Source organism: Pan paniscus, chromosome Y, assembly GCF_029289425.2.
Source record: "Pan paniscus chromosome Y, NHGRI_mPanPan1-v2.0_pri, whole genome shotgun sequence".
NCBI classification, from domain to species: Eukaryota; Metazoa; Chordata; class Mammalia; order Primates; family Hominidae; genus Pan; species Pan paniscus.
Window position 1 is genome coordinate 19707528 of NC_073273.2, and position 72089 is coordinate 19779616.

The 72089-nt window shown below is 44.8% G+C and overlaps 2 long non-coding RNA genes and 2 pseudogenes across 2 annotated transcripts; 3 read left to right on the plus strand and 1 right to left on the minus strand.

The window, feature by feature from the left end:
- Positions 1-19213: 19213 nt before the first annotated feature.
- Positions 19214-20156, plus strand: LOC129395691 (keratin, type I cytoskeletal 18-like; annotated as a pseudogene).
- A 3071-nt stretch (positions 20157-23227) lies between these two features.
- On the plus strand, positions 23228-27566 carry LOC129395696 (C-terminal-binding protein 2-like; annotated as a pseudogene).
- A 2502-nt stretch (positions 27567-30068) lies between these two features.
- LOC129395606 (uncharacterized) lies at positions 30069-36660 on the minus strand. The gene is made up of 2 exons (XR_008622949.2): positions 35650-36660; positions 30069-34050 (listed from the first exon to the last, which is right to left on the minus strand). It is a non-coding gene; the product is annotated as an uncharacterized LOC129395606 (long non-coding RNA).
- Positions 36661-37147: 487 nt separating this feature from the next.
- Positions 37148-53819, plus strand: LOC129395605 (uncharacterized). The gene is made up of 3 exons (XR_008622948.2): positions 37148-37263; positions 47248-47338; positions 52223-53819. It is a non-coding gene; the product is annotated as an uncharacterized LOC129395605 (long non-coding RNA).
- Positions 53820-72089: the final 18270 nt, after the last annotated feature.

Sequence of the window (72089 nt, forward strand, 5' to 3'; positions counted from 1 at the left end):
TAGCTCGGACTGGCCCCTAGGTTCTATAACTTCTCGTTTTTCAAAATCCTACCCACCAGGGGCATTGAAACATCTCTCTGGGCACTTCACTTAGGTAATGTTACATTGTTGCCTGGAGCCTCCCCTCAGGGGGTATTGTGTCATATTGCTGGACCCAGTACCTTCATGATATTACTCTCCTTTCTTGCCTGGGCCTTGTATACATTGTGTATTATAATATATGGCTGGGTTCAATGACTAGGTGATGCAACTCTTATGCATAGCACCTACGCACAGGGACCTTATGACATTTCTTTAGCTCTGACTCTCCTCTTTTTCCTTAGCCCTGCCAAAAAGGGAGGTGGTGACATATATCTGGACCTAGCAACCAGCTAATATGGCTCTCCTCTTTTGCCTGCACCCAGCATATTTTAGGTGTTGTGTCATATCCTTTGTCTCAACACCTGCAGGATGAAAGGCTCCTGCTTGAGCCCAGCCATCAGTCAAAATCGTCATTCTCCCACACGAACATGGACCATAATTGAGGTTCTGAAACTCACACCCAGAGGCAGTCAAAAGTTGGAAAGTTGGCTCTTATAAGTGGATATGGTCTGCCAGTGGGTTTGTTACACCCTGACCGAGATCCAAAACACTTGTGAGGCTGTGACTACACTAAGATAAGTCAGTTTTCAAAAGGGATTAAGGCTCTCATGGAAAAAATCCATTCCTCCATTGAGATTGTGACTTATGCATATAGATGCAACATACAGGAGGCGTTCACTCTCATACCCAGAACTGACACTTATGTGGGATTGTTAATCTCATCCATGGACCTTCTTGCAGGTGTGATTCTGACGTACACCTCTAGCCAGCACCTGAATGTTTTGCTATTTTTGCCTGGGTGTAGCCCACAAATGAGATTGGGATATATCCCTGAATCCAGCATCTAAGTAATATGCTTCTATTCTCCTGTCTTGGCACTGCCCATAATGGGTATCCTGATCTTTCACTGGTCCTGGCACTTTGTTATGTGACTCTGTCCTGTGCTTTGCCCATATGAGCCATTGTGACATATTGCTGGGTCCAGCACCCAGGTGATGTAACTCTTGTCTAGGCTTTGCCTACAGGGGGCATTGTGATATATCTCTGCACTGATCACCCAGGTGATGGGACTCCCTTCTCCTGACTGCTGCCTGTTCATAGCAGGAATTGTTACAAATCGTTGAGGGCAGACTGTAGGTAATGTGACTGTCTTTTTACTGAGCGCCACCCACAGGAGGCATTGCAAAATATCTATGAGCCTCTCACCTAAATGAGGTGACTCTTTGCCTGGGCCCATTTTTCAGGGGCATTGTGACATATGGCTGACCTCAGCATCGAGGTGATGTGAGTTTCTTCTATGGCTAGTGCTCTGACCAAAGAGAGATTACAATGTATCACCAGGCCCAGTACCTGAGTGATTGGACTCTCCCCTCTTGGCTGTGTCCTGCATATATTGTGTATTGTGACATATCACTGGGTCCATCACCTAGGTAATGTGACTCACGTGCATGGGCCATTTCCACCTGGGTATGATGACATATCTTTTTGTTCATCACTTAGGCGATGCAACCCTCCTCTTTGCCTTCGGCCCCGCATAATTTAGCTATTGTGATGTATCACTGGGCCAATAGCCTAGACAATAGGAAGCTTCTGCCAAGGCCCTGACTACTGGGGGCCTTGTGACATTGCTCTGCATTTATCACCTAGAAAATGTGATCCCTCTCATTTCTGCCTGAGCCCTAATCACAAGAAAAATTGTAGCATACTTCTGGGCCCAGCAAACAGGTGATGTGTTTCTCCTGCCTGTGCCTTGTTCACAGGGAAAATTGTGACATATCGCTGGGCCCAGAACCCAGGTGAGGTGACTCTGCTGCATGTGTCGTGCTTTCAGGAGGGAGCAAGAATATATCCCTGGCAGAACACCTAGGGATGTGACTCTCTTGCCTTGTCCCTGTCCTCAGGGGAGACTGTGACATATCCCTGACACAGACCCAGGTGATGAGACTCTCGTGCTTCGTGACTACCCAAATGTGAAGTTGTTACATATATTTTGGCTTAGCACGTAGATGTGATGATGACATTCATACCTTAAACCAACCAATAGGAGAGAAACTTTCTCTCATAGCCAGGCTTAACAAAACTTGCAAAATTATGGGTCTTCTCTTACTGTGAAGGTCAGAGAAAATAAACACTCTTGCATATCATATAAAGCACTCAGATGGTACAGTGTCATCACAGGGTCCAGAACACAGGTGAGATTGTGTTCTCTGTGTGCACACCCACCAATCATCTGAATTGTCATTCTTACACAGGAACAGAGGTGATTGTGGAGGTCCTAAATCTCATACCTGAATCAGTCCACAGTTGGAACTGTAACTATCATATGTGAACATCCGATCACAGTTGGGATAGTGACTTATTTCTGAACCCAGTTTATGGCCAAGTAAAGATCCTCTTATCTGGATCCATCCAGCTGGAGAGATGTTGACTCTCATACCTGGGCTTATGGCCACAGGTACAATCATAAGTTCATATCAGCACGAAGACCTCAGAGTGGATTATGTTTAATGCATACTGTACAAGGCCCACAGGAGGTACATAGTGTCCTAACAGGGCCCAGCAAACAGGTGAAATTGTAACACTCATGCACACTCTGGTGACAATAAAAGTTACCATCCTCAAAAATGGGCACAACTGGCTGGGCGCAGTGGCTCACGCCTGTAATCACAGCACTTTGGGAGGCCAAGGTGGGTGGATCATGAGGTCAGGAGGTCAAGACCATCCTGGCCAACATGGTGACACCCCGTCTCTCTACTATTTATGATTATGATTATGATTATGATTATGATTATTTTGAGACAGAGTCTTGCTCTGTCACCCAGACTGGAGTGCAGTGGCACCATCTAGGCTTACTGCAACATCCGCCTCCCGGGCTCAAACAATTCTCTTTTCTCAGCTTCCTGAGTAGCACGGACTACAGGCTTATGCCACCATGCCCAGCTAATTTTTGTATTTTTAGTGGAGACGGGGTTTCACCATATTGGTTAGGCTGATCTCAAACTCCTGACCTCAGGTGATCCACCCACCTTGACCTCCCAAAGTGCTGGGATTACAGGCATGGGACACTGCGCCTGGCCACCCTATCTCTACTAAAAATACAAAAATTAGCTGAGCGTGGTGGCATGTACCTGTAATCCCAGCTACTTGGGAAGCTGAGGCAGGAGAGTTGCTTGAACCCAGGAGGCAGAGGTTGCAGAGAACCGAGATCGCCCCACTGCACTCTGGCCTGGAGATAGAGTGAGACTGCATCTCAAGGGACCAAAAGAAATAAGAAAGAAAGAAAAAGAAAGGAAGAAAGAAAGAAAGAAAGAAAGAAAGAAAGAAGAAAGAAAGGAAAAGAAGAATGAAAGAAGAAAGAAAGAGAAAGAAAGAAAGAAATGAATGAATGAAAAGAAAGAGAATGAAAGAAGAAAGATAAAGAAAGAAAGGAAAAGAAAGAATGAAAGAAGAAAGAAAGAGAAAGAAAGAAAGGAATGAATGAAAAGAAAGAATGAAAGAAGAAAGAAAGAGAAAGAAAGGAAGGAAGAAAGAAAGAGAAAGAAAGAAAGAAAGAAAGAAAGAAAGAAAGAAAGAAAGAAAGAAGAAAGAAAGAAAGAAAATTGACTCTCATATATGGATCTTGTCCACAGGTAGGTGGGTGACTCTCAAACCAAAATTCATTACATCTGTGAGACTGTAACTCTCCTAAGGGGAGAAATTCTTCTCAGCCAGAGAAGACTTATTTATGAATCCAGTTCACTGTTAAGATTGGGACTGGCGTACTTAGGCCCCACATACAAATTCTCATACTTGGAATCTGGACATGTGTGAAGTTGTTCATGTCATCCCTGTTGCTTTCTGCAGGTGGGATTGTGACATACATCTCTGCCCAGCTCCAGAGTGTTTTAGATGTTTCCTGTGTCCAGCTCACAGATGGGATTCTGATATATCACTGAAGCCAGCACTTAGGTGATGTGACTCTTATCTCCTGCCTTGGTGCTGCCCACAGGGGACATTGGGACATATCACTTGGCCTTACACCTAGGTAATGTATGTTTTCTGTCTTGCATTAGTGCTACTCACAGGTGCGTTGTGATGTATTGCTGGGACCCACATCCAGGTTATGTGACTCTTCTGCCAGTGCCCTGTCCACAATGGCCATTTTGACATATTGCTGCATCCAAAAGCTAGATGATCTACCTCTCCTTCCTGAGTTTTGCCCAAGAGGATGTTGTGAAATATCTTTGTGCCCATCACCCGTGTGGTGTGATTTTCTTCTCCTGCCTAGTCCCTGCTTAAAGAAAGTATTGTGACATATCACTTTGCCCAGCACCTAGCTCATGTTACTCTTCTTTTGTTTTTTAGGAATTGTTTGGAAAGAGATTGTAATACATTGGTGGGTCCAACTTCTCGGTGACATTACTCTGTTGACTTTGCCCTACAAGCAGAAAACACTGTGACACATTATTGGGGCCAACACCCAAGTGAGTCTCCTGCCTGAACCCTGCCTACAGCAATTTGTGACATAAGGCATTGGGACATATCTCTGGGCCCATCAACTATTTGACAAGACTCTTCTTTTTTAACAAAGGCTTTGCCCATAGGAGAGATTGTGACATAATTCTGAGCCCAGAAAATAGGTGATGTTTCTTTTGTTTTCTGCTTGAGCCCCACATTGTGATATATTCCTGTTCTCAGCAACTGAGGGAAGGGAATCTCCTGCCTGGGTCTTGCATACAGGGAGCCTTGTAAAATCTTTCCACACCATCACCTAACAGATTTGACCCTCATCTTCTGCCTTGGCCATGTTTACAGAAGGGAGAGTGGGTTATTCCTAGACCCAGCACACAGATCATATGATTCTGCATCCCGGTCTCTCTAGAGGGGTCATTTTGACGTATCTCTAGACTCATCAACTAGATAATGTGATGCTCCTCTTCTCCCTGAAACCTATCCATATTGTGAAATATGGAGATTTTGAAATACAGCCTGGCACAGCACCCACATGATGGTACTCTCTTCTCATGCTTGGGTGCTGTCCACAGGCATCATTGTGACTTATAGCTGGGTACAGTCTTCAGGTGATGTAACTCTCCTCTGTTTTTGGGCCCACACACACAGGGCATTACCATATAGCTCTGCTCCTCTGACCTAGGTGATGTGACTCTCCTGTCTGTTACCTCCTCTTAGGAGGTATTGTGATATATTGCTGGGCCAAAACTGAGGTGATGTATCCTTTTGTCTTGCCCGGGCCCTGCATACATGGTATATGGTAACATATGTCTGGGTTGAACAAATAGGTGATGTGACTCTTCTGCATAAGTCTTGCCAACAGGGGTATTATGACATACCTTTATATTCATTGCCTAGGCGATGTGACTCTCCACTCTTATCTGGGCCCTTCCAAAAGAGGGCATTGTGATATATCACTGACCCTACCACCAAGGTGATGTGACTGTTCTCTTTTTCCTGGGTTTGCATACTTTGGGTATTGTGACATATCCCTGGGCCCAAAACTTAGGGAATAAAAGGTTTATTCCTCTATCTTATGCACAGTGAAACTTGTAACATATTTCTGCATTCATCACCAAGAAGATGTGACTCTTCTGCCTGCATCCTGACCACAGAGAGGATGGTGACATATTGCTAGATCCAGCATGCAGGTGATGTGTCTCTGCTGCCTGGGTCCTAATTTGAGAAGTGGATTGCAACATACTGATGCCTGAGCATTCAGATAATGTGACTGTTGCCTGGTCTCTGCTCTCAGGGAAGTGACATATCACTGGCCCAGCGTCCAACAGATTTTACCCTCCTGCTCTCTTCCTATACGCAGGTGTAATTATGACATATATCTTGGAACACAACACACAGGTGCAATGATGACTTTCATATGTCAAACTAGCCAATAGGAGAGATACTGCTTCTCCTAGCTACACTTAGGGAAATGAAAAAAAAAAACATGGGTCTCCACGCTAGGATCATCCACTCTCTCACATATTACAGAAAGCTCTCAGGTGGTAGAGATTCTTATCACAGGGCCCAGCACACAGGTGAAATTTGTTTCTCGTATGCACACCCTGCACCCTCCTGACCATTATGATTTTCACCCTCACATATAAACAGAACCCACTGGTGAGGTCCTGAATTGCACACATGAATCAGTTTATAGTTGGAACTGTGACTCTCATATGTAATCATCTGTCCAGAGTTGGAATGGGAACTTCGTTAAAAACCCAGCGCATAGAAAGTTGATGATTGTCTTATCTGGACCCCGCCAATTGTAAAGGTGTTGACTCATATATTGGCTTAGGGCCATAGGTATGATCATGGGTCCATGTCAGCATGAAAATCTCTGAAAGAATTGAGACTGTCATGCATAACATATAAAGCCCTCAGGTGCAACACAGATAGTCCTAATAGGGCTCAGCACACAGTAATATAATGACATTGGGATGCACACCCAGCCAACATTAAAAATTGTCGTTCTTTCACATGATCATAGTTCGCTTTTGAGGCTCTGAATCCCACACCCGAAGGCAGTTTCAAAAGTTGAAAAATTGACTCTCATATGTGAGAGTCACAGATGTGTTGATGACTCTGAGATCATGAGTCAGCACACCTGGGAAGCTGTGATTTCAATTAGGGGACAAAGTCTGCAAGAGAAAATAGGGTTGCCACGCACAAGTTTAGTCCACTATTGAGATAGTGACTTGTGTACTTAGATCAAACATACAAAAGGTGTTCACTCTCGTGCCTAAAACCAGAATATGTGCAGGATTAATCCCATATCTGGACCTTCCTCCAGGTGGCATTGTGACAAATATACACTTTTGTCCAGCACCTGAGTGATTAGACTCTTCTGTTTAAGCCCAGATCACAAATAAAATTGGGACATATCATTGGACCTAGAACGTAGGTGATGTGGCTCTATTCTCTTGCCTTCATGCTGCCCACAGGGAGCATTGTAACGTATCACTGAACTTAACACCTAGGAGATTAGAGGCTCCTGCCCAAACTCTGTCCACAGTGAGCCTTGTAGCCTATTTCTGCTTCCAACGCCAGATGATGTGACTCTCCTTTCTGCCTGCACCTTGCCCACAGGAAAGATTCTGACATATCACTGGGCCCAGTAATCGGTAATCACGTGATGTGTCTCTCCTGCTATGGCCTTGCCCACAGGGAGTGTAGTGACATATCACTGAGCTCAATATTCAGGTGATTTGTCTCTGCTGCATATACTCTGATTTCAGGAGGGGATTGTAACATATCCCTGGTGAGCACACAAGTGATGGGACTCCCTTCCTAACCTCTGACCTCAGAAAACATTGTTACATATCCCTGGCCCAGCCTTAGGTATGTGACTCTCCTACCTGGTCCCTGCCATCAGGGAAGATATTGACAAATCTCTGGCCAAGCATCCAGGTGATGTGACTCTCCTGCTACCTCCCTACCCAGAGGAGAGATTGAAAAATATATCTTGGCCAGCTCACAGGTGTAATGACTCTCATACCTCAAACCTGCCACTAAGAGAAACATTGTTTTTCATAGTGAGGCTTTGGAAAACAGGTAGGTCCTAAGTTTTCCTTTTGTATGAAGGTCTGAGGGGAATACCACTCTCTCTTATATTATATAAAGCCCTTAAATGGTACAAAGAGTATTATCACAGGGATATGTTGCACAACCTAGGGAAGGGGCCCAGTTATATGTCACAATTACCCCAGGAGGCAGGGCATATGCATGAGAAGAGAGTCACATCACATATGTGCTGGCCTAAGTGATATGTCATCATCCTCACTGTGGACAGGTCTCAGTAAAAACAGGAGAGTCATATCATTCTAATAATAGTCTCAGAGATACATCACAATGACTCCCCTGGGCAGAAACAAGAAACAAGAAACAAGGGATAAGAGTCACATCACCTGTGGGCTAGGCCCAGAGATGTCACTCTTACTTCCATGGGCATGTGTCAGGCTGGAGAGGAGAATCACATCATTTAAGCACTGGACCAAAAAATACATCACAATCTTTCTATGGGCAAAACCCAGGTAAGGGAATAGAGCCATATCAAATAGTTCATGGGCTCAGAGATATGTCACTATGCTCTCTGTGGGCACGGTTCAGGTAGGACAATCACATTACATTGGTGCTTGTTCAGCAATATATCCCAATGCCTTCTGAGGGCAGAGCCAAGATAAAAGAGTAAAATCATTTTGGAGTTTTACCTATCGATATGTCACAATCTCCCCCTTGGGCAGAACCTGAAAAAAAGCAAAGAGTCACATTAGCTAAATGCTGCGCCTGGTGATAAGTCACAATTCACCCTGTAGGCAGAGACTAGACAGAAGATAGAGTCACATCATCTAGTGACTGGTGCAGAGATATGCCACCATGCCCTCTGTAGGCAGAGTTCAGACAGGAGAGCTATGTCACCTGTGTTTTGGACCCAGAAATATGTCACAAGAGCTCATGGACAGAGCACAGAAAAGACAGTCACATAACCTGAATATAGGGTTAAGTGGTATGTCCCAATGCCTCCTGTGAGCATTCCAAGGCAGGAGAGGAGACTCACATCACCTGTGTGCAAGACCCAGTGATAGGTCACATGGAGGAGTACCACTGTCATGCATATTGTGTAAACTATGGTAGAGAAATTGTCACCACAGGGCTCAGCACACTGGTGAGATTATGCTTCTCAGATGCACACCCCACCAATATTCAGGATGGTCTCTATCACACGTGGAGAGAGTCCACTCTTGAGGTCCTGAATTACACATGCAGACACAGTCCACAATGGGGATTCTGACTTTCATATGTGAACACCCAGCCACAGGTGGGATGGTGACTTATTTTTAAACACAGCTCATAGGCAGTTAAGAACTCTTACTTGGAACTTGCCAATTAGAAAGATGTTGACTGTCATACCAGGGCTTAAAGCTAAAGGTACAAGGAGGGGTCCGTGCCTGCTTAAGGTTTCAGAGAGGATTGTTATATTCATGCAGACTCTATAAAGACTTCATGTGGTGAAGAGAGTGTCCTGACAGGGCCCAGAACAAAGGTAGATTGTGACACTCATATCTACTCTGAGCCGAGAGTAAAAACTGTCATCTTTTCACATGAACACAGCCCACTGTTGAGGTTCCGAATCTCACACCGAGAGGCAGTTGAAAGATGAAAAATTGACTCTCATAAGTGGATGCGATCCAGGTTTGAGTTAGCGACTCTAAAACTAACATTCAGTAAACACGTGAGGCTGTGACTCCATTAAGGGGCCACAGTCCTTAGGAAAGACTGAAGCTGCCATGCACAGATCCAGCGCACCATTGAGACTGTGACTTGTATATTTAGACCCAACATACAGAATGTGTTTGCTCTCACACCTAGATATGGGACATGTGAAGGGTTGTCAGTCTCAACCCTGGACTTTCCTGGAGGTGTAACTGTGAAATATATCTCGGCCCAGCTCCTGAGGGACTTGACTCTTCTGCCTAGCCCAGCCCATATATAAAATTGTGACATTATTGAACCCAGCACCTATGACCCTCCTCTTCTGCCTGGGTCCCGTCAAAAAGAGAGATTGTGACAAACCAATGGGACACAAGCACCCACATGATGTGACTCTCCTCTTTTGCCTGGGCGCTGCATATTTTAGATATTGTGACATACTGCTGGGCATAATACCTAGGGAATTGATGGCTACTGCCTGAGCCCTGTTCACAGGGGACCTTGTGACATCTCTCTGCATTCACCACCTAGAAAAAGTGTGTGCACCCTGCCTACTAACAAGATTGTAACAGATTACTTGTCCTAGCAACCAAGTGATGCGAGTCTCCTCTCCTGCCTTGGTGCTGCTCGCAGGGGACATTATAACATATACTTGGTGCTGCACCCATGTTTTGTAATTTTTCTGCCAGGGCCCTACCAAATAAGCCACATTGCCTGATCCAACACCCAGGTTATGCAGCTCTCCTGCCTGGGCTCTGCCTACAGTGGACACTGTGACTTATCTCTGCACCCATCACTCAGGTGATGTGACTTTCTTCTGCTGACTGATTCCTGCTCAAGTGGGGATTGTGACATATCAATGGGGGCCCCATCTAGCTGATGTAACTATTCTCTCCTGCCGAGGTTCTTCCTGCAGTGGAAATTGTGACATATCACTGGGCTTAACACCAAAGGGACATTAGTTTTTTGCCTTGGTTCTTCCCTCAGAAGACATTGTAACATATTGCTGGGCTCAGCACCAAAACGATGTAAGTTTCCTGTCTGGACCCTGCATACAGGAGTGTCTGTGACATATCTCTTGACTCATCAACTATTTGATGTCACTCTCCTCACTTCCCTGGGCTTTGCCTATAGGAAAGCATCAGCCTGGGCTCCAGAGCCAGCCACCCACCCCTGCACAGACAAGTAGAGGTCTCATTAAGCTTCAGCACAGTCTGGGACCTTGGCTTTTTTTGTAACGATTTGTTCGACATGAGGCCCACTCACAAGGGCCCTTCGTGACTGGACTCAAGGAAAATGAAAAGGCCAACTTGTCTTTGTGATTGTCTGTTGTTTCTCAATAACTATTTCTCAGTAACAGTGCTGGATGAATTCCACTAGGGGTTCACACAACCTGTTCCAGGACTTAGTGACCATTGTTTCTGTCCGTGTTCATTGAGTTCAAATTTAATATTTAACTTTTCCTCCTCATTCAGCCTCAATTTGACACTGAATCACAGGAAAATATTTTTACCGATATACAGGGAAGGCACAACTGGTATAGATTACAGATAAAGCAGAGGAGAATTAAAAGCACAATTAATAGAAACCACACCCACCACGGCCAACGCCAATGCCGGTTTGACAGCCAGTCCATGATGGGGTCCTGACGGTTAGATTCTCACTGTTTTACTTGTCCTTGCATGTCTTGGTCAAGGAGAGTAATATTGTGAGACTTGTCAGGGATATACACACAACATTCAGTATGCAGCAAGGTTCAAAGCCCTCCTTAGGCTGCTGTAAGCATACCTAATGCCATTCGATTTTGCAACACAACAGTACACAGCTGAGCAAATTCTTCTGATAACAACAGAAGTCTAGTGCTACTATCTTAGGCGCTTTTTCTACATGTAGACTTAATATTTTAATTTGTTGCTGAAGCAGGATTGTACCAGGGGCAAGGGAGAATATTGTGATAAGTTTCCACCACCAGGGAGTCTGGCACGTTCATAACCAGCTCTCTTCGTAAGCATCTAAATTACTGGGGAGGGGAATATTATCCCAGATGCTGAACGGAATTAATGGCACCCCCAAGTGAATCTCCCCATCCAACATGGGGGCAGGTACAGCCACCCATAGTGTCTGCATACCCAGAGGGCCCCCCAGGGGACAGTAATGGTTATACTATAATTATAGTGCATTAAGATGTTATTAAAGTAGCAAAGAAGTCCAGGTTGGATTGCAAGTGTTGTTGTTTTGGCCCCATTGGTAGTGACAGAGCCATTCAGAAATATTGGCAAGGACAACTCTCCAAGGTAGTCCATTTCCTGTGGCCTCTGTCAATTCGATGCATAGCCAGCATTGACTGCAGTTGGCTTCTGTTGCAGTGGTTGCTGCCCAGTTGATGAACTCATTCTCAGCCTCAGACAAGATGACCCAGGTGCTGAATACTAGCAGACAGGTTATTCTCTGTAACAACAAAAATGAAGGGGAACATGATATTGTTTTTCATTTTTAGGAAATTGTACTACCTCTTTATTTTCTGCTCCCATAGCTACAAGGTCACCAGCCTTAGGGGCGGGTTCTGATGGAGGCTGTATCCATATTTTGGCTCCAGGATTTAAGCTACCTATACCAGTGGATCTGAATTTCCCAGTTCTGTACGTAGCCTCTGTTGAGGCAGAGATTTCCTCAGGGGTTAATTGTTAACAAGGTACCAGGTACCAATGACAATTGAGCAACCTGCATCTGCGGTCTTGTAACAAAAGAATGTGGAGTGGTATTGTGTAAAGTGAACTATAACTCTTCCCGGTAATCATTATCAGTTATACCACCATACATTATAATGTGTCTCATTGCCAGGCTTGAACGTGTTGTAATACATTCACCCACATTCAAGTTTGCATTTATGCTGGAAATTTTCGCCTGTCGATCTGCCTGCTGTTTAGTCTGTCAAGAGAAAGCAGAGATGCATGAGCATCAGTATGGAAAACAGCAATAATGGTAGTGTGCATCAGGATTCAGGTATCTTCCAATATTGTTTTCTCCAAACCTCTTTATTTGTAATTCACCATTTATTTCATGGTCATTTGGGCAACTAGGTAGTAAGACAATTTTCTGCTGACTAACAGTCGGTATACAGGCAACAAATCGCTCTGGCCTCCTCCTAAATAGCTCAGGGGATGGCTTCTAGTTCAGCCAGCTGGCTGCTCACACCCCTCCCTTCATCAGAAATGTTTATGTTTTTAACAGGATTATAAACCACAGCCTCCCAGCATCGAGTACCATCAATGTATTTGGTGGGACCATCAGTAACCAAGCGTGTTTCTGATCCTCTGGACTTAGTACTTTAAAGGATTTGCCCCATTGGGCAAGGAAGGTTTCCTTCCCTATCTGCAGGACTTGCTCAGTTGTTTGCTGAGCTGGCAAGTTTTGCACATCCTCATGTAAAAATGATACATGTTTTGGTTCCAGCTTAGCCTGGTCTTTTATGTACCATTTCCATTTACTTTCTTGAGTGTACCCTATCCAGTGAGTTTTGAGGGAGCTCATGACCCAAGTCATAATAGGAATTTGGGGCCTCATAAGAACATCATGATTGAAACAAAGGTGTTCTGTTTCCTGTGAAGCCCAGTAGCAGGCCAACAACAGCTTCTCAAAGAGAATATAAGCTTTGCCAGCCTCTGGCAGCTTCTGGGTCTAAAACCCCAAAGGTATCTTCTTCCCATCTTGTTTCTACCTAAGGCTCCAATAAGCATGTTGATCTAGGACAGTTACTTGCAGTTCTGTTGACCCATCCTATAAGGGCCATAGATCCAGGGCCAGTTGCTCCGCTTGTCTGGCTTACTGAAAAGCCAGGCTGTCTTTCTGTCTCCAGTGAAATTCATAGCATTTTCAAGTGACTGCCTGCAGAGGTTGTAAAATGTTACCCAAGTGGGGAATATGATGTCTCCAGAATCCAAGCAAGCCACTACAATTTTGGACCTCCTTTTCAGTGGTAGGGCTGCAAATTCTAGTATTTTAGCCTTAGCCTTTGGTAAAATGGACCGTTTCCCTGCATTCCATAGGATGCCAAGAACTTTACAGTTTGTGCAGGCCATTGAATTTTACTAGAGTTAACTTCCCATCCTTGAGACAGGATTTGGGTTTTTACCCTCTCCAAGCCCTGAAAACTGACTAGTTCTTCAGTTTTACCCTGACCGGGCCACTGGGACAGGTGCTTTTTCTGCAATAGGCTGGTAGCTTTGAGCCTGATCAGTCAAGACATAGGCCTGGCATGGGGCCAGGGCCAGTCTGGAAGTCAGATTAAAATTTTCCTTTTCCAGCTTACATTTCTCTTGTAGCAACCAGTCCCTATATTGACACTTTAACTCATAAGCCGTAAGCAAGCATCATCAATGCTGGGAAATTCCCTCAGCATTCCAATTACCAACTGGGATTCCCTGCCGCACCTCACGCACAGCCAATGATTCAAAATGAACTAATATAGATTCCCAATTTTCACAAAGGCCAGTTCCCTTGGACCAGTCAAAGGCCAAGGGGAAGAACTGGAGGAGTTTCCATCTGAATACATGGGAAGTTCCTGAGCTCCCTGTCTGGTTTCTGCTGCCAAAAAAATGTCACGCTTTTGCTTTTGAATCCTGTTCATGACGCCAAAAATGTACTGTGCGGGAAACACCCAAAGGGAGAAGAAAAAACACACACACACACAATAGCTTTAAGGGTAAACAAACTTTATCCCACTTAAAAGGCAATGCAGATATAATAAGCAAATATATAAGCAAGTTGCAATGGGAAGGGGAGAAGGGAAAGTATATATATTATATATATATAGTGTATATATACATTATATATAGTGTATATATATTTTAAATATAGTGTATATATATTATATATAGTGTATATATAATATATATAGTGAATATATATTATATAGTGTATATATATTATAGCTATAGTGTATATATATTATAGCTATAGTGTATATATATTATATATACTGTATATATATTATTTATAGTGTATATATATTATATATATAGTGTATATATAATATATAGTGTATATATATTATACATATAGTGTATATATAATATATATAGTGTATATATATTATATATATAGTGTATATATATTATATATATTGTGTATATATATATTATATATATAGTGTATATATATTATATATATATAGTGTGTGTGTATATATATATATAAAAAATATATATATTTACACTCACCAAACTATGGAGGATTCACTACCAGACTGTGAAGCAACAGCCTGGGCTCCAGATTGGCCACTCATCCGTGCACAGACGAGGAGAGATCTCATGAAGCTTTGGCGCAGTCTGGAACCCTAGCTCTTTTTGTAATGAGTTATTTGGCATGAAGTCCAGTCAGGAGGGCCCTTCACGACTGGGCTCAAGGAACACAAAAAGGTCAACTTGTTTTTTTGATTATCTATTGTTTTTCAATAACTAACATATAGGAATCAATTGAAATAGAAATTTATCTGAAACAGAGCCGGATGAAGCCTTCAAGGGGCTCACACAACCTGTTCTGGGACTTGGTGAACATTGTTTGAGTCCATGTTCAATTGAGTTCAAATTTAATATTTAACTTTTACTCCACAAAGTGTCAAAAGTAATTCCTTCAAATGCAGGAAATTATGTAGCTACTCACAAACTAAAATTCTCAACCAAAAGTCATAAATTGAGTACAGAGATAAAAAATAAAATAAAATCTAACTACATCTGTCTACAGGGTGCTCAATTTATTTATTGATTTATTTATTTTAGAGACATGGCATTGCTGTGTTTCCCAGGTTGGTCTCAAACTTCTGGCCTCAAGTGAACCTCCTACCTCAATCCCCTAAAATGCTTGGATGACAGATATGAGCCATCATACTATATAGTAACAAAAACAGACTAAAAGTGGCAAGATGCATCAAAACAATTTTATGCAAATCGTAAACAAATGAAGACAATGTCACAATTACATTATGCAAAATACTTTTTAAATGACTGTCTTAGTTTATAAAATATACTGTAAGTTAAAACTGTCAAAGAAAACAAAGGACAAACTAATAAAAGAGTTTATTCACTGGAAACCTAGGACAATTATATACATTTATATAATTGTATTTATCTAATTATGTATACACACACATATATATGCACCTCACATGAGGATTTTAAAATAAACCAACAACATTTTGTCAGAACATAAACAAAAAACTGCAATATACTGAGAACAATATTTTAATACACCAGTTCTGTAATTAATAATAAAGCCAGATAGAATATTAAAAAGAAAACAGAGGACATGAAAATACTATAAAGCAGTTAGATTTAACAGATGCATAGAGACCCCTCTACACAACAACAAAACTCACAGTCTTGTCAAAAGCTCATAAAACATTGTCCTAAAAATAAATATTAGGCAAAAAAAAATTCTTAACAGAATTAAAAAAAAATTGCATGTTACAGAAAACCCTTCAAAAAATCAATCAACCCAGGAGCTGGTTTTTTGAAAAGATTAACAAAATAGACAGACCGCTAGTAAGACTAATAAAGAAGAGAAGAGAGAAGAATCAAATAGACGCAGTAATAAACGACAAAGGGATATCACCACCAAACCCGCAGAAATACAAACTACCATCAGAGAATAGTATACACACCTCTACGGAAATAAACTGGAAAACCTAGAAGAAATTGATAAATTCCTGGAAACATACACCCCCACCCCAAGACTAAATAAGGAAGAATTATTAGCTATTGCTATGAATAGACCAATAGCAGGTTCTGAAATTGAGGCAATAATTAATAGCTTACCAACTAAAAAAAGTCCAGGACCAGACGAATTCCCAACAGATTTCTACCAGAGATGCAGAGAGGAGCTGGTACCATCCCTTCTGAAACTATTCGAATCAATAGAAAAAGAGGGAATCTTCCCTAACTCATTTTATGAGGCCAGCATCATCCTGATACAAAAGCCTGGCAGAGGCACAACAAAAAAACAATATCCCTGATGAACATCGATGCGAACATCCTCAATAAAATGCTGGCAAACCAAATCCAGCAGCACATCAAAAAGCTTGTCCACCACAATCAAGTCAGCTTCATCCCTGGGATGCAAGGCTAGTTCAGCATATGCAAATCAATAAACATAATTCATCACATAAACAGAACCAAAGACAAAAATCTCATGACTATCTCAATAGATGCAGAAAAGGCCTTCAACAAAACTCAACAGCCTTTCATGATAAAAACTCTAAATAAACTAGGTGTTGATGGAACATATCTGAAAATAATAAGAGCTATTTATGACAAACCCACAGCCAATGTCATGCAGAATGGGCAAAACCTGGAAGCATTCCCTTTGAAAACCAGCACAAGAAAATGATGCCCTCTCTCTCCACTCCCACTCAACATAGTATTGGAAGTTCTGGCCAGGGCCATCAGCAAAGAGAAAGAAATAAAGGACGTTCAATTAGAAAAAGGAGAAAGCCAAATTGTCTCTGTTTGCAGATGACATGATTGTATATTTAGAAAACCCCATCGTCTCAGCCCAAAATCTCCTTAAGCTGATAAGCAACTTCAGCAAAGTCTCAGGATACAAAATAATGTGCAAAAATCACAAGTATTTCTATACACCAACAACAGACAAACAGAGAGCCAAATCATGAATGAACTCCCACTCAACAATTGCTACAAACAGAATAAAATACCTAGGAATCCAACTTACAAGGGATGTGAAGGACCTCTTCAAGGAGAACTACAAACCACTGCTTGATGAAATAAAAGTGGACACAAACAAATGGAAGAACATTCCATGCTCCTGGAAAGGAAGAATCAATGTCATGAAAATGGCCATGCTGCCCAAGATAACTTATAGATTCAATGCTATCCCCATCAAGCTACCACTGACTTTCTTCACAGAATTGGAAAAAACTACTTTGAAGTTCATATGGAACCAAAAGACAGCCTGCATAGGCAAGAAAATCCTAAGCCAAAAGAGAAAATCTGGAGGTATCATGCTACCTGACTTCAATCTATACTACAGGTCTACAGTAACCAAAACAGCATGGTACTGGTACCAAAACAGATATATAGACCAATGGAAAAAAACAGAGGCCTCAGAAATACCACCACACATCTACAACCTTTGGATATTTGAAAAATGTGACAAAAACGAGCAGTGAGGAAAGCATTCCTTATTTAATAAATGTTGCTGGACAAATTGGCGAGCCATATGCAGAAAACTGAAATTGGATTTCTTCCTTACACCCTATACAAAAATTGACTCAAGAAGGGTTAAAGACTTAAATGTAAGACCTAAAACCATAAAGACCTAAAACCATAAAAACCTAAAAGAAAACCTAGGAAATACCATTCAGGACATAGGCATGGGCAAAGACTTCATGACTAAAACACCAAAAACAATGGCAACAAAAGCCAAAATAGACAAATGAAATCTAATTAAACTTAAAAGCTTCTACACAGCAAACGAAACTATCATCAGAGCGAACAGGCAACCTACAGAATAGAAGAAAATTTTTGCAATCTACCTATCTGACAAAGGACTCACATCCAGAATTTACAAAGAACTTAAACAAATTTACAAGAAAAAATGAGCAATCCCATTAAAAGGTGGGCAAAGAATATGAACAGACACTTCTCAAAAGAAGACATTTATGTAACCAACAGACATGAAAAATTGTGCATCGTCACTGTCATCAGAGAAATGCAAATGAAAACCACAATGAGATACCATCTTACACCAGTTAGAATGGGGATCACTAAAATGTCAGAAAACAACAGATGCTGGAGAGGATGTGGAGAAATAAAATGCTTTTACACTGTGGGTGGGCGTGTAAATTAGTTCAACCACTGTGGAAGACAGTGTGGCAATTCCTCAAGTATCTACAACCAGAAATACCATTTGACCCAGCAATCCCATTACTGGGTATATATCCAAAGGATTATAAATCATGCTACTATAAAGACACTTGCACACGTATGTTTATTGTGGCACTGTTCACAAGAGCAAAGTCTTGGAACCAACCCAAATGTACATCAGTGATAGACTGGATTAAGAAACTGTGGCACATATACACCATGGAATACTACGCAGCCTTAAAAAAGGATGAATTCATGTCATTTGCAGGGACATGGATGAAGCTGGAAACCATCCTTCTCAGCAAACTATCACAAGGACAGAAAAACAAACACTGTATGTTTTCACTCATAGGTAGGAGTTGAACAATGAGAACACATGAACACAGGGCAGGGAACATCAAATGCTAGTGCCTGTTTGGAGGTGGGGGGCTAGGAAAGGGATAGCATTAGGAGAAACACTTAATGTAAATGATGAGTTGATGGGTGCAGCAAACCAACATGGCACATGTATACCTATGTAACAAACCTGTACGTTCCGCACATGTACCCTAGAACTTAAAGTATAATAAAAACTGAAGGTTACAGACTATAATTTCTGACCAAAATGGATTAAAACTAGAAATCAATAACAGAAGAAAATTCATACAATTCACAAATACATGAAAATTAAACAATTTACTCTTCAACATGTTTTTGTTCAAGAGTTAGAAAATTTAGTATTTTGAACGTGTCTATAACACCCAAGGTGAGCTACAGATTTAATACAATCCCTATGAAATTCTTAAGATTATTTTTGACAGAAACAGAGAATGTGACTCCCCAAAGTATACGGAATTTCAGGGGACCACATAAAGAAAGTTGGAAGCATTACAATTCCTGATTTCAAGACATGTTAGAAATCTACAGTAATCAAAATCGTTTGTTACTGGCATAAGGACAGAAAACTAGACTAATAAAAAAATCTTTGCCAATTCTGCAGACAGTGCCTGCATCATCCTGCAGACTGAGAATGATCATTTTGCTGCTGATGACTTTGAAGTGTGAGACAGAGCTGGCCATATGCCAGTTTGTGGAGAGCGACATTACTGATAACACCAGTATCACTCAGCCTCTGCTGGAGACAGAGATGGAGGCCCTCAAGGAAGAGCTGCTCCTCATGAAGAATCATGAGGAGGAAGTTAAAGGTTTATAATACCTGATTTCCAGCTCTTGGTTGACCATGGAGGTAGATGTCCCCAAGTCTCAGGACCTTGGCAAGATCATGGCAGGCATCCAGGCCCAATATGACGAGATGGCTGAGAACAACCGAGAGGAGCTGGACAAGTACTGGTGCCGGCAGACTGAGGAGAGCACCACAGTATTCACCATGCAGTCCACTGAGATCGGAGCTGCCGAGAGGATGCTCAGGGAGCTGAGATGTACAGTCCAGTCCTTGGATATAGACCTGGACTCAATGAGATATCTGAAGGCCACCTTGGAGAACAGCCTGAGGGAGGTAGATGCAGATGGAGGAGCTCAACAGGATCCTGCTGCACCTGGAGTCAGAGCTGACCCAAACCCGGGAAGAGAGGCACCAGGCCCAAGAGCACGAGGACCTGTGGAACATCAAGGTCGAGCTGGAGGCTGAGATTGCCACCTACTGCCGCCTGCTAGAAGACGGGGAGAACTTCAATCTTGGCGATGCTCTGGACAGCAACAAATACCTGAAAAACATCCAAAAGAACACCCCTGCAGGATAATGGACGGCAAAGTGGTGTCTGAGACCAGTAACACCGACGTTTTGAGGTGCTGAGCCAGCAGAAGCAAGGTCCCTTTGGGGAGCAGGAGGCCAGTAAAAAGTTCAGAGGTCAAAAAAATTACCTTCAAATCACAGAAGTGTTTCCTTCACACAAAAGTAATATAGAATCATTAATACATAGAAGTGGAAATTAAGACAATTTCCACAACTACGCACCCAGAGAGGATTAAAAAAGTAATTGACCACCAACTAATAAAACAAATACACAAGTCATAAATAAAGTATGAGTAAAGTTTATACAGGCAGATGAACAGAGAATTATGTTGGCAATAGACATATGGTTGATTCACATTTGACTTATTTTCTACACTCTTTGAAACTGTACACAGTTGAATATAGTCGTGCAAAATTATAATATATAGGCAGAATCTAAAAACACAAATGATGTAAGGCAGCCTATCCTAACAAGGAAATACAAGAATATATAATATTAGAAAATAAAATTAAATAAACATTAACCTGTGAAATACTGAATAAACAAAGCATACAACGGAAGAAGACTCTTTCTAGGTAACTAGCATGTTCAACCATAACTGGGCACCCAGAAAGATCAGACTTTGAATTATTAGCATATGGTTAGAGTAACAAAATTGCACAACAAATACATTATAATCTCCCATAAAGAGCATTTAGAAGAAAATTTTAATAGAGATTTCAATGATATTAGAGACACTTTTTATTATATTCTTAATATATTACTCCTCTTTTTATACAAATGCAAAGGCTATAATTTATTTATTTATTTATTTATTTATTTATTTATTTATTTATTTATTTAATTTTTTGAGACGGAGTCTCGCTCTGTCACCCAGGCTGGAGTGTAGTGGCGAGACCTCGGCTCACTGCAACCTCCGCCTCCTGGGTTCACGCCATTCTCCTGCCTCAGCCTCCTGAGTAGCTGGGACTACAGGAGCCCACCACCACGCCTGGCAAGTTTTTGTGTATTTTTAGTAAAGATGGGGTTTCATCATGTTAGCCAGGAAGGTCTAGATCTTCTGACCTTGTGATCCACCTGTCTCGGCCTCCCAAAGTGCTGGGATTACAGGCTTGAGCCACCGCACCTGGCCGGCTATATTTTTTGTAGTTTTAGTAGAAACGGGATTTCACCATGTTGGACAGGCTGGTGTTGAACTCCTGATCTTGTGATCCACCCATCTCGGCCTCTTAAAGTGCTGGGATTACAAGCATGAGACACAGCACTGGCCAATAATTTATTTTTATAAAAGCAAAGAAAAGCCTTACATTTTTACATATGGGAAAAACATGAATATTGTAAAATATGCTGTGGAACACTACAATATAATAAGCAATTAGAAATAAATTATACTATCATTCAGATAGATGTTGAGGAAAGTAAATGGAAACACTAATGATAAGTTTTTCTATGCAGTGAACTTAGACACAAACTAAAACTTTTCTTAATGTGATGTGCATACTATCTACTTCACTTTCTGTATAACACATAAATTCAAGTATGCTATTCTGAAACCCCCGAAGCTAAAATTATAGGCTAATTTGACATACACAAAAACAGGACAGGGAAAACGTACAGATCACAGTCCCACTAAGCTTCATATAAGATTAATTAATAAAATAACTCATTAAGAAATCATGTGACAATTAAGAATTTGTTCTATTCCTGGCAAGTTTCCAAGTTTTTCTATGGCATCAAGTTCTTTAAAATTTCTTTGAGATGAGTAGATACAATAAACTATTCCACAGGTGAGACGTTTGGCATAGAGAGTTCACATTTCTAAGTTAGTTTCTACTAAGGGAAAGAAAACATTTTGACCTACATTACCAGAGATGAAAAAAAGAATAAAGTGAAATAGAAGATTCAACTTTATCATATGTGCTAAGGTGCTTTGGGCTCTGATAATTTTTTTTTCCAATTTTTTTGCAGGATCACATTTGAAATCATAGGACTGAAAATTATGAAGAAGAAACCTTTGTCCTTGGACTTTCTGAAATATGTGAACCAAACCCCAAGGCCTGCACTTTTACTCTCACAAACTTCTGACATGAGGCACAGATTTTTACAAAACAGCTTAACATGGAAGTCTCACAAAATGTGCAGATTTCCTCAGATCCCAAAAACAATGGAAAAGTACTTAGACCACAAGGCCTTCACAGGAATAACAGAAAGAAGAGGAGAACTTTGGCTGTCACTGTGAATGCCCTGGAATGCTAGAGGATGAACAGGAGAAGCCTTAGAAGATTGAAGAGCATAATAAGCAAGGGTAGGAAATTCCCATCTGTGGAGGCAAAAGAAGTAAATCTAGAATTTTCCAGAACCAATTTCTTTGAAGCAGAACTTCCAACACCACATTTTAAAGGTTTTCTCCTTGGCCTTTGCACCTCTCATCTTTGTTATTTGTTCATTCTTTCCTATTGGGGTGATGCCTATTATTCTCTCTTTTTACATTCCAAAGATATTTCCTTTACTGTAGAATGGGGCATCCAAGGGAGACTACAGCCATGAGTTCTTAGCTTCTGTTTCTGGTTGAGCCAGTAAGGTCCTTTCCTCATTCCCCTTTGCTGCTTATCACTAGAGACAGAACCTGAAAACCATTGCTGCAGGCTGCTAAAAACCTAACACAAAACAGAGCCATAACAAAAACAAAACAAGGCGGGTTGGAAAAGCTTGCTGTACAAGGCAACCAGGTCTGGCTTATATTCACCACATCCCTTCTTCTTTCCCAGAACAGCAATTGGGCTCAAGAGAAAACATCCAACTTTCAGTATCTCCCTCAGTATAGAATGAGAACAGTGGAACATATATTCAAAGGTTTGGCTTTTTGGGCTACCCCGATGACTAGATTCTGTCTCCCCCAACAGGGAATGCTAAAGGAAATGGCAGAGTTATGAGAATGACAACTTATGACTGCTGAGAAGAGAAGTTCCATGCTTATCACAGCCTCAGAGAAACAAACACTGCAATCAACTGCGGAAGCAAAGGACTACCGTGTCTGGAAAACAATGGGAAAAAATATCTTTACCTTAAAAATACACACACAAGCCCACAGAAGACACATTGAGGACCCTGTTAATGAAGCACCAGGATGTACAGCCTCACTGATTGTTGTATTATCTTGTAGTAAGAAAGTTTGTACATACTACATTACACAGTTGTTTTATAAATTTCTGAATCTCATCAAAAGATTGCAGGGCATACAGAAAAGGACGAAAACATGTCCCAAATGAAGAAATAAAATAAACCTACAAATATTGACCTTTAAAAATATTTGTTGACTTTTAAAGGTCAAAATTTGTAGGTTTATTCTTTGTTGTTTTTGTTGTATTCGCATTATATAATTTCAAAAATCAAAATAATTATCAAAGCTCCTTAATGACATGGACACTCCTCCGGTCCGCAGGGCCCCCGCAAGGGAGGAGACTCGACACCATGCAGGACACCCGGGTGGACCCCCAACCCACGCCCAAGTCTCAGAGCAGGAGCAGGCACCTGGCTGCACCAGGACGAAGCCGCCTCCACCCCCAGCGGTCGCGGACTCCAGGAGCTCCAGACCTAGGGTCGTGGTGAGATTTTTTGATTGACTGCGCGATGGTGGCTGAGTTGCAAGCAAATGGGTTTCATCACCTTAAATGGTTTTGAATCAATGAAGCTATATTCCCTTAAAAAGACGGACAGCCCATCGTGTGAACTATAGAGTTTGTGAACAAATTTATATTGGGTTCATAGTGGCATCATGCATACAGACTCCTGCGAGTTCCCCTAAGTTCTTAGAGGACTGCTTTGCCTTTTGAGCTGAGAGTTGCAAAGTTCCGTAAAGAATGGCCCTTGTCGATAAGCGCTAAGTCAAGAGACAGCGATTGGACAGAATTTGTGAAGGAATTCGCCGCCAGATCATGAAAGACCCCCTGAGCCCCCGCTCACTGGCCGCGTTCCTGGTCGGCCGTGACTGCACTGTGTACATGCCCATCCTGAAGGACCTGGCCACCGTGGCCTTCTGTGATGCAGTCCACGCAGGAGATCCACGAGAAAGTTCTAAACGGAGCCGTGGGCTCCATGATGTACCACACCATCACCTCACCAGGGAGGATCTGGCAAATTTCAAGGCCTTGAGAGTGATCGTGGGGGTGGGCAGTGGCTATGACAACGTGGACATCAAGGCTGCCAGCGAGCTTGGAATTGCTGTGTGAAACATCCCGTCCGCAGCCGTGGAAGAGACAGCAAATTCCACCAACTGCCACATCCTCAACATGTACCGGAGGAACACATGGCTGTACCAGGCACTGTGGGAAGGCAAGCGGGTTCAGAGAACGGAGCAGATCTGCGAGGTGGCCTCGGGAGTGGCCCCCATTCGTGGGAAGACGCTGGGCCTCATCGGCTAGGGTCGCACGCAGCAGGCTTTCGCAGTTCCAGCCACAGCCTTTGGATTCAGCGTCATATTTTATTACCCCTACTTGCAGGATGGGATCGAGCAGTCCCTGGGCATGCAGAGGGTCTACACCCTGCAGGATTTGCTGTAGCAGAGCGACTGCATCTCCTTGCACTGCAGTCTCCACGAACTTAAGCACCACCTTATCCATGACTTTACCATAAAGCAGATGAGGCAGGGAGCATTCCTTGTGAATGCAGCCCGTAGTGGCCTGGTGGACGAGAAAGCCTTAGCACAGGCCCTCAAGGAGGGCAGGATACGAGGGGCAATCCTCGACGTGAATGAGTCGCAGCCCTTTAGCTTTGCTCAGGGTCCGTTGAAAGATGGCCCCAATCTCATCTGCACTCCTCACACTGCCTGCTACAGCCAGCAGGTGTCACTGGAGATGAGGGAGACAGCTGCCACGGAGATCTGCGGAGCCATCACAGGCCGCATCCCAGGAAGCTTAAGAAACTGTGTGAACAAGGAATTTTTTGTCATATCTGTGCTTTGGTGGGAAATAGACCAGCAAGCAATTCATCCAGGCATCGTGGGGGTGGCTCCAGGAGGACTTCCCGCATCCATGGAAGGGATCTTCCCTGGAGGCATCCCGGTGACTCACAAACTCCCCACAGTGGAACATCCTTCCCAAGCGCCCTCTCCCAACCAGCCGTCAAACACGGGGACAATCGAGAGTACGCCAAGGAGAAATAACAGACAATGCCGGAAGGTAATCATTCAGATACACTTGGGAACAAGAGACAGTGAAAAATAGATAAACTAAGAGAAAAAGAATCTGACGCTCTTTTTAGCTGATTCTGGACATAGGCTCATTGGTATTGCAGTGCTAAAACTACAAGAGCTAGAAAACTGAAGATGTCGTCTGCTTACGGAAGCTCTGAAAGACTAGAGTGTGATTTATTAACGACCAACTTCCGTTATTGTGTGTTGTTTTTCATCTGTGCGTCAAATCACAAAGAATAAATAGAACTTTTTCCTTTATCAGTCCCTTGGGCACAGCAGGTCCGGAACACCCTGCTCAGAGTGTTGCATCAAGACTTCAAACATCAAAATAAAAACCATGAGGAGGAAATCCCCATCTTTTGACTTGAGTCCCTTCAGTCTACAGGGACTGTTTACCGCTTTTTGCTAATAGGAAGATCACATTACTAGAAAATGTGGAGTAAACTATGTGCCTGTGTTAGTCATCCGCACCCATAGGATTGAAGACAGTACCGGCCCCTGTACAGAGAAGCATCTCTCATATCTGAACTGCATACTGAGCGGGCAAGTCGGTTGCAAGTTCAGTAAAAGCCTCCGATAATGCAAGCAAAAAAAAAAAAAAAAAAAAAAAAGTATTAAGTTTCACAAGCTGTTTGTAATGAAGTATATTTTCTCAGTTTCAGATCCTCTGCTATTTTATTGAGTGGAAAGGGTTCAAGGTTTCTTGAACCCTTGCACTAAAAGGGTTCAAGAAAAATAATATTGCATTTTCTTATGTCACAGGAAACACTTTTAATGGTAACTTGTCAGATGCTCTATGAACAAACCCACTTTTTAAGACATTGATAAAGTCTTCTTTTCTTCACGTTGTGTTTTATACAAGAACACTTCAGATGTATTGGATGTGACTGATTTTAACAAATTCTATTAGATTTGCCTCAATTAGTTACATGTTCTGTTCATAGTCTTTTGTGAATCATTGTCTTTTTGTTTAAAAAGATGGCCTATTTTGATGCTTTGATTAGGTACATTTACGTTTTTGTAAGAAAAGAAAAATTTTTTAAATTGTCCCAAACAGAAAAATAATGGCTATCAGAAGTACGTTTTGTTGTAGTGTAGTACGAGTTACCATTACTGTAGTTGTTTATTGTAAAGATGGACATTTAGCATTCAGTGCAGTTTTCAATAAAATGTAATTAGAAAAAAACTGTTTAATGAACAAAAACAGAACACAGATAACAAAAGAATATTAGAAGAAGTGATACATAAAGAAAATGAGATATCAATAAAAATATTTTTAAAAACCTACAACAATTGTGAATCTGAAGAACATAATAACTATATTAAAAATTTAATCAACACTCACAAAAGCAGACTAATAAAGGAGAAAAAAATTACACAATTAATGACATTGTAGTTATAAATATTGAGTGATAAAAACAAATTTTTTAAACAGAATGTAGAAAAAAGTATAGGACGTACTGCACACCATCAAGTGGACTATTATATTTATAAATATAAATATTTACATTTTTTTGTTATCTTACAAAAACAATACAGGAGAAAAGTAATAAAGCGGTTATTTTTAAAAAGTAGCTGAGAAATCCCCAGATGACAAGGTAATTAAACAAGAAGAAATACTTCCAAACAAAAACCTTCAACTGGAATAATATCACTTCAGAAATAAAAAAACTAAACCTTTCCAAAATAAATAAAAGTTGAGTCTGTTACTAACCACTGGAACAGTCCTAAAGGAAACGTTAAAGAAACTCTATCACGTCAAAAAATGAAATGTTGCTGCACAGCATCATAAAAGCACATGAAAATAGAAAGTGCTATATTAAAGGTAAATATATAAACAGGTAAAGAAATCTCTACTGTCATAATGATGGTGCACAAAATTTTCAAAATATTGCCATGGACTTTAAAAAATGCAGCAAAAATCTGCATAAATGTGTGTTCATAGAGAATAAGAAAAGATAATATGTGATATTAATAAAACGGTGGGGATGTGAAGAGGTACAACTTTGCATTCAGTTGAAATATAGTTGTTATATACTGTCATAACTTTAAGATGATTTATGAAGTCTTTATTTCTCAAGATGATTACCAAAAAAACCTGTAGAATGTACGCAAAGGCAAATGAGAAAGAAATTCAATCATGTCACTACAAAATCAACAAACAAAAATAAAGAAGTAAGAGAAAAAATGATAAATAACACATCTACAAGAAACACAGAACACAATTACAAATAATAAAGTAACTTCATTAACTGCAGTAATTACTTCAAATATAAAAAGCTAAATACCTTAAAGAAAGTTAATAAATAATTTAATGTATTAAGAACAAAGAAGATCCGGCAATGTGCTCTCTACAAGAGTCACTTCAGCTCTAAGAACTCAAATAAGTTGAAAGTAACAGTATAAAGAAAATGTACTTTATGCAATGAGTAGCTACAATTGGAGGGCCATGGTCATAATTATATTAAACAAAATATATTTTAAATCAAAAATGTGAACAAGAGACAGATTGGTATTATGTTTTTGTTTTTGGAGACAGAGTCTCATTCTGTCACCAGGCAGGAGTGCAGTGGCACTATCTCGGCTCACTGCAACCTCCGCCTCCCCGGTTCAATCGATTCTCCTGCCTCAGCTTCCTGAGTAGCTGGGACTACAGGCATGCGCCACCACACTCAGCTAATTTTTGTACTTCTTAGTAGAGATGGCGTTTCACCTTGTTGGCCAGGATGGTCTCGATCTCTGGACCTCATGATTCACCCGCCTTGGCTTCCCAAAGTGCTGGGACTGCAGGCGTGAGCCATTGCACCCGCCCGGCCGAGACAGATTGGTATTATGTAATGGTGAGATGGATTAACTTTCAAGGAATCTATAACAATAATTTATAAATCATATATGTATATAATTTGAAAAACCTGCAAAAATATACCAATGAGATTTTGACAAAAATTACATTAAATTTTTATATTACTATAAATAGCATTGACATCTTTCTGTTTTTTTTTTTTTTTTTTTTTTTTTAGAGACAGAGTTTCTTTCTCCCAGGCTGGAGGGCAGTGGCACGATCTCGCGATAGGCTCAGTTCAACCTCCTCCTCCCAGGTTCAATTGATTCTTGTCTTTCAAATATGTAAAAGAAATATTGACAGAAGTCATGCAAGAAATACATAGCAACACAACAATGGTGGACTTCAAGACTCCACTTTCAATAACGACTAGAATAGTCAGATGTAATATCAGTAAGAAAGCCAAACCTGAACACTATAGACCCAACCAGCATTTACAGAACTCTCCAATTGAAAGGAGCAAAATCTGCGATATTCTAAGTCACACAGGGTACATTCTGTTAGGATACATGTCTTATTAAATTTAAGAAAACTGAAGTCATACAAAGTAAATGAAACTAGAATTCAAAAGCAAGAAAATGTGGCAAATACGTAAATAAGAGGAAATTAAGCAAAACCTTTCTATAGTCTTGCTGAAGTGTCAGGTGATTTAATATTGTTAAGATGTCAGGGCCGGCACGTGGCTCATGCCTGTAATCCCAGGACTTTGGGAGGCCAAAGTGGGTGGATCACTTGAGAGCAGAAGTTTGAGACTAGCCTGGTGAATATGGCAAAACCCTATCTCTACTAAAAATACAAAAGTTAGCGAGATGTGATGGTGCATGACTGTATTCCCAGCTACTCTGGTGGCTGAGACTGGAGAATTGCTTGAACCTGGGAAGCAGAGCCTGCAGTGAGCACATCTCACACCCCTGCCCTTCAGCCTCAGTGACTCACTAAAACTCCACCTCCAAAAAAAAAAAAAAATTGTTGTCATTACTACTCATGATGATATAAAAATGTAATGTAATTTTTGTCAAAATCCCAATGGTATTTTTTTTGCAGAATTTTTGTGTATAATTATAAAGGTTGCTTAGGAAATGTGACTAGCCAAACACCCTTCAAAAAGAACAAAGAGTTATTAAATTTTCTGATTTAAAATCATAATACAAAGCTACGAAAATAAAAAAAAATATAGTATTGCCACAAAAACAGATACATAGATGATGAAACAGAATAGAGATCCCAGAAATAAACCCTTGCATATGTGATAAAATACTCTTCCATAAGCTTTCCATGATCACACAATAGAAAAATAAGAATCTCTTTAACAAAGAATTTTCCAAATTGAATATTTACAGAGAAAAAAATAAAGTTGGATGCTTCCTTTGTATCACATAAAAAAAGAAAAGTTTTTTTTTAATGGATTCAATACTTAAACATAAAAACTAATAAAATTCTTAGGAGTAAACATAGAGGAAAAGTTTATGACATAAGTCTTAAAACTCTTCCCTTAAGTTTGACATCAAATTCATATGCAACAAGGAAAAGAACAACGACAAAAAAAGGGACTACATTAAGCTTCAACTATTCTACACATCAAATAAAACATTTAGTGGCATACAAATGTCACCTAATAAGTGGGTGAAAGCTAGGCATGGTGGCTCATGCCTATAATTCTAGAACTTTAGGAGGCCAAGGTAGAACAATTACTTGAGGCCAAAGTTTGAGACTAGCCATGAAAACATAGGAAAACCCTGCCTTGTATAGGGTTATATATGTGCATACATACATACACACATACATGTAACAAAAAAAAGTAAAAATATTTTCTAATCACATATTTGGTAGATGTTAATTTTCAAAATATATAAATTCCTAAAACTCAACAACAAAAAAAGTTAGTAACTTGATTTAGAATGGCAAATGTTTGAAATGACTTTCTCCAAAGAAGATATAGAAATGACTAGGCATTTAAAAGGATACTCGACATCTCTCTTCTAGAAAAATGCAAAGCAAAGTCACAATAATCTACCACCTCAAACCTATTTTTAAAATAGTATGAAAGCTCTTCAAAAAATTTAAAATAAGATCATTATACAATCCAGCAAACCCTATTCTGGCTATGTATTTAAAATATACAACACATGATCCAGAAGAGATATTTGCACACCCAAATTTATTGCAGCATTACTAACACAAGCCAAAAGGCAGAATAACCCAGATGTCCCTTGACCAATGAACAGATTAATAACAAGTGACACATACATAAAGTAGAATATTATTCAGTCTTTAAAAAGTCACATTATATGATAATTATTGAGAACATCATGTTAACTGAAATAAGCCAGGAACAAAGTGACAGTCTATGATTCCATTAATAATCAGGTATCTTAAGCAGACAAACTCATAGGAAAAAAAGTTAGAATGGTGTTTCTTAAGGGCTGAAGAGATGGTAAAATGGGCAGTTGTCTTAAAAGGAATTTAATTTTAGTTTCGCAAGACATAGAAGTTCTACAGATCTTTTGCATAACTATGTGAATGTACTTAACACTAACGAAATATACACTTAAAAAGAATTAAGATGGTAAATTTTACATTATGTGTTTTTACCACAATCACGATTTTTAAAAGAAAAAATATGGACTTATAAAGCTTTCCAAAAATTAAATTTTGTTCACAAAAGATTTTCTCTCACACAAAGGAAGTATAGATTTATAATTAAACACCTTGTGAAATTAAGACTATTACAATGACTATTCATCCACACAAGATAAAACAACCACTGAAAATCAGCCAAAAAATATGGAAGATAAGCCATGAGCAAAGTTAGGGACATATTTATAGAGACAAGCACACACACATATAATTTAATTTTGAAAACGTATGACCGATTTATATTTTAATTAAACCCAACATTAGTTGCCTGAGTGAAATTTGGTTTTCAATTTGGGCAAATGAAAACGTTTCTGGGGTTAAATGGATTCTTTCTTCTCCGTTTCTTGATATGGACCTGTGCTGGGGATTGGTCAGCTGTTCAAGTGAAATGCACTCAGTTTTGGTTCTGTGCCAGGATTAAACCTACGATATTTCACATGTCATATATAAACCCCGATGAAGTGTTTCTAGGAGATGGCTACCCCATAATCTATGTTTTGCCAAACGCTTACTATGAGTTTCACCACCATCCTCTTGAACGTGGTATTGTAACTAAAACCCTTCAGGAAATTCTACTTAAAACTAAAATCATGTATATCTCAAGAAACTCCTTTCTGATTTGAAATGCCTCTGTCATGTATTGTCTGCAATCAGCATCCTCTTTCAAAGAAAGTAGAAAGGACACATGAGGAAACTGATAGTGTTAGTGCATGGGAGACAGAGGTGAGGATACCCATGGCGGATGAAAACATGGAAGTTATTTCTACAGCACGATCTTGTAAGTGTCTGACTGCGATGCTCCCTTGTATATCAAATGATGTACCTTTATTGCAAGAGAAGAAACTGCGCTGTTTACCTTGACATTAAGAGGCAATTTTGAATCTCTGTCGTGATTGCTTAGGACTGAGGATTTAATGTGTTATTTTGTGGAAATCTTAGAAGCAGTAATGGGATTTAATGATCTTAACTATCATCCATCTGAAAAATCTAACGCAATTTTAAATAAAATGGCCTGCTGCTTCCACTGTTCCCTTTTTAAACCAGGAGCTGCCACTGCTTTTAACATTATGAAGGTGAATCTATGAACAGTTTGTACTATTAAAAAAAAATCCACATTGACTTGAAGTGTACAGGCAGAGTTGGAAATTATAGCATCCAAAATTATAATACATACGTAAAACGCAAAATGAAATCAACTGCTTCCCTGGAACCTATTCTAAATAATCGAGACAGTAATATGGAATTGTAAAGAAAAGTAAGAAACATACTTACTCATAAAATCTTGCAGGCAAAGTTTTTTTTCTTTTTTTGAGACAGAGTCTCGCTCTGTCACCCAGGCTGAAGTGCAGTGGCGAGATGTCAGCTCATTTCAACCTCCGCCTCCTGAGTTCAAACCATTCTCCTGCCTCAGCCTTCACTGAGATTGCAAGCACCTGCTACTAGACCCAGCTATCTTGCATATAAACTTGATATATCATTTATAAAAATATTTCTTAGATAACTAAAATATTCTACTGTGACTGTGCATTCATGAAGTTCCGGTATCTTGAATCATTGGCATGTAGTGTATGACAGTAAAATTTTACAGAAAATACACTATAACCGTTAATAAAAGGCTCTAATAAGAGAACTTTAATGCATAAGAATTGAAAAGACACCATAAATAATTTCCATTATGTTTTTAATACACTGATGCTATTCTTACATAAAGTAAAAAGGCTGGGTAAGTTGTGGTGGCTCACACCTGTAATTCCAGCACTTTGGGAGGCCGAGGTAGCAGACTGCTTTAGCACAAGAGTTCACAACATGCCTGGGCAGCATAGGGAGACCCTGTCTCTACAAATAATAATAAACAGCCAAGTGTGCTAATACACATTTGTGGTCCCAGCTGCTCAGGAGGCTGAGGCAGGAGAATTGCCTGAGCCTGAGTGGTCAAGGCTAGAGTGAGCTGTGATTGTGCATTGCATTCCAGCCCAGGTGACAGAGTGAGACCCTGCTTAAAGAAAAAAAACAAAAAAAACAAAAAACAACTACAAATTAACCAGGAATAGTGGCATGCACCTGTACTCCCAGCTACTTCAGAAGCTGAAGTTAGAAAATCATTTGAGCCTGAGAGTTTGAGTCTGCAGTGAGCCATAATTGAGCTACTGAACTCCAGTCTGGGTGACAGAACAAGGCCTTTTCATAGATAGATAGATAGATAGATAGATAGATAGATAGAATACACCTGGAGAAAAAGTAAATTTTAAAAAATATAGTGTAATTTTAAAAATAAACTTTATGTGTATCACTTAGAAATTTATAGAACAGGCCAGGCGTGGTGGCTCATGCCTGCAATCCCAGCACTCTGGGAAGACGAAGTGGGCAGATCAATGGGCCAGATATCGAGACCAAGACCATCCTGGCTAACACGGTGGAACCCTGTCTCTACTAAAAATACAAAAAATAAGCCGGGTGTGGTGGCGGGCACCTCTAGTCTCAGCTACTCGGGAGGCTGAGGCAGGAGAATGACATGAAACCGGGAGGCAGAGCTTGCAGTGAGCCGAGATCGTGCCACACCACTCCAGCCTGGGTGACAGAGTGAGACTCTGTCTCAAAAAAAAAAAAAAAAAAAAGAAATTTATACAACTTAGCCAGAAGAATAAAAAACAACCTCTTAACAGTTTTTTCAAATTAAAAAAAAATGAGTTTGAAGAGAAGGGAATAAAGGGGACTTTCAGTTTATTATATTTTTATTTTTTGGGTCAGGGTCTCACTTTGTTGCCCACATGGAAGCACAGTGGTGTGATTACAGCTCACTGCAAGCTTGGCCTCCCAGGCTCAAACAATCCTCCCACCTCAGCCTCCCTAGTAGCTGGGAATACAGGTGTACATCACCACAACTGGTTAATTTTTGTATTTTTGTAGAGAGAGGGTTTTACCATGTCGCCCACACTAGAGTTGAGCTTCTGGGTTCAAACATTTCACCTGCCTTGGGCTCCCAAAGTGCTGGGATTGAGCCACTATGCCAACCAAGTTTTTTGTTTTGTTTTGTTTTTGAGATGGAGTCTTACTCTGTTGCCCAGGCTAGAGTGCAGTGGCATGATCCTGGCTCACTGCACCATTCGCCTCCTGGGTTCAAGTGATTCTCCTGCCTCAGCCTCGTGGGTAGTTGGGATTACAGGCACCCGCCACCGAGACCAGCTAATTTTTGTATTTTTTAGTAGAGACGGGGTTCCACCATGTCAGCTAGGCTGGTCTCAAATTCCTGACCTCATGATCCACCCACCTCGGCCTCACAAAGTGCTGAGATTATAGGCATGAGTCACTGCTCCTGGCCACCAGCCAAGACTTTTGCTTTATAAAGATATTTATGATGTGTTCTTTTCTTTTTACAGTATGTATTGCATTTATAATTGGAGATACAAAAAAAAGGCGACTGTTACTGTTTGACAGCAAGGCAGTAGTATTATCTTCATCAATATTTGCAACTTCATTCACAGGAACCTGTAAGAGAAAGCCCAGACAAAACTTTAAGGCAAAGAAATTACACTTGTAAAAAGTGAGAGGACTATTTTTTTTATAATAACCAATATTCCAGGTGAGGACTGTTCAGGATCTACCACTGCTCCATCTCACTTGATAACTCTCACACCTGCCAGGGTAAGAAGAAGCAGAGAGAAGGACAAATTCCAGTGAGTTTTCTCTCCCACTGAGGACCTGTTTGTCAAGTTTCCTACCATCAAGTAAAAGATGTACTAAAAATAAAACATGTACCCTTGCAGATGCTAGCAGAGAGGCACAAAATAGAAAAGGAGGTAAGCCCGCACACTGTGGAGGCAGAGATCCAACTTAAGATTCAAAATGCACCAGAAAGTTGTGTAAAGTTAATTAAATTACGCAAAATCTTGGAACATTAGTTTCCTCACCTGTAAAATGGGGATCATGTGCCTACTTCATAAGTTGTTTTGACAGTTAAATTCACAAAGATATTTAATAAAGCCTGCTATGGCAAGTGTTCACATTAACAAAATAGTATCAAACTTCAAAATATGGGAAAGGTATTTTGAATAATGTCAACGAGGCCAAGGACAACATGCCCAGCTTCATAATGAATCCCAGCCACATTACACTGAGGAGATCTACAGGTAACTATACTTCTTCAACAAATTCCATTAGAGAGGAAGAGCGTGGAGTCTGACAACATGACACAAATGTGACCAGTGTACAGTGACTTAGGTAGTGGGGGGTGGAATCCGACATATTCTCCGAATTGCAGCTACACAGTGAGTTCCCAGGAAACAAATGGAATGGAAAAGGCAACACAAAAGATACTACCATAAATGGGGTGAGCATAGCAGGCTCACAACCATAAATCTAAGCAGGAGACTCAAATCACAAGGAGGACCGAGATCTGTGAACAGCAGCTTGTGGTGGCATCAGGTTCAGCTTTCTGAGACCACCGCTGTGGGCAGTGTCTTTGCAGGCACATACTCAGCAGCAGTGCATCTGAACACAGATCTCAAGGCTCTTCTCTTCATTAATTATTAAGGTGACAGATGACGGATACGCTCATGTTACAACATCCCCACGCTGTGGACCAGTGAATTCAGAAACCCCCACATAAATACACAGTGAAGAGTAGAATGACAATACTGCAGGACAGGTTAGGAATGCAGGCATTCGACCCCATAGAGTCTATTTAAAATAAGAGAAGGGCCCTAGTATTGTGCTGTGGTCTCCCTATATATAGTTCTTTATTTTTCCAATTTCATAAAGGCCATACAGTTTTTCTTCCTTTCTTTACAAATGTGCTGATGAACCCATGTGTAATTAATCCTAAAGCGGTTAATTCCTCATAAAGTACAGTAACACGATTCAATTGCTATGATGAGGTTTTTCAGGTTTTTTAAATAGTGTCCCATACTCACTAATCACAAGTGAAAATTATAAGAACATGTAATTTGAACAAAGTATCTTTTCACATAGAGTAATACACAGGTTTGTACAGATTAGATGCATCATGAAAGTTGGTAACATCTGGGAACAAAAGGAACCATCCTGAGGACATAAGGAACTTAGGGACGTCAATTATTAAGAGGTTACCTGGGTTTTCATTGTCTAGACAGAAAAATTTAACGGATAAGCCCCAGCATATTAAGGTACATCCCCAACGGCTGTGGGTGATCAACTTTCCATCCAAAGCAGAGATGTAAAACATGAATGACTTCCAATGCTGCCCAAGTGCTCTGCACCTTGAAAGGCATCCCCTCAAAGCTGCAGCACCACTTGTTCCTGAGGGATCAGGTCACCAACTGTGTTTTTGAGACACTCGTCAGTCAGGACTCAGTTGAGGTGAGGCTGGTGATTTCAACTGTAAAACATCTAAACCATCATCTTTAGGTAGATTATGATGCCTGGAAATTGTGGTTTTCTCCTCTGCTGTTAGCAGATCCTGGGTAACCCAATAAATACTCTCTCTCACGCGTCAACTTCTATATCACAGGAAAGGCGCTGTAGAGGGTGACATTTTCGCGAAGGAGCCACAGCCTGCATCACCCCCTGAAAGCTCTGAAGTTGCGCACGGGTGGGCCACGCAGCAGATGGATGTCTCAGTTCCCATAGAGTTTAGCACAGCAGGCGGCTCCCTGGGCTGGAAGAGGTGCGATGCTCTGGAAACCCCCCGCGGGTGTGTATGTGAGAGGACACCGAGATGTTCAGCGGGCTGTTCAGTGAGGACCAGACCCCTCCGATTTGAGCAAGGGAGGTGCACTTCGCAGCGTCACACCGTCCTCATCGCCCAGCCAGACCTGCCCCTCAAGTCCTTCTCCGGACTCCCTTGGCGATGGGGTGGCACCGCTTAGGAAAGGCGGAGGCCCACACCGCCCTGTCCCTTCCTCCAGAGCTGCGCACCACGGGGGAGGACAGACAGCGCATGCTGGGATTGTAGTTCTCAGGTCGGCGACCAATGGGCTGCAAACCGTTAAGACACCATAACTCCCAGCACTCCTAGCTAGGGACGCGCCTCCCTATCCTTCGCTGCCATACTACACACCACCCCCAAACCCAGCGCATGCTGGGATTGTAGTCCGTTGGCCTCGCAACCAATGGGCCGGAAATACTTAAAGTACTATGACTCCCAGGATGCCTTGCGAGGTACCTGCCGTCCCGATCCTTCCTCTAGGGCTGCGCACCGCCCCCAAGCCCAACGCATGCTGGGATTGTAGTCAGGTAGGCCTGAGACCAACGGACTGGAAACTGTTAAGAGACCATAACTCCCAGCACGCCTGGCTAAGGACGCACCTCCCTATCCTTCCCTCCAGTGCTACACACCGCCTCGAAGCCCGGTGGCTGCTGGGATTGTAGTGTGCAGGCCGGGGCCCAATCGCTGGAAACCGTTAAGAGACCATAACTCCCAGCATGCCTGGCCAGGGACGCGCCTCTCTATCCTTCCCCCCGCCCCCCCCCCACCCGGCGCGTTAAACACCGCCCCAATCCCTGTGCATCCCGGGATTGTAGTTCGGTAGCCTTGCGATCGACGTGCTGGAAACCGTTTAAGGACTATGACTCCCAGGATGCCATGCCAGGGAACCCACCCTGTTGACCTTTCCTCCAGGGCTGGGCACCGCCCCTAAGCCCAGCGCATGCTGGGATTATAGTCCGACTGTCGCGACAAAAAGGCTGGGAGTGGATCTGAGACTACAGTGCCAACACTACGGGGTAAGTTTCATCTTCTCTGAGACTACAGTTCCAACACTACGGGGAAAATTTCATCTTCTCCTCCGCCCCTCCATGTTTCCAGTGCAATTCCTCCCTGCTGTGGGGAGCCTATCTGTTCCCAAACTTCTGCGTGCGAGGAGACAGCATGGCCAGGGCAGGTGGTCTCACTTGTAATTGTGACACAGTCTCCCCACGTGCCAGTTGCACGACTGTGTGCCTGAAGTTTGATTTTTCTCTGACAAGATAGAGCCCGGGAGCTTCCGACAGCCTGCCCAGCATTGCCATAACGCTTGCTCGCGGAGAGCTGGGCGCGCCCAGACCTTTGCAGGGCCCCTCCCTCAGCCCCGACCCTTCTCCTCGCCCCTCCCCTGCCACGCCCCTTTCGACAGCTGGAAAGTCATCTACCTTTAATAACAGTCATCTTTGCAAAAAAAGAAAAAAAAAAAACTCTGAGAATAACCTATCTTCCATTCTATTTACTATTTATTTCCATAGTATCCATAAATAGTAGCAATTAGAAATCATAGCAAGTCAAGCAAAATTCCTGCCTTGACTGTTTCATAAACCACGATATGGCCTTGCTGTGGTTTTATTTGTATTTTGTTTTGTATTTATTGACCTTTTGGATATAAATATTTAGGTATTTGGATAGTTTTTGGAAGTATTCCGCTATTAGTTTTTGATTTGCTTTTGTTCCCTATTTAATTTTTTTTTTTTTTGTCTCTCCCTTCTCCTTAGACTCAATCATTCCACAGGTCTCGAGAACTCTGTTCATTTCCTTTAAACTTTTTGTACTTTTTTTTCCCCAGACTGATAATTTCTATTGCTGTGTCTTCTGTTTTAAATCTGTGGACAAACTCAAAATTTTTTTTCATTTCCTTATCTATTTTTTTTTTATATATAAGTTCATTTCTTTGCTGAAGTTCCACATCTGTTTGTTTATGAACAGAATATTTTCTTTTTTCCCCATGAACATATTCATAAAAACTGCCTTCAAATTCTTGTCTGCTGATTGCAACATCCTAGGATAGCTTCTACTGCCTGCTTTTGATATTGTGTATGGATTACATTTTCACGTTTCTTTACAAGTCTTATGGATTTTAAAATTGTGTACTAGAAACTATAAATGACAATTATAGATAGAAACTCTGGATTTTGTTGTTTTACCTTGAAGACTTTTGTTTTATAAACAGGGTTCATTGGGCTAGTGTCAAACCAATGCTTATCTCCGCTCCAGTGGGCATAGCTGAAATCTTCATTCACTTGTTAAACACATATGTCATATATGTATTATGCATAGGCGTTTTTCTAAAATAATATATTTTATTCAAGTTTCATCATCGTTATTTGTGAGAGTTGAACAAGCTACTCCACAGTTAGTGGAAGTCAGAACCTCAGTTTTATTTGATTGTAGTATTTTATATAAATGAAATTATATAGTATGTATACTTGTACATCTATTTTCTTTCTTTCCTTTTCTATCTTCTTTCTTTCCTTTTCTTCTTTCTGTCTTTCTTTATCTCTTTTCTTTCTCTTTCTTTCTTTTTCTCTTTCTTTCTTCTTTCTTTCTTTCTTTTTCCTTCCTTCTTTCTTTCTCTCTTCTTTTTTCTTTCTTTTCTGCAGGTTGGTGTGCAGTGGCATGATCTGACTGCAACCTCTGCCTACCAGGCTTAAGATATCCTTCCACTTCAGCCTGTTGAGTCACTGGGACCACAGCCTTGCACCACCATGCCCGGCTAATTGTTTTGTGTTTTTGGTAGAGACAGGGTTTCACCATGTTGCCCAAGCTGGCATGTCTACTGTCTTTTATGCAACATTACATTTGTGATATTCACCCACCATTTGCAAGCAGCTATAGTCTGTTCATTTTAGAAAGTAGTTTTTACATTTTAGTAAAATATGAAAATACATAAAATTAACCATTTTAGTATTGTTTTGTGTGTGTGCAGTTTAAAGAAATTAAATACATTCACATTGTTTTGCAACGATTGTCCACGTTCATAAGGAACTTTTTTTCAATCTTTTAAAACTGAAGATCTGTACCCAGTAAACAGCACTCCCTTCCCATTGCCCTTTGTGTAGTCCCTGGGAACTACTCTTCTACTTTGTGTTTCTATGAACTTAACTGCTCTAAATATCTCTTATGAGTGGAAACATACAATATAGCAAAAAAATCATGAGGAAGAATAATGTATACTATATAACATATGTTTATCCATTTTAAGAAAAATGCTAGCAGAGATCAGGTCATGGTGATTATAGAGAAAGGTAGGTAACAGTGAAAAGGGGATTGGGTGCATTAAATTTACGACGTGATGCCTCAAGTGCCAGAGCAGTGAGCTTTCTGCCCCACTCGCAGGGCTGGTCAATGGTGCGGCTGGGACCCTATTCGAGCAGCCTGACTTCCAGAGCCCATGCTTAGTACAAACTTCAGTGAACCATGAAAGCAATTCCAACAACAGGCACTTAAGGGCTCTGAGATTTTATCACAGCCTGTTCTTCATGGATAGCAACTTCAGAGAAGAGTGACAGCTGTGAGGTTCCAGAAGCCACACCTCAGGTCCCCCAGTTCCTCCCCAGCAGCTGGGGTCCAGCTGCAACAGGGCCTGATGCCGGCCAGGGAACCATGGCCACAGGCTGTGTGAGGCTGGCGGCAAGACAGGCTCCCCTCCTGCCCTCTGCTCATCTGCTAGGTCTTTGCCTTTTATTCTGATTGTGCTGCTCCAGGCTTGGAACCAAGCCAGAAATTCCTCTTGAGTCTGAAGATGATGATTGTTTCCAGCTATCTGGAACTGCTGCATCTCCTGGAGGACTTTAATCTTCTGGAGACAGAGGGAAAGACAGGATGCTGACAGGGCCTGGGTGAGAGACTCTGTAGGGGCCTTATAAAAGAAGAAGGGAGCAGGGCTGGTCTATGGGGTGTTTCTTTTAAGAGGCTGTCACCTCTCCTCCAATATCATGCAGCCCTAACTTGTTCTCAGAGTTGAATGTAAACAGCCCTCCCTCTAGGAACTTGTCATCAACTTCACTCCCCTGACTGCACCCTGCATTAGGATAGGTCTCCTCCTTCTCTGTGTATTACTCCCTTTCAATAAATCTTAGATGTGGAAGACGGGACCAGGGAATGTCCTGCCCAGGGTGATTTCTGATTTCCACCTCCACCCTCCCGCAAAGTGAGGACTTCAGCTACTGCTCACCTTTGTGTTTTTCTGGGTTTTGATCATATTTCTCTGGAAGACAGAAAGCCAAAGACCATCAGAAAGGTCCGCTGGTCCATGAGTAGCCTCCATTTCCTGGGATTTCCAAGCTTCACCACCAACAGAGCCACCAGGGTCAGAGAATGTGCACAAAAGAGGCCTTGCAGCTCTGCAGCTTCACTACTCAGGGAGTGGGACTGATGGCTGCTGTTCAGCCTCCATCACTCATGAGTAAAATACCCTGTTTACGGGGTGGGGAGGGCTGTGAGGCCCTTGCAAGAAATTTTGGCAAGGACTGAGATCTAGGAACTCAGTTCAAGACTCTCTTCTCCCAGACCTCAGGATCCTGGTCCCTGACCCGTCTGCTCCAGGCTCACTCACATCCACACACTCCTTCATGGCAATGTCTAGCATCACCAGGTCAGTGAGGAATGTCTCCAGAGAGGGCATGACACCTGCACCATCAGAGTGGTAGTGGTGAGGAGCACCTGCTCTCAGGTGCCCACCCAAGTCCTGTCCCCTGAAATCTTATAAACCCCTGCCTCCTGGCGCCCTCTACCTAGGTTACCCACTTGGAGTAGCTGAAAACCCTCAGCTCTCTTTTCCCAATTCTCTATGTCTTTCCATTAGCTGTCCTCTATGGCCATTAACCTCACCATAATTACCTCCTTGGTGGGATTTTAATAAGCCACAAGGTCATGTGGTCCCTGGCTCCACCTGTTTTAAAAGCCACAGGGAGCCCAGCTCTCCCAGGCCTTCCTCTGGTCTGTCTAATGAAGGTGTTTTAGGCACTGCAGCCCCAGGAGAAAAGGGCTGGAGTAGAAAGCCCCTCTGCTTTTTTGATTTGGAGGTCTCCAGCTGGGAGAAATAAGCTCTGTTCTCTGAAACCCTGGAGCCCTTCCCCACTACAGGTACATTCACCTTCTGCTGTCACAGCTTCATCTGGGCTCTCTGGGGCTCCGCTACAGGGTAGACAACTTATAGGTCTCCATCTGCTAGGATGAGGGACAAGGTCAGTGAAAATATGCTTCTTTCAGTTGTGCCTCAGCCACACTAACCTTGGACACGGATAAGTGGCCTGAGTCAGCTTGTCTAGTGCTCTGACCACCTCCAGTGAGCTCTGACTCTAGACTCCCTCCCAGGTCCAACACTCCCTGGATGTGTCATTTTGGGCATGCAGTCGGGTTTCCCTGAGCTCTTTCCTCAACTGGAAAGTGTGGTGGGAACCAACTACCTCACAAGGCCTCTTAACACCTCGGTTTCATGTGGCTGTCATGATTGCTGTCACCGTCATCCCTCTCAGGATGAGCCAGACACAAGCACCCTCAGATTCTCTTTCTCCCTGAGCCCCATGATCGCCTTGTGAGGCCTGCCCAACAGGCTCATCATTCCTACATTTTCCACATAAGAAAACAGAGGCCCAAAGGGGCAATGACATGCCAAGGACCCCGCAAGAGAGGCCAACTCCTCCCTCAACCTGGAGGGACTGTCCCAGCTGTCCTCATCCAACACCCTAGCATCACCACTGACCAGCATTGCATCTTCTAAACTCTATGAGTGACAATATTCCCAGCCAGGCCCTGTGGTGGTGGACATGGTTCTGAGAATTGGGAATCTAAGGTGGAGGAAAAGTTAAATATTTAATATGAACTCAATTGAACATGGGCACAAACAATGGTCACCAAGTCCTGGAACAGGTTGTATGAGCCCCTTGAGGTATTCATCCAGCGCTGTTTCAGAGAAACCTTTCAATCCATTCCTATACGTTAGTGATTGAAAAAACAACAGATAATTGCAAAAACAAGTCGATCTTTTGTGTTCCTTGAGCCCAGTTGTGAAGGGCACCTGTGACTGCGCCTCATGCCAAACAACTCATTACGAAAAGAGCTAGGGTTCCAGACTGTGCCGAGGTTTCATGAGACCTCTCCTTTTCTGTACATGGACAGGTGGCCGACTCTGGAGCCCAGGCTTTTGCTTCCCAATCTGGTAATGAATCCTCCATAGTCTGGTGAGTGTAAATATACATATATATATGTATATAAATGTGTATATATACATATATAGATGCATATATATGTGTATATATATAAAATATACATATAAATATACATATATATATTTTCTTTCTCTCTTTCCCATTGCAATTTGCTTATTATATTATTTGCTTATCATGTCTGCATTGCCATACACTTGGGATAAAGGCTGTTTATCCTTAAAACTATTGTGGGTGCCTTTTCTTTTCCCCTCGTGCCTTTCCCACACAGGAGCGCAGGTGATGGAATCTCGAAGTGACCTCACTTCCTTAGTTACAAACTCAAAGGAAGTTGAGAACTCTGGTAACCTGGAGCCCTCATTCTAGAGACAACCTTGTATTTACTAAGGAGAGTGTGAAGACAGCAAGATGTTCTCCTACTATGTCTTGAATTTCTGAGGCTCTCATCTCAGGAAGGCTTGAACTGAGAAACTTTTTTTTATGATGGAGACAGTGCTCATTCTGCACCACTGGCTCTTCTGGCCATTTGGAAGGGGTTACCCATGGATAACACAAGGCCATCCATGGCAGGCCTATCCAGGCCAGGCCTCACCTTTGATATCATCTCGGTAGCCACACACCCCTCCTCATCGCCACGTCTCGTGGGAAAGAAAGAGATAATGGGTCCTTTCTTGACAGGAGCAGGTTTCCATATGTTGGGAGGCTAAAATCCTGTCAAATTTACACCACAGGTTACAGCTGGCAGGAGGGGAAGGTGAGTGCTGGGGATCACCTTTGTCTGTTCAGATGTTTATTCTAAGGCTTCAAGCTGTCATCTTGTTTTCTCCCTGGCTGGAGGTCTATGCAAATGCTCCTATGTGCCTGATATGGGGAGTAGACTTTCTAACTGGAATTTCCTCTGCGGGGAAAGCCAGGATGCCATTGATGCCTCTTGGCCAGGCTTCCAGGCACTCTCTTTGCAGAACTCTATTCAGGAGATCCCTGAGGAGCTGTTTGATGAGTCCAACTACTCTATCTCATTGAACAAAAGGCAGGTGCACCATGCCAACAACCATGGCCCGTGCTAGTCTGGAGTCAAGGTGGGCACAGAGAGGTCTCCAAATGGAAAAGACCAGGGAAGCCCAGGACCATGACCCAAATGTGAGGATTCCCCAGAAACCGTTTAGGGCTTTCTCCATTAAGTACCCACAGTTCCTTCCCAGAGGAATCTGGCCTCCATTAGTCCATAATGGCAACTTAGGTGCACAGTAACCAGTCATATGCTTGCAGGAATGTCAAAAGAAACACTTCTGTGTTGTTTTTACTTTACATTAGGTTGTGAGTATCTTTGCATGTTGCTATTATTTTTATTGTTATATCTACCCACCCCAGATACTTCCTGTAGCAGGCAGCTTCATTGCCTTGCCAGACCTTCTCTAAGTCTTAGAAGTTCACACTGTTACCAGAGAGAGGTTTTACCCAAAAAGTGGGAGTTATGCAAAAGGGTCTTATGAGACTCTATACATGTGTCTCCCAGAGCCCACCTCTATAGCCTCATCAGGACAGGAGATTTGCCCTCATATGTCTTCATAAGATTCCATAAGTGGAGCCTTTCCCTCAGTAATTTAGCCTTTTAATACTGGTTGAGCCTGACATAGTAAATTCTATTTCCACTTTAGCCATGTTACAGGGAATATACTTTTTGTTTTTTTTTTTTTTTGATACGGAGTCTTGCTCTGTTGCCCAGGTTGGAGTGCAGTGGCACAGCCTCTGCTCACTGCACTCCGCCTCCTGGGTTCACACCGTTCTCCTCCTTCAGCCTCCTGAGTAGCTGGGACTACAGGCGCCTGTCGCCATGCCCAGATAATTTTTTTTCTGTGTGTGTGTGTGTTTTTTTTTTTTTTGGTAGGGACAGAGTTTCACCATGTTAGCTAGAATGGTCTCCATCTCCTGACCTCATGATCCACTCGCCTTGGCCTCCCAAAGTGCTGGGATTACAGGTGTAAGCCACCATGCCTGGCCGCTACAGGGAATATCTTATCTGTGTCCTAATAGGCTGTAACAGTTTGCTATGACTTCCGTAATACAGTACCACAGGCTGAAGTTCTTTAACGACAAAAATGGAATGTCTCACAATTCTGGAAGTTAGAAATCCAACCTCAAGCTACTGGCTGTGTGGTTTCTCTGAGGTCTCCATCCTTGGCTTGTAGATGATCATCTTCTATCTCTGTGTTCACAAGATCTTCTCTTGTGCTTTTCTGTCCTTCCTGCCTCTTCTAATAAGGGCTCCAGTCATCTGGAATTAGGATGCACCCCAATTAATTCACTTAACTACATTTGCAGAGGCTATATGTTCAAATATAGTCACGTTCTGAGGCACTAGGTGTTAGGACATGAACATATAATTTTTAGGAAGGGAATGCAATCTAGCTCACAACATTTACTAATCCCTTGTAGATTATAGTCTCCCAGGAAAATGATTACTCAGTGAAAGAGTGGGAAAGTGTAAAGTTTTAATAGGTAAAGCCGGAATATATTCCAAAAGGGTTGTGAAAGGTATACTGTAAATAGTAGTTTCTGAATTTATCTACTTTTGTGTATCCAGACCCCCTTGGATGTTAACATTCTTTTAATTTTTTTGTCAATCTGCTATCTATGTGGCAAAAAATTATGTTTCTATTTCAATTTTTCAACTGATATATTTGAGTTACCTTTCAGTTGATTTATACCTATTTGGATTTTCTGTTCCCTCAGTTAACCTGCTCAATTCCTTGGCCCTCTGAGGGGTTTCTCTCACCTTGGAGTCCCCGAGCACTGACACCTTTGTCAGGTGTGGGGTTGCTGTAGTTGTTTCTCAAGACTCCTTTTAAGGTTTTAAAAGACCCAGTTAAGTTGCTTTAAGTCAAAAGGGTTGTCTTAGGGTATCTTGTCCTGTGCCCTGTCTCTAAAATAGAAAGAAAGTGAGGCTTCCCCATGCCCTTTCCTCTATGTCAGGGACAGACATAGAGCCTCAGGTAGCTTAAAGGGAATTTCATGCAACCCTCACCGTGGAAGATTCTCATTCTTACCTGTGTTTTTCTGAGCAGCCATTTGACATCACAGAGCCTTGTTTTCTCATTTGTAGACTGAGAATGTTTTTTTGAGAATTCTCTGGGATAATGTTCTTCATAAAGATTATTAATACAAGTGGGTGCTGTTGTCTTACAGCTGATATGATATCGTGAAGGCCTTGAATGTATTCATGGTTTAATTATTCTCTACCTGCACATTAAGTTTGATATCAGAGGCCTAAAATCTTTTTCACCATAAACACCCATGTCCTCCACATGCCCAAATCTCTGAAGGATGGGGATTTCCTGATCTGAGCTCCACATTCCAGGCCTCTGGTGTTTCATGGTCTTGCCATGAAAGGTCTTGTCCCCTCCCCAAGAGGAAATGAGTCTATTCTGAACCTAGAGGTGTGAATGATGCCAATGCGCCAAACCAGGCACAACGGAGAAGCTGACAAAGTCCCTGACAGCACCTTCCAGGGTCAAACTCTCTTCTTCTTTAACATTTTTCTCAACTTTTACCAGGACTTCCCCACCACTCTATAGTTTCTGGACCAGCTGTGTAGTAGTTGAGCATATGTCTTCTCCAAGGCACAGTGGTGACTCTGCCAGCTACTAACTGTGTCTTAGGATACCAGTGCATCTTTATCAGCCTCAATTTGCAGTTGCAATTCTCTATAGAGAATTGTAAAATGAGCCTCTGTTCTGTACGAGAGACGTGCAAGGGGAGAAGAAAACACACACACAAAAAAACCTTTAAGGGTAAACAAGCCTTATCTCATGCAAATGGCAGTGCAGCTATAATAAGCAAATTGCAATGGGAAGGGGAGAAGGGAAACATATATACATATTTACGTTTACCAGACTGCAGAGGATTCATTACCAGACGGGGAAGCAATAGCCTCGACTCCAGAGTAGGTCACCCATCCGTGCACAGACAAGAAGAGGTCTTATGAACTTTCGGCGTGGCCTAGGGCCCTAGCTCTTTTTGGAATGAGTTGTTTGGCATGAGGCCCAGTCACGAGGGCTCTTCACAACTGGGCTCAAGGAACATGAAAAGGTTAACTTGTTTTTGCAATTGTCTGTTGTTTTTCAATAACATATAGGAATAGATTGAAACAGATACTTCTCCAAAACAGTGCTGGACGAATGCTTCAAGCGGCTCATGCAACCTGTTCTGGGACTTAGTGACCATTGCTTTTGTCCATGTTCAATTGAATTCAAATTGAATATTTAACTTTCCCCCACAACCTTATATGGTTTTTGTGAGAAATGAATGGCATAAAACATGAAAAGTGGATCCCTAATGCTTGGCTTTGTGGAAAGGCTGCTGGGGCATGCTCTGATTTTTCGTATTTATTATTTTTTTTCTCTTCTTTCACCCCAGAAGGTCTTTCATGTCACAATGACTCATGTCCCTCTATAATTGGACAATTATATAGAAAACAAACATGTTCTTACATTTGTAAAGGGCGTTTGAGCTTCCTGTTAGCTGAACTTTGTCCTTGAAACAGAGAGATCCTGTTATCTCTCTGAGTGTGCCCCAGGCACACTCAGACATAGCTAAAGAGGTTGTAGTTAGGGCTTATTTATTCATCACGTATATATAATGCAGTTTTCAGACATTTGGCATAATTCAGTGAAGACAGCAGATGACAGTTCCTGGGCCACAATTTACTTCAGGGAGTCAGACACTGAGAGTGGACATCATAAGCAGGTCATGTTCACGGAACGTGAGATCTGACGTTCTCATGCTCTTCTCTAGGAATGGATGCACCTGTCAGCTTCTGATCAGAATGACAGACCCAGGATCAAGCATAACATTTAAATAGATGAAGAAAACTTTTTTCCAAAAGGTAACATCGCTTTATGATAAAAATTCTCAACAAATTAGGTGAAAATAAATTCACTTCAAAGTATTAAAGGCCATGTATTACAAATGAATAGCTGGGTGGACAGATGTGCCATAAGGCAAGGGCATCCGCTTCCCTAGATACATATCCAGGGGCACAGAGAATGAGCAGTTCCAGGGTTGTGCTTCACCTGAGGTCCTCTCCAGGTCGGTTTCAAGAGGACAGGACTGCGGTTCTGCATCCACCTCTGTGGAGAGCTGGAAGTAAAACGAGCTATGCCCCACCTCAGCCCGATGTAGACAATGGCTACAGAAAAGACTGTTTTCTTCCTCATAAATAGGGGTGCTCGAAGTGGGTAACCTCGATTGTTTCACATACTCATAAGTGTCTGCCAGCCTTGGTTCTTCATTGGTGAACTAAGACTCTTTGCTCTGAGACTCTGCAAAAATGCTTCTACTCCCTGAGGCCCTTCAAATCACGCAGAGGCATGGCCACTCCAGAGGGATTTTGGGTAGATAAAGATGGGATAGAGCTAAACGTGCCACAGCACTGGACCCTGACTCTGAAGTCACGGGAAAATGCCAGTTCCTGTTGGGTTTTCGAGCTCCTCATTTGAAAGTCGTTTTAAATAATTTCCCTGGATAAGGGGAGGGTGCCTCATGAGTAAATAGCACACCCCAAATGGTGGAGGCAAAGAGAGGGCAATGGAGGATTCCAAGGTCACTCATTGTACTTGGAGCCTTCTGATCCTGCTCCTTTGTCCCCTGGAACTCTAAAGAGTCAGTGTCTTGAGGACGCAAAAAAATGGTACCTGATTTTTTTCCATAATGTTCCTGCATGGGGCTGCAGTGTTAGTGATGGCCTTGAGGTGGTTACAGCCTGCTGTGTTTCTGGTGCCTATTGAGATTTGCCGGAGCAGCTGGAGCAAGTAAGAGTCACACACCTCATGTTATTATCGACAGTTTCCACATTGCCCACTTAGCCAATCTCTTTTCCCTTGCACTCACCCTTTGCCAGCTACCTTGGTGGGCCCAACATGTAGCACAGAAAATGATTACATCATGGCTGCATGCCCCTCTGAGGACAGAACAGTCTGAAGACAGCTCGACAAAAGCACTAAAGCAAGTATATATAAAAGAAAAGAGCAAGGACTATCATATAAAGTAGAATGTTGAGAAGAGCTGCAAAGTCATTGCATGTGGGTACCCAAAGGCCTCACTGAGGTGATCTTTAATCCATGATGAGAATGACAACAGGGAGGCATCTCTGCACAAGAATGTGTCAGCGAGAAGCCACCCTTGGTGAAGAGTCTTACAGGTGTGAGTTTGGCAGAGATTAGAAAGGGACCAATATGGTACAGACAGCCTGAGGAAGAGATAAGCAGAGGCATGGAGAATCCTGGGGCTCGGGAGATGAGGCTAGATATCTGCTCCTTCTGACAACATGGCCCTAAAACTTAGCACCTTTCAATAGTATATACTATATCACAATTTGTGTGGACCAGAATCTGGACACAGTTTAGTTAGCTGCCTCTGCCTTCACGTCCCTTATGAGATTGCGGAAGTGATCTCAACTGAAGGTGGACCAGGAAAGCATCAGACTTTAAGCTCATGCTTGTGAAAATTGGCAGGGTTAAGTGTAGACTGAGAGCATGACCTTACTTCTGTCTACTGGCCTGAGCACTCTCTCCGTTCTTTGTTATGTGCGTCTGTACATAGAGCATCTCATAGCATTGGAGCTTGCTTCCTCTGTTCGAGGAATACAATTGAGAGACAGAATTAGGCAAACAGGTTCACACAAAAAGAGACAGAAAGAAAGGGAAAGACTGAGGAAGCAAATAGGAAAAACCCAGTAGGAGGAATAATGACAGCTTTAAAAAAAATCTTGAGAGTTACAATAATTTGTATTAAAATTGTAACCCCCCGTGTAATGCTATAAGGAGATAGGTTGTAATTAACTCCTGAGGTTGAGGCCATGATGATTGAGATTATTGGCTTTATACAAGAAACCCCAGGGGGATGTCTGTCTCCTACCAAATGAGAATAAAACTTGATGTGTGCAGTCTGAAATTCAGAAGAGTCATCACCAGAGCTCAACCATGCTAATACCCTGATCTCAAGTTTCTAACCCCTAGGAGTGTGAGAAATTAAATCCTGTTGTCTATAAGCTGTCTAGTTCATGGTTCTTTGGTATAGCAGCCTGAACTAATACAAAAGTCATACACTATTGTGTATTCCATTCGACAAAAGCTGAATTTGTGCCTCCAAACTATCAAAAAAAAAAAAAAAAAGACTTTAAAAATTGGATATTTAGAATGAAAGATAAGAAACAGCTTGTTGAAACACTTACGTTTCCTCTGCTTATAAGATTTTTAAAAATTGGCTGGAATTTGTTGGAACCAATATGGTCAACTGAAGTCCATGGAGAATGAGTTTGCTGATGTTAGAGCCCAAATTTCCACTGCATGTTTCATACTAACTCTCCCTGAATATTCATGTGACCTGTGAGGAAGCAAGAGGAGATGACTGTGCATGTCTCATGACTTTCCATATTACTACTTTTCTTCCAGCAATCCCCTCCTAATCCAGAGCCCACTTCTTAAGCTTTTTTTAATCAACACTGTCAAATTGTTCATTGTTGGTATATGGAAATGCAGTTTTTGTTTCTGTTTTGTAAAAATAATTATTTTATCTCTCAAATCTAGATTACCAATTCATTCAGAATAAATATGCTGTATATATTGGTAGTCATTTAACTTTTTCCAATAAGCTATCCAATTTCAATGTGTCTAAATGTGTAAAAATGTTGAATTGTGTTAGATTTTCCCTGACTCTCACCTGTCATTTATCAGTCAGAATTACATTGCTGCACACATAGAACTTTCATTTCTGGGGCCGGGCCTGGTGGCTCATGCCTACATTCCTAGCACTTTGTGAGGCTAAGGCAGGTGGACCACCTGAGATCAGGAGTTCGAGACCAGCCTGGTCAACATGGGAAAACCCCACCTCTACTAAAAATACAAAAATAAGCTGAGTGTGGTCGTGGGAGCCTGTATTCCCAGCTACTTTGGAGGCTGACACAGGAGAATCACTTGAACAATCCCACAACAAAAAACAACGAAAGTTAGTCTTCATGTCAAAAGTCTTCAATGGATTTTTTTTATCACAGGATTGCTTAGTGCAACATTTAATGGAATAGATGCATGCTACTGAGATGTAGTTCTCCAAGATTCTCTTAGAGTTTGTTGTTTTGTTGTGTCTTATATCAAATATCTGTCCTGTTCCAGGCTATTTTTGAAAGATTTTTGTACACAAATAACCTGGAAAAGGGGTACTAGTTTTTCTCTTCAGGTGAATGGCAGATAATTACTCAATCAATATAATAAAGACAATTTTTCTCTGTGAGGCAAAGGTTGGACAGGTTTGCATGTAACCTACTTTAAAAAGATTGAGGTTTCTTAGTCTTGAGTCTGCTCAGCTGTGGCACAAATCTTCCCTGTGTGCAATGTCCATCTGAGCCTTTTGAAATCCCTCTAAAAAATGTAATATGGACAAGGACAACTAATACAAACATGAGGCTTTTGCCTCCAGGTAGGCAGTAAATAGTAGGTATTTTTTTCACACTTCAGTGTCTCATGCCTTCTACCAGCATCCATGAAAATGGAAGGTTAATAGGTTGGTTTACAAATGGGATAAAATCTTAGATCCTTCACAATTCTTTAATTTTGGAGATGAGAATGGGATGCTGAGATAAACACAACTTTCTGAAAGGGGAAGAGGCACAAATACTTGAAGAGCTTGCAAGGGATATGAGAAGTTCCCCTAGGACCAACAGCAAATTCTCTCAGTCAAGTGGTAAGTTTGGTGAAACAATGGATCAAGACTCTGCTGTCTGCTAATGAGGCTGATCCTTGAGAAGATTATAATAATGAGCCTGAGAGTTTTGCATGTTCTTTTTTCTCCTGCTGGAAAGATCAAGGAGTTCTTAAAGCTAATGTTGAGGCTTGGATGAGTCCAAAACACGAGAAGTTCATGTGGTTCAGCTGTGAGCAGATAAAAGGCTACTAAAAGGCTACATTAAACAGGTCTTGTAAGTCTCTCCTTTACCCACATGAAGGAACCCACTCCCTCTGCACTTCTAATTTTTTTTTCCTTTGTCTATAGCTAACTTCAGCAACTTTAAGTATTAAACTACATAAGATTGGAGATTTGGATGGGGGAACACAAATGTATATAGCTCTGGTTAAATAGTTTTGGGGACGTTCTGGGAGAATTTTCTGCACCCAGAAACGTTGTCCAAGGGGAATCATGAGAAAATGGGCGACCCCGTGTGCCTTCGTCCCCTCCCACTTCCTCGCCCACCCCTCCATCAGGGATCCCATGTATTCCAGGATGACACGTGTTTTGGTTGTCTTTGGGCGACACCTAGCGGCGACCATTATTGAAAATGTAAGCCGTACAGAACAGAAAAAGCTCTGGTCGTCTGCGCACAGCTCACTCACTGCAACGTCGAATTCTGGGGTTAAGCAGTCCTCCTGTCTCAAGTTCCTGAGTAGCTGAGAATATAGGCATGTGCCACACTGCTGGGCAATATTTTTAAGTAGTGGTAATCTCTCTCGATGTGTTGCCCAGGTTAGTCTCAAACTCCTGACCTCCATCCTCCCCACTTTGGTCTCCAGAAGTCCTGGGATTACAGGCATGAGCCACTCTGCTCACTCCTATAATTTGATGTTTTCAACAATACTATGTAATGAAATGCATCAATAAGACATTTTGCAAAAGAAAAGTGACTATCACGATATAAACTTGTATACTTATCATGTGCTCACATGAATGCATGTGCGTGTCTGTTTGAATGTTTTCTGAGAACTGATACTCTTTTCCCCAGGGACACTGGTTGAAGAGCTGTGAGGACTGTCTGGGTGGGTGTCCTGGGCCCGGAAACGTAATCCAAGAGAGATCAGAAGACCGGCGACCCCGTGTGCCTCCATCTCCTTCTCCTTCCTCGACAACCCCTAAACCAGGGACCCCACCCATTCCAGGCTGGCTTGTCGTTTGTTTGCCATTTGGTGTCACCTAGTGGTCACTGTTATTGAAAATGGAGGCATCACTCCCAAACTGGCCACCTGTGCACAGTCAGGGAAAACTGGTTTCTCTCGGGCCCCACCCTGACCTCAGGGGCACTCCTTCCCTCCCTCCCCCCATGCCTTTTTGCATAGGAAACCTCCACCCTGGCTGGGCCTCATTGCTTATTTATTTATTTATTTATTTATTTATTTATTTATTTAGAGACAGAGACATTTTCGCTCTTGCAGTCCAGGTTGAAGTGCAATGGAGCCAACTCGGCTCACTGCAACCTCTCCATCTCAGATTCAAGCCATTCTCCTGCCTCAGCCTCCCCAGTAGCTAGTATCACAGGCACCCGCCACTACGCCCAGCCAATTTTTGTATCTTTAGTAGAGACGTGGTTTCCCCATGTTGGCCAGTCTGGTCTCGAAGTCTTGATCTCAGGTGATCCAGCCACCTCAGCCTCCTAATGTGTTGGGATTACAGGCGTGAGCCAGGGTGCCTGGCCTATCATTTGTTTTTCTTTCTTCCTTTTTTTTTTTTTTTTTAATAAGCATGAACAGTTCTACCTGGGTTTTAAAAATTGTGTGAAAGAAAAATATATCTTGGGGCTTCCAAATCACTAAAGTAAAGGCAAAAGTCAAGCTGGCAACTGTTTAGGGCCTGCCTGCCATTCTATTTCAAAGTCACTCCTCTGCTTTTTCCTTTTTTTTTTTCTTCTTTCTTTTATGAGATAGAGTCTCACTCAGACTCTCACGCTGGAGCCCAGTGGAACGATCTCGGCTTACTGCAACATCAGCCTCCTGGTTTCAAGCGATAAATGCATATTTGATTGCCTCCTTTGGAGAGGCTAATTAGAAACTCCAAAGAATGCAACCATTTGTCTCTTAACTACCTGTGACCAGGAAGTCCCCTCCTCGCTTTAAGTCTTCCCGCCTTTGTTAAGTTGTCCCGCCTTTGCAGACCGAACCAATGTTCATCTTGCATACGTTGATTGATGTCCCATGTCTCCCTAGAATGTATAAAATGATAATATTCTTTGATTACCTTAGGCACATGTCCTCAGAACCTCCTGAGGCTGTGTCACGGGTGTGCGTCCTGAACCTTGGTTAAATAAACTTTCTAAATTAACTGAGACCTGTCTCAAGTTTTCAGGGTTCACAACGGAAAGTGCATTATAGCTCCACCGTAGACTTATCATTAAGAAAAACTATCCTAAATCTCTGTAGATGCAAAGAAACCAGCTGCATGTAAACTGTAAGAAACTAAATGGCACTTACTACAAGTAAATGAATAAATGCTGAGAAAAAAATCATGAACCGCTCACCTTTCAAAGAAGCAATCATACTATGAATTCTGTGTAATTTCCAGAGCCAGTTTGTTTCATAAGCTGTCCCCACCAAACTTGGAAACTATTATGCCGAGCTAATTTTTGTATTTTCATAGAGACAGGGTTTAACCATGTTGGCTACGCTGGACTCGAACTCCTGACAACAGGTGATCCGTTGGCCTCAGCCTCTCAATGTGCCGGGACTACAGGCTTGAGCCACTGAAGCTAGCGAGTTCTCTTTCTTTTGTGAAGGGCAAGGCAAAGTGGAATGGATTCACCTAAAAGCGGAGTGCATGTCCTGGAAAGCATCATGGTTAGACCCATGTGGACAGGTTAGTTTTACTGCGTGTGTTCTCCATGTGTTGTTGCCCATGTGTTGCTACCATGGTAATCCTGCTCAGTATGAGAGGAACCAAAGGTTCAGACATCTGGCGTACGTGTTTGGCTGAGGAGCCAATGGTGTGAAGCTACCATCTATGGGATTATGACTGACCGCCTCTAAGTCAGAATCCTGCCCAGAAGAAAGGATGCAGCAGCGCTGACAAGACTCGGTTGACCTCAGATTGACGGTGCCCCGCCTTTCCCACTGGCCAGATGCTCCGCCCCGCTGCGCGCCAAGACCTGGCTCCGGTGCAGAGAGCTCCTTGTCCTAAAAAATGGCGTGTGGCCAGAAAGGGGTTTGCTTCCTGGCCCATCACATAACACATTTATGTGGAATCTGATACTAAACCATTCGTAAACGCCCTGCTTCTGGGTTAGGGTTTCCTATGGAGCAGAGCAGCTCCCTCACTGCAACCTATTGAAAGTCAGCCCTCCACATGAGAGTCTCTCAACCAGTGTGCGAAAAACCTGGCGTTGTGGCGTGTCCTGTGTAATTCAGCCCTCGACATCTACCTTCCTTCTTCCCTCTTTTTGCCCGCGGGGAGTTAGTTCCCTGGCCTGCTCATGCCCACCCTCCCCCGAGCCCCCGGGCATGCAGCGGCTGTCTCTCGCGAGAGTTCATTGGCGCCCATCGTGCATTTGGGAGGTGCTGGTCTCCACCAGCGGACTTTCCAAGATGCAGCGCCGGGGGTTGCCGAGGTAGGGTTGGCACCCCTGCTCGATGTTCCAGCTCTGTGATTGAGCTTCTTTCCCCCACCCCACTGGGAATTACTCTAAGGGTTGGGACTGGATTCTTCGACCCTGGTGCGAATGGTTGAGGCGCAGGTGTCAGAGGTTGTGCTCCTGCAGTCCGTGTCCGAGTAGTGTTCGCGCGTGCACTGGGTGGCTGTTGGGGTCACAGTCCCTCTCCCCGCCCCAAGTGTGCTGGGATTAAAGACTAGCCAGTCACCACCCTTGTGTCTTTACTCCTCTCCGCTGCCCGGGTCAACCAGCGGACTGAGGGGGAATGGCTGGCAGGTCTGCCAAGTTAGATGGCCTCAAAGCTGGGCCGGTTCTGTGTGATAAGGTTCCAACTGGGTCTGACCGCTTCCATCCACGAGCACCACATTTGTGCTTTAGGGTGGACCCTGTCGATTAGACGCCGGCATTTGGCTTCTCGATCAGCCCGCGAGTCGACCGCCTGTGGGAAGCAAGCAACATCCAGTTGACATGGCCGCGAGCTTCTCTGACTGGAAGACCAGGGACTAGGGCCTAAGGCCCCAGGCCTCAGGTCGCCGGTCGCCGTGTCAACTGATGTCTGCGGCAAGCGTTGGACTTGCCCGTCAACTTGGGATTTTTAAGGTAGACCAGATAACTTTGGTCAGCAGCAGTACCGCTTGCATTCACTAGTTGTCGCTTTTCACTGCGTTGTTTCTTCCTCTCCAATTGTTTCCACAGTACTTTCAGTGGCTCTTTGTTTTCTTTTTCTTTTACTTTTCTTGCTCCTCTTTCTACCCACTGAAGTTGCTGTTGTTTTACATTTGCCTTTTATTTATTTATATTTTTTGAGGCGGGTTGGAGTGTAAGAATGCAATCTCGGCTCACCTCCGCCTCAACTTTCCAGGGCTCCCTCAGGTGATCTTCCTATCTCAGCCTTCCAAGTGGCAGAGACTACAGGAATCACTTAATTCTGTGATGTCGAAGCTGAACTGAGCCGTGATCATGCCATTGCCCTCCAGTCTGAGTGTTTCAGAAAGTAAGATAGACAGGTTAAAGAAAAAAATTTCCTTGAAATTAACTACAATTAAATGTGATCTAAATTACCTTTTATATTTTTTCACTCCCACGAGTTTCTTTATAATTATTGCTGTTTGTTATTATTTCTCTGTATCATTGCCATTAGTTATTGTTTTTATTATTTATCTAGTTATTTAGAGATGGAGTCTTTCTCTATCACCCAGACTGCAGTGCAGTGGCATGAGGAGAGCGGTGATGATGAAAGGGCTGTATGGAAACCTGCCCTTCTTTGGTGTCAGTTGAGCACAGTGAGAAGAGATTCACAATGGCCTGTATCTCAACCTGATGGTACTGTTTTTCTGCTCTGATGTTTAGGAACCAGTGAAGCCTTTCCATGCATTCCTGCCACTTCCTTGCATTTTTATTTTTATACTTTTTGATCAACTAATTTATTTATTAATTTATTTGAGATGGAGTATAGTTCTGTTGGTCAGGCCATGGCGCGGTATTGGGCCACTGCAACCTCCGCCTCCCAGGTTCCAGCAATTCTCTTGCCTTAGCCTCTTGAGTAGCTGGGATAACAGGTCTGTGCCACCATACCCAGCTAACTTTTGCCTTTTTAGTAGAGACAGTGTTTCCCCATGTTGCCGAGGATGGTCTTGAACTCCAACTTCCAGGAATCCGCTGTCCTCGGCCTCCCAAAGTGCTGGGAGACCCCATCTCATCAGACTCAAGAAAGAATGTTGGTTGATGTAGAGAGGCGTGACACACTGCACGCGATCCAAATTGCTATTTTTAAAAATAAACCAGTAGGCTGGGTGCAGTGGGTCACTCCTGTCATCACAGCAGTTTGGTAGGTGGAAGTGGGAAGATTTTGAGTTAAGGAGTTTGAGACCAGCCTGGCCAACATAGTAAAATGCTGTCTCTATGAAAAATACAAAAATTAGCCAGGTGTGGTGGCACACACCTCTAGTCCCAGCTACTTGATATACTGAGGCAGGAGAATCCCTTGAACTCGGGAGGTGGAGGTTGCATTCAGCCAAGATCCTGCCATTGGACTCCAGCTTGGGTGACAGAGTCAGACTGCATCTAAAAAAAGAAAAAAATCAGTTAAAAATAAGTAAGTGAGTTTCCAAGAAAAAAAAAAAAAAAAAAACCCACGGTGACACAAACATACACCTCTCACCTTTTGAGGCAGCAATGACACTAAAAATTTCTAAACTCAGCTCATTTCTTGACTGGGGACCATGGGCATTTGGACTGCTTCTTCGTGGAACATAATTTTGTGTGACACATTACCCAGGTAACATTTGCCTTTTTAGTGGAGTCAGAATTTTGCCATGTTGCCCAGACTGCTCTTGAACTCCTGACCTCCAGGTATCCACCAGCCCAAACCTCCCAAAGTGCTGAGATGAAAGAAGTGAGCCACACGGATTTCAGCACTTAAAATGGTGGACGCTGTCACCTTTCACAGCTCTACCGTGGGCTTTATTGATATTTGCCCAACATAGAAATGCTTTCTAAAAAGTAACAATTTGCTACATAATATTTCCACAAATGATGCCTTGGCCCGTGTTTGTCTTTGTGTTTTGTTTTGTTTGTACTTTTTACTTTACTTATCTCTTTTCAGGTGAAGTAGAATTTACCAATTTTAGGAAGATGTGTATTTCCCCCAAAACATGTTAGCTGGTGTTTTCTTCTGTCATTAAGTAGCGATTTTCTGAATATCTCAAGGTACAGTGAGAGCAGATTGATGTAAACTATACTTCATAAAATCTTCCTTTCTTTTCTTTTCTTTTTTTTTCTTTTTTCTTTTTGTTCGTTCAGGTGGAGTTTCGCTCTTATTGCCCAGGCTGGAGTGCAGTGGTGCGACCTCAGCTCGCCGCAACCTAAGCCGCCTGGGTACAAGAGATTTTCCAGTCTTTAGGCTTTCGAGTAGCTGAAACCACAGGCACACAACGCCAGGTCTGGCTTTTTTTTTTTTTTTTTTTTTTTTTTTAATACAGACTGGGTATCTCCATATTGGTCAGGCCGGTCTAGAACTCCCAATATGACGCGAACCACCCACCTTGGCCACCCGAAGTGCTGAGATGAAAGGAGTGAGCCCCGCGTCCGGCCATAACATCTTATCCTCTAGAAATCCAGAGAGGGTGGGTTTGGAGTCCCTGAGACCAGTCTTCCTTGGATGAAGTCCAAAGCTATGGCTGAGGATTAGGGGGTGTGTTGGGGCTGGAAAGTCATTCCCCTACTTTTGCTACCTAGGCCACGACATCCCCCGACACCCATCACTTGCTCACCCTTTGAGATCCCCCGCCTCCACTGCCTTGGATGCTGAACTCTTACTTTGATTTATTTCTTCCTTTGTTGCGTTTAAGGAGGGGGTGCAGGAAAGTTGGTGTGTGGGGGGAGGGGGTGCGGGGTGTGGACGGAGGGGAGCGTCCTAAGGGTCGATTTAGTGTCATGCCTCTTTCACCGCCACCACCGAAGATGAAAGCAACAATCAGCTAAATACCGCGTGTTCTCATCTATAAGGGGGAACTAAACTCATCTATAAATGAGAATGCGTGGGCACAATGAGGGGGACGAGACACGCGGAAGCCTATTTGAAGGAGGAGGAGTGGAAGGAGAGACAGCTTCAGGAAGAAACAAAACAAACAAAACATGAAAACTGTCGGGTAAAGCGCTGAGTATCCAGGTGATGAAATCATCTGCACACTGAACCCCCCAGTCAGAAGTTTACCTATGTAACAATCTTGCACATGTATGCTTGAATAAGAAATAAAAGTTAGCGGAGAAAGAGAAAGAGAGGGGGAGAGAGAGAGAGAAGTAAAACGAAAAACCACCTCCTTGACCTGAGTCAGGGGGTTTCCGATCCTGTGGGGGAAAGTTCTGAGACAATGAGCTATTTTGGTCTGTTCTTTTTTCTGTCTTTGCTTTTTGTTTTTTTTTAAGACGGAGGCAACCTCAGCCACCCAGGCTGAAATCCAGTGATGCAATCTCGGTTCACTGCAACCAACCTCTCCAGGGATGAAGCGATCCTCCTGTCTCAGCCTCTTGAGTGGCTGGGATTATGGGCACCTGCCATCAGGCCCCGCTAATTTTTTTGATTTAGTAGAGACAGAGAATCACCATGTTTGTCACGCTGGACTTGAAAAACATATAAAAATAAAAATGAAATGCAACAAAATAATTAAAAAGTGAGTTTCCAGGAAAAAAAAAAAACAAAACAAAACACCGTGACATACACATATGCCTCTCGCCTTTCAAGTCATCAAACACGTTAGGAATTATGCGTAATTTCTTTTATTTATTTATTTATGTATTTATTCTTTTTGTAATTTCTTTTTTTAACTAAATTTTATTGTATTATCATGATTTATTTTTCAAAAAGGAGCCTCGGAGGCCCGCCCTTCCTCCGTCCCATTCCCTGGTTGCCCAGACAACCTCAGGAGACAGACCCTGGCTGGGCCAGATTGTTCTTCTCCTTGGTCAGTTGTTTCCTTGTCTTTCTTCATGTCTTTAACCTGCGTGGACTCTTCTGCTTGGGTTTTACAGATGGCAGCTCCACTTTAGGCCTTGTTGTTGGTGGGGACTTTCCTGATTCTCCCCAGATGTAGTGAAAGCAGGTAGATTTGCCTTGCTTTGCCCTTTCTTTCTTTCTTTCTTTCTTTCTTTCTTTCTTTCTTTCTTTCTTTCTTTCTTTCTTTCTTTCTTCTTTCTCTTTTTTCTTCTTCTTTTTTTTTTTTGACAGAGTTTCACTCTTGTTGCCTAGGCTAGACGGCAATGGCATGATCTCGGCTCACTGCAACCTCCGCCTCCCAGGTTCAAGTGATTCTCCTGCCTCAGCCTCCCTAGTAGATGGGATTACAGGCATGTGTCAACATGCCTGGCTAATTTTGTATTTTTTGTAGAAACGGGGTTTTGCCATGTTTCCCAGGCTGGTCTCCAACTCCCAACCTCAGGTGATCCGCCTGCCTTGGCCTCCCAAAGTGCTGGGATGACAGGGGTGAGCCAACACACCCAGCCTCTCTCTCGCGCTTGCTTGCTTTCCTGCTTTCTTTCTTTCTTTCTTTCTTTCTTTCTTTCTTTTCTTTTCTCTTTCTTTCTTTCTTCTTTTCTTTCTCTCTCTCTTTCTTTCTTTCTCTTTTATCTTTTTGAGACAGAGTTTCACTCTTGTTTCCATGGCTAGAGTACAATGGCGCGATCTTAGCTCACCGCAACCTCCACCTCCCGGGTTCAAGGGATTCTCCTGCCTCAGCCTCCTGATTAGCTGGGATTACAGGGAGGCACCCCCACGCCTGGCTTGGCTGATGTTTGTATTTTTAGTAGAGACGGGGTTTCTCCGTGTTGGTGAGGCTGGTCTCCAACTCCCAACCTCAGGTGATCCGCCTGCCCTGGCCTCCCAAAGTGCTGGGATGACAGGTGTGAGCCACCGCGCCCAGCCTCTCTCACTCACTTGCTTGCTTTCTTTCTCTCTTTCTTTCTTACTTGCTTTCTTTGTCTTTCGTCTTTTTGAGACAGAGTTTTACTCTTGTTTCCACGGCTAGAGTGCAATGGCGCGATCTTGGCTAACTGCACCTTCCACCTCCCCGGTTCAAGCGATTCTCCTGCCTCAGCCTCCTGATTAGCTGGGATTACAGGGAGGCACCCCCACGCCTGGCTTGGCTGATGTTTGTAGTTTTAGTAGAGACGGGGTTTCACCACGTTGGTCAGGCTGGTCTCCAACTCCCGACCTCAGGTGATTTGCCCGCCTTGGCCTCTCAAAGTGCTGGGATGACAGGCATGAGCCACCGCGCCCGGCCTATTTACTCATTTTATTTTGTTTTTTATTTCTTTCATTTTATGTATTTACTTATATTTATTAACATAAACGTTTTTATACATTTATATATAAATGAAAATGTTTATCTTTATATTTAAGTACACTTCTATATAATAAATACGTATTTATTATATAGAAATATGCTTCTATATAATACATGTAGGTATTTATTTTATACAAATAAATACACATTGCTATATAAAGAAATGATTGTAGACAAATACGTTTATGTTTACTTATGAAAAGTGTTGTATTTATGTTTATAAATAAACAAGTATGTTTATTTATCTCTTCTTTCTTTCTCTCCTTTAAGTTTTTCTTCCTTCCTTTCTTCCTTTCTCTCCTTCTTTAGGTTTTTCTTCCTCTCTTCCTTTCCTTCTTTCTCTCTTTCTGTTTTTCTTTCGTGCTTCATTACTCTTTCATTCCCTGTCTTTCCTTCTTTTTTCTTTCCTCTGTTTCTTTTCCCTTCTTTCCTTCGTTTCTTTCCTCATTCTTTCTCTCTTTTTCATGTTTCTTTCCTTTCCATCTCTCTTTTAAAAATGGAGTGTTTCAAAAGTTTTCTTTCTGTATCTACATTTTTAAAATTGTCTCTTTTCTCCATTTTATTCCTCCCTCCGTCTCTGCTCCCTTCCCTCCCTCCTTACGTTTGACCAACTGTCTCTTTTCCCCATTCCCTCCCTCCCTCCCTCTTTATCTCCCTCTGTCTGTCTCTGTGTGGATTCTGGAAGAGCCTACGCATTCTGCGTCTCCCTGTGTCTGCAGCGACCTGCTACCGAGTCCTTGTTCGTTCTTTCTCCGTCCCTCCCTCCCTCCTTGTTTGTTCTTTCTCAGTCCCTCCCTCCCTCCCTCCGACCGAGATGCATCTCCAAACACCCACACGCCGTGGGTTGTCTTCTGACTCTGTCGCAGTCGATGCAGAGACACATTTTGGGGACCGTTTCTGTGGGGTTGGTGTAGAGGGGCTGCGTTTTCGGCCTCGGGAAGAGCTTCTCGACTCACGCTTTCGCTTTTGCGGTCCACGGGCCGCCCTGCCATCCGGATCTGTCTTGCTGACGTTCGCGGCGGTTGTCGGGCTCCATCTGGCGGCCGCTTTTAGATCGTGCTCTCGGCTTCCGGAGCTGCGGTGGCAGCTGCTGAGGGAGGGGACCGTCCCCGCTGTGAGCTAGGCAGAGCTCCGGAAAGCCTGCGGTCATCAGCCCGGCTGGCCCGGTGGCGCCAGAGCTGTGGCGCATCACTTGTGAGTCAGAGCTCTGGCGTGCAGGGTTAGGTGGGAGAGAGGCTGTCGCTGCGCTTCTGGGCCCAAGCCGAGCGTAGGGCTGCACAGGCTGGTCGACCAGCGCGCCGCAGCTCCCGAGGCCCGAGCGGCGACCCGCTGGGACACACAGCGCGTGGCGCAGGAGGCTGGGGACGCCCTTCCCGGCCCGGTCGCAGGCCCGCGCTCATCCTGGCCATCTGAGGCGGCGGCCGAATTTGTTTCCGAGTCCCCGTGGGGAGCCGGGCACCATCCTGCCCCCGTCCCCCGGGTGCCGGGGAGCGGTCCCTGGGCCGGGACACGGTCCCTCTGCTGTGATCCTTTTTGGCAAGTCCCCGTGCAGAGTCGGAGAGCGCTCCCTGAGCGCACGTGCGGCCCGAGAGGTCACACCTGGCCGGCCTGTCGTAGGAGGGGCCGGCCGAAAATGCTTCCTGATCTCGCTCTGGAGACACATGCCGGACCCTGCGTGTGGCACGGGCGCCCGGGAGGGCGTCCCTGGCCCAGCGTTGATCCCGCGTGTGTCTTGTGGTCGACCAGAGGGTCCCGGGTGCTCCGTGTCTGGCTGCAATGGTGACGTTTTTGGACACAGATGTCCGTGTCGTGAGTTTCCTGGACCAGCAGCGTGGTCGGTGACTCAACCTCATGCCCCCGGTGGAGGTATATCTTTCACTCCGAGTCGGCATTCTGGGCCAGCGGGTTGTTGCTGACATGTTCTCTGACAACCTGTCGTTGGAGATGTTGGGCTTCTGGATGCGTGCGGGGCTCTGGCCTACCGGTGACCTGGCTAGCTGGCACTGCTCCTGCTTGAGCCGCCTGCTGGAGCCTGCAGGCCTGCTGCTCTCTCGTGCGTCCGACCGTCCCGACTCCCGGTGCTAGCCCGGGTCTGGGTCTCTGACCCACCAAGGGGGGGTGGTGGGGAAAGCGGTGAGGGCTACTCTGCCCCAGTGCGCTCTCTGCTCTAGGCACTTGGGGCAGCCGTGACAACCCCACCCCGTTGGCTCTGTGCCGTGCGTGTCAGGCGTTCTCATCTCCACTGGGTTGTCTGCCTCCCCTTCCTCGGAATGGGGAGTAGCTGGGCTGATCGGCTGGCAGTTATGGATGGCTGGCCAATCCCCGCTCCCGGGGGGCTTTTCGTGATGGATGTGGTGATATCATGCTCTCCCTGGCCGGGTCTGAGCTGCGACGGGTGAGGGGCGGATATTCGTGGTGAATGGGACTGTTCTTGCCCCGCCCTGTGGGGGCCCGTTGTTTCTCTTCTCGCCTGCCGGTGGTGTGTTGGGAAGGCATGAGGTGCAGAACCTGGCCTGACCTCGGTGTCCCGCCGCCGCTTTCTGCGTTGCAGGGTGGGTTGGCGGGGTCCTCTGACACGGCAGGCACTCACTCCTCACTGTTGCCTCCTGTGGTTGTCAACTTGTGGGATACCCGCTTCTGTGGTGGTGGGGGTGCTGTCTCGCCAGCACGTCGTGCTGCCCTCTTGGGGGGTTTGTGCAAGCATTGGTTCCACCTGGGCCTTTGCAGTGATTCTGGTGCGCTCTGGGTTGTCCCTCAGGTGCACGAGGCCGAGTGGTGGTGTGTCATTCCCACCCCAGGTGCCCCCTCTTGCAGTTGCCACTGTGGTGTCCGTGTGTGGGTCCTGAGAGAGCTCGTTGGGGTGGGGTTTGAGGTGGTTGATTGAGATGAGATGCGTCCCTCCCACGCGGGGAAGGGTGCCTGCCTGGTCTGGTGAGTGCACGTTCCGTGCTCCCCTCTGGTGGGTGCGTGTGGGCCGTGTGAGCAATCGCGGTGGGCTCGGGCCGGTGATGTGTGTACTGGCTGGCCACCGAGGGGCTACCGTTCTGCCTCCGACTGGTTGTGTGTGTGTTTACTTGGAGGTGGTTTGCCTGGGAAGAAAGGAGGCGGGTGAATGGGGGGGCCTTGTGGGGTTGCGTGCACGTGTGCACCGGCTGGGCCTTCACCCTGACTGTGAATGCTCAAGGTGGCTGCACACAGGTATTTCCTTATATGGCAGGCCCCCTCCCTTCCCCAGGCATCCCTGAGTACCTCTGTGGGCCCTATGAGGGGTGGCTGTCAGGTGGGGAGTGTGACCCACCCTTGGTGAGAAAGCCTTCTCAAATGATCCAAGAGGTGTGCCTTGGGGTACTGGATCCCCTGGCCGGCCGCCTCTGTCTCTGTCTCCTTTATGGTAGTGCTGCCATAGTGACTTGCTTGCAGAGGACCCTCCTCCGCTTCCCCCTTGACGGGGTGAAGGTGGGGAGAGTGAGGGTTCTGCCGGCCACTGCGGTGGTGGCTGAGTGTGGCTTGTTTGTCTACTGTGGCCCATGCCTCCCCCTTCTGAGTAGGGGGAGGATCCCGCTGGGCCGGGCCTGGTGTCCTAGCAGGTTAGGATGTGGATGTCAGTGAGCGGTGGGTGTGCGTGGCGTTCTGTCTGGTGTGTGAACCCTCTGGTGTGAGTCGGCTCTCTACCTGCTCCTGTGCCGAGTCACAACTGGTGCCGATGAGTGTGTTTGCTTGGCACAGGGTCGGGCTGCCTGGCCCTGGGAAAGCGTCCCACGGTGGGGGTGTGCTGGTCTCCTAGAGCGGGGCTGGGTTGCAGGATGGATGAGAATCATGTGCCCCTGGTGGGTTTGTGGCTGTGGTTGCTTTGGGGCCCTGGTGGTGGGACCCGGGGCTTGTGAGGTGGGTCTTGGTGGGTGCATGCCCCCTGTGGCAGTGATGACCCATTCGAATGCCCTGTCAACTTTTGATGGTAGTTGCCATGCCTACCATGGTGACCATGGGTGATGGGAAATCAGGGGTTCTATTCTGGAGAGGGAGCCTGAGAAACAGCTACGACATCCAAGGAAGGCAACAGGTGCTCAAATTACCCACTCCCGATCCAGGGAGGTAGTGACGAAGAATAACAATACAGGACCATTTTGAGGCCCTGTAATTGGAATGAGTCCACTTTAAATCCTTTAACGAGGATCCATTGGAGGGCAAGTCTGGTGCCAGCAGCTGTGGTAATTTGAGCTCCAATAGCGTGTATTAAAGTTGCTGAAGTTAAAAAGCTTGTAGTTGGATTTTGGGAGCAGCTGGGCCATCCGCCATGAGGCGAGCCACTTCCCTGCCCATCCCTGCCCCTTGCCTCTTGGTGTCCCCTCGATGCTCTTAGCTGAGTGTCCCGCGGGGCCTGAAGTGTTAACTTTGAAAAAATTAGTGTTCAAAGCAGGCCTGAGCCACCTGGATACCACAGCTAGGAATAATGGAATAGGACCGTGGTTCTATTTTGTTGGTTTTTGGAACTGAGGCCATGATTAAGAGGGATGGCTGGGGGCGTTTGTATTGCCCCGCTAGAGGTGAAATTCTTGGAACGGCGCAAGACGGACCAGAGCGAAAGCATTTGCCAAGAGTGTTTTCATTGATCAAGAACGAAATTGGAGGTTCGAAGATCAGTTACTGTTGTAGTTCTGACCATAAATGATGCTGACTGGCAATGTGGCGGCATTAGTCCCATGACCCGCTGGGCAGCTTCTGGGAACCCAAAGTCTTTGGGTTCCGGGGGGAGTATGGTTGCAAAGCTGAAACAAAGGACTTGATGGAAGGGCACCACCAGAGTGGAGGCTGCAGCTTAATTTGACTCAACATGGGAAACCTCGCCTGGACACGGACAGGATTGACAGATTGATAGCTCTTTCTCGATTCTGTGGGTGGTGGTTCATGGCTGTTCTTAGTTGGAGCGATTTGTCTGGTTAATTCTGAAAACGAATGAGACTCTGGCATGCTAATTAGTTACATGACCCCTAAGCGGTCGGTGTCCCCCAACTTCTCAGAGGGACAAGTGGCATTCAGCCCCCCGAGACTGAGCAATAACAGGTCTGTGATGCCCTTAGATGTCCGGGTCTGCACGTGTGCTACACTGACTGGCTCAGTGTGTGCCTACCCTATGCTGGCAGGTGCGGGTAACCCATTGAACCCCATTCATGATGGGGATTGGGGATTGCAATTATTCCCCATGAAGGAGGAATTCCCAGGAAGTGCCGGTCATAAGCTTGCATTGATTAAGTCCCTGCCCTTTGCACACACCACCCATCGCTACTACCAATTGGATGGTTTACTGAGTACCTTGGATTGGCCCTGCCGGGGTCAGCCCATGGCCCTGGCAGAGCACTGAGAAGACGGTCGAACTTTATCTAGAAGGAAGTAAAAGTCATAACAAGGTTTCTGTAGGTGAACCTGCAGAAGGATCATTAACGGAGCAAAGAGCAAGGCTTGGTGCTGCCGCCGTGTCCTTCCTCTTCGGCTGACCGTGTTTCCCCCACTGCGGTGCTGCACGGGTGGGGCCCTTGCCATTAGTTCGCTGCTCAGCCCTGCCGGCCGTGAGAGCCGGAGAACTGGGGAGGGAGATGGGGGAGAGGGAAGGTGTGTGTGTGTGTGTGCATGTTGTGGGGCTGGCTGGCTGGCCTGGTGAGTGGCTGGGAGTGGTCCCTGGTTGTGGCCCCGATGTGTGTGTCCGTGGGTGCGGAGGTGGTTCTCGGCGGCGTCACGGCGGGGTTGGGGGGTCTTGGTGCCCTACTCCCTGCTGGGGCCCGTTGTCTGGCCCCACCCCGCTGGCTCCCGTCAGGGCTTGCCGGATTCCCACCGCCGCCGTTGCCTCCGCTGTGCCACTGGGCCCGGCCTGCTTGCTTTCCCTGGCCTTCCTGCTAAGGTGTCTTGAGGGTCGGGTACTGGATGCTGGTTCCCCCCTCCTCGTCTGCCACCCCTGCTGTCCAGGTACCTAGTGCGTTCATGGTACTGAGGTTTAAAGACCCCTTGGGGGATTGCCTGTCTGCCCATGGGTTGGGGGTGGTGGGCCCTCCGGGGAGTCCCGTCAGGAGGGCCTGGCTCCTCCCACGCCTCCACCACGGACTCCGCCCCACGGCCGGGCCGCACCGCACTCGCGTGCAGGTGCTGATGCTGCAGTCCTGGCGGCTGTTGGGTGGGGGCTTTACCCGGCGGCCGTCGTGCAGTTGCGCGCGTGCCGTGCCTGTGGTGTGTGCCTTGTGCTGTGGGGGTGGGAACCCCCGGGTGCCTGTGGGGTGGTGTCTGCGCTCAACCCTGTGTGGGCAGTGTGCGCCTCCAAGTGGTGTGAAACCTTCTGACCCCTCCCCAGAGTCTGGTCCTGTTTGCTGTCTCACTGGCTGGCCTGAGGCAACCCCCTCTGGGGACCTCGTACAACAGTTAGCCATGGATCACTCAGCTCATGCATCGATGAAGAACACAGCTGCAAGAATTAATGTGAATTGCAGGACACATTGATCATGGACACTTCAAACGCCCTTGTTGTGGCCCCTGGTTCCTCCCGGGGCTATGCCTGAGTGTCACTTGCCAATCAATCGCCCCCGGGGATGCTTCCAGGATCCATGGGATGCATGGCTGGTGGTTCCCTCGCAGGGCCCGCCAGGGCCCTCTGTCCCCTCAAGTGCAGACCCAGTGACGTCTGCCCTCCCCTTCTGTCATGCCCGCCCCTTCCGCCTGCCCCTGTGGGCCCTGCATGGTCACCTGTTGGGTGGCAGGGGGAAGGGGGCCCGGCTGGGAGAGAGACAGAGGGTGGCGCTGCCGCCTGCGAAGATGGAGAGGGAAGAGAGCCGGCTCTGGCTGAGTTCCTGTGGCTGCCACTGCAGTCTGGGTTCCTCCGAAGGGGGCTCCCTTGTGCCGCACGTGGCTTGGGGTTTGGGGTTTGTCGGCCCTGGCCGGGTGGAAGGTCCCGTGCCCATCGTTGTTGTGCGTTGGCGGGGGCGTGTTGCATGTGGGGGGAGGAAGGCAGGCCCGGAAGGAAGGGATCGGGTGGGGGAGTGTGTCCCGGTTGCTGCAGTTTGCCACCTGCCCCTGGTGGCGGCCTGGCTGGCATCCGGCTGACTGCCGCTCCCATGCCCCTCCTCCTCCCCGCCACCCCTAATCCGAGGCCCCGTCCTCCTCGCCCTCCCACCTGCCCAGCTCGCTTTGTGGTGCGTTTTCTGGGGCTGGAAGCCCACCCCATGGCCCGCCTGTTTGTGCTCATGGCTGTTATCCCGGGGTTTGCCTCTCCCTGGCGGTGACCTGCGGGATGCCGCGGTGTTGTCCGCTGTCGCGTGGCCGCGCTGTGCCTTGCCGGGGCCCCGTCCTGAGCTTCTGCGTTGGGGTGGGGCAGCTCCGCCACCTCTGCGTCCTTGGACCTGTCCCCCACATCTGTGTGGGGGACGGGTCGGGGTGTGCCGTGTCTGTCCCACCCCGTGCCCCTCCCTCCCATCTTCCTGCTCTGGCGGGGTGGCGGGGGTGCCGTCGGCTGTGATGCTCTCTCTCTTGCCTCTCCCCTTGCTGGGCCCTTCTCCTGACGGAGCACCGGGTGGTCGGGTGGGCTGGCTGGTGCGTTCCGTCCATCCGCCGACCAGCCCACCCCCGCCCTGCCCTGCCCGTTTGCCTCCTTCCCCTGAGACTTGACCTCAGATCAGAAGTGGTGACTTGCTGAATTTAAGCATATTAGTCAGCGGAGGAAAAGAAACTAACCAGGATTCCCTCAGTAAGGGGGAGTGAACAGGGAAGAGCCCAGTGCTGAATCCTCCCCCTGCGCTGGGGCATGGGATATGTGGTGTATGGAAGACCCACTCCCTGGTGCTGCCCGTGGGGGGCCCAAATCCTTCTGATTGAGGCCCAGCCCGTGGATGGTGTGAGGCCGGTAGTGGCCCCCCGTGTGCTGGGCCCAGGTTTTCCTGGAGTCGAGTTGCTTGGGAATGCAGCCCAAAGTAGATGGTAAACTCCATCTAAGGCTAATTACCTGCACGAGACCGATAGTTATGTACCATAAGGGAAAGTTGAAAAGAACTTTGAAGAGAGTTCGAGAGGGGATGAAACCATTAAGAGGTAAACGGCTGGCATCTGTGCAGTCCACCTGGAGGATTCAACCTGGCCATGGGTCCAGCCGTGTCAGTGGCCCGGCAGACCTTTCCCGCCCCCGGTTCCTACTGACCCCTCCAGCCTCCCTCCCTCCCCTGCTACCCCTCCTCAGGAGGGGGTGGGCTCCGGTGGGCATGGTGGGTGGGTGTGGTGGTGGGTGGGTGGGGGAGGGGTTTTGGCGGGGTACCATCCCGCAACAGGCGACAGGCCGCAGCAGGGTGCATTTCCACTGTGGTGGTGTGCCGTGACCGGCTCCAGGATGGCTAGGAAGGCCCGATAGGGAAGGTGGCTGGGGGGGCCCTGTCCGTCCATCAATCCTCCCTCCACCCCCATCTTCCCCGGCACCAAGTTGTCCCTCAGGAGGGCGTGTGGGTCGAGGCGGCAGTGACGGCGGCGGCAGTGGAGGGACTGAACCCCCCTGAGTGTTACAGCCCCCCGGGCAGCAGCACTCACCGAATCCTGGGGCCAAGGGAGTGAGACCCGTTGCTGTGCTCTCCCCACTGCTGGTGCTCACCCCCTGGGGGTCCCCTGTGAGGGGGTCACCCCGTGGGGGTGTGCTGGTGTCTGACAGGGCCCCAGCTCTTCAACGCTTCTACTGATTGACTCGAGCAAGCTCTGGCCACAGATAGTGCATTTGTCCAGCAGAGTTGAACGTCACTGTGTTTCAGCACCCTGTTCTCTAGGCCATGGTGACGGGCGATCTGCCTGGAGAACTTGGGCCACAGAGGGAGCATAGCACTGGCCAGGAGGGGCCTCTGGCCTCTCCGCTCTTACCCTGACATCTTTGGGCTTTGGGGAGTGTTGGATTCCTTGCTGTATGTAGTAAGTGGTATGTTGCACTGCAGAGCATCTCTGCCATGTTGCTGTGTGACCTTGGACAGGCCAGTTGGCCTCTCTGGGCCTTGGTCTCACTCTGTCTCCCAAGCCTAAAGTAAGTTTGTTTTGAGACAGTCTTGCTCTGTCACCCAGGCTGGAGTAAAAATGTCATGCTTGTGGGCTGTGTACTGTCTCTCCGAAAAAACAGTGAAAGGCAAATACATGGAGGAATGGGCGCAGCTGTATTCCAGTAAAACTTTACTTATAAAAACAGGCCTGGGCTAGAATTGGCCCGTGGGTGGTCACTTGCTGACTGTGATTTATTGAGGTCACGGTTCTGTAAGTTGCCTACTGGAACGGGGCACAAGCTGAGTGTCATCTTAGCTCACTGCAACCTCAACCTCTGGAGTAGAAGGGACTATAGGTGCATGCCACCACACATGGCTAATTTTTATATTTTTAGTAGAGATGGGGTAATCACCATGTTGGCCAAGCTGGTCTAGAACTCCTGACTTCAAGTGATCTGCCAGCCTTCTCAGCCTCCTAAAGTGCTGGGATTACAGGCATGAGCCACAACACCTGCCCCCATGTTGGGTTTTGATGCTTTTACTGGTCACAGCATTTTGGTTCAACCAGGAGGCATAATGCATGTTTTAATTTTATTCCTGAATTTTGCCCAGTGACTGTTGGTAAGCTAATTTCAGCCTGCCCCGTTGCCTTCTCTGGCCACTGAGCTGGGGACAAGGAGAATGAGGAGTGTTCTATGGATGGTGAGATGGGTCCCCAGCAACATCACCCTCAGTCTGGTCCTGCCTTTCAAACAGTGTCCATGGAGGTGTTGGAGGAGGCTGAGCAGGGAGAATGGAATGGCCAGCCTGGCTTCCTCCTGGTCCTGGCTCTGCTGCCAGCACCTGCTGGTCTGGCCTCAGTTTTCTCAGCAGGAGAATGGGTGCATCTGACAAAGTCATAATTGCTTCTGGCACAGACTTCAGCAAAGGCAGCCAGCAGGATGGGAGATGGTGTACACACACATGTGAGGAGAATGTGTGCCCATCGTCAAGGCAGCCACTCCCCACAGGCTGTGTCACATAGACCTCAGGAGGTGGCTTCCAACAAAAACTGAAGATCGGAGCTCTTCTGTCCCTGCTGCATGCCTGTACATGGTGGCCTTTTGCCTTCAGTGTTTTCCCCTCGCTCCATGAAGCGGATACTGAACCCTTGTGAGCTGTTGAGAATGAGAGGTTCTTTTTAGTTTCTTTATGGAGGTAAAATACACATAACATAAAGTTAACTTTTTTTTTTTTCCCCCGAGACAGTTTCACTCTTGTTGCCCAGGCTGGAGTGCAGTGGATGGTCTTGGCTCACTGCAACCTCTGCCTCCTGGGTTCAAGCGATTTTCCTGCCTCAGCCTCCCGAGTAGCTGGGATTACAGGCGCACATCACCATTCCCGGCTAATTTTTGTATTTTTAGTAGAGACAGGGTTTCACCATGTTGGCCAGGCTGATGTTGAATTCCTGACCTCAGGTGATTCATCTGCCTTGGCCTCCCAAAGTGCTGGCATTACAGGCGTGAGCCACCGTGCCCGTCCTGTGCAAGAGTTTTTATAGAGCTTAATCTCCAGTACCTTCCGGAGCTCAGCAAGTGGGGCCAGAAGTTCCCACCTTCTTAGACACCTGTGTTCTTGGTGACCAGTCCCAGTCTGAGACTGGGGCCCCCACCCTGTCACCTCATTAGCATAAGCTCCAGTGGGGTCAAAAGGGACTCACTTCTACTCAGGAAATTCTAAGGGTATTAGGATCTCTGTGCAGGGAATTGGGGACAAAGCCCAGTGTATTTCTTATCCCACAGATGATTCGTGCTGTAGAATCAGTGCCTCCTTCCTTTTTATGGCTGAAGGTACTCCATTGTACGGTAGCTCATATTTGTGTCTCCATTGTGTGTGGATCAGTGTTTTGTTCTTTCTGGGTTTTGGCTGTTGCAAAATGTGCTGTTGTGAACATTTGTATGCATGTTTCAAACATTAGAGGGGGAGGGTGTGACATTTCCTCCCTGTTCATGGGGTGCCTGTGGGGCAGCAGGGCCACCTGGCCATGCTCCTCCAGTGCCCAGGACTCTGGAATGAGTGTGGTCACTCATCCCCCCCCTTGACAGAAGAGGACACAGACTTAGCTCGAATGTGGGCAGTGGGGAAGCCATGGAGGGGGCTGGGGTCAGGCAAGGTGGGCTGCTCCACAGACCAGGCCCCTGCTTTGTGGCACCTTCCAGAAAAGGGGCCCAAGGCTCAGGCAGACTGGGTCTGGCTGGCTACAGGCAGGCCCCCCGACTCGGAGTCCAGCACGTGGAGGACCAGTTTTGGAGGGGGGGGGCATTTCCTGTGGATCCCAGAGCTGTTTCAGAACTCCTCACAATGATGGTTTCCACCTCTGTAGAAGTGATGAGCACCTCCAGAAATAGAGGTGCATCTGCAGGCTAACATTTTGTT